Genomic DNA, 72,089 nt, shown 5'->3' on the forward strand with positions numbered 1-72,089 from the left:
GATATCTGACCATGTGAAGGGTTTTCCCAAGCCGCCACACATACGCAAACCTACGGCTATAGTTAGATGCCACTATAAACCCATTCATGTGCACAAAATTTAATCTCTAAAGGGATTACTACGTGAATTACAAAACCATTCAAACGATTTATTTCATGGCCATGCCTCCTGTCTATGCACCTGCCTCTCAGGATCTATGGTGCAGTGTTGCCAGCTTAGCAATGGTGTCGCTAGATCTAGTGACTTTTTTCGAACTCTTTAGTGATTTTATTTTAAAATAAATAGATAGATAAATGAATGAATGAATGAATGAATGAATGCTGTTCCTGAAATGTTCTGGGAACTTTGAAACACAACATTCTCTTATGGTTATACAACAATGAACATTCACCAAAGGCTGCTTTTAGTCATTATATTATGTAACTACAAACTAACATTCAGAGAACGTTCCTGTAGCTTTCTCTTACAGGACGTTTGCAAAGTTTGCCAAAGGTTGCTTTTAGGTTTGAATTTTTTGTATACAAAAAAGTAAAAGATGGATTCTCAGAAACCAAAAAACAAACATTACCAGAATGTTCTCAGTGAGTTCAATGAGCAAACACTTCCGTGTTCTTCTTAGCACTGCTCTTACGTTTTCCGGTTCTTTTACTATACTCACATTGGCAAGTCCCTTCTAGCAAGCTGGAGAAAAGCTTCAAACTGTATGCTTCGTCATGCATATACTAGTATATGCAACACTGGTGTCACTCTGCTCGCCAAGTCACAACGTCTAAGAGAAATACATGCAACACTGACACGCCAATGCACAGGACAAGAACAAGTTTACAATAAACTATAAACTCCTGTTTGACCAACATATATTATTTCAAGGCCTAATTCCACACGTTTTCTCCTTAAGCCAATTTGGTAACCAGTTCAGCAGCACTTCTCGTCTCATTCTACTGGACAAGTTGTGCCAAAATTTGCTATAAACACACGGCATAACATTACTGGCCTACCACTTAACCCTAACCAAAACAAGTTATAACATGGTACGTGTCCGGGAGACATGTAGCTAATACGGCTAATTTCATCCTCATTCTCAGTAAGCAGGTTTCTCCTTCTTAGAAAAGAAAACAGCTCCCAGTCATGGAAAAATAAATAAATAAATAAAAATAATTAACAACGACAGGGTTTCTGTTACCACCCCAAAATTATTTTCCTATAACAGTATGTCCCAAAGTGTTCTATTCCTCTTATACAACAGCATTTTTCCAACAACTGCAATAAAAAATTAATGAATACCACATTGTGTTTTTTATCTGTTTATAGATACATTTAACATCCACAAAACAACTTTCATCATAACACCTATAAACAAACACTTGCCTCTCACCCGCCTCTCATTATTTTCCTAAGTTAAAAAGACAAAAAAAAAAAGCCCATTGTCCTGAAGACTGTCCCATGTCAGAAAATTTAAAGCACTGACACTGGAGACTCCTTCCATAGATGTCAAATAAGCATCTCCTTACAAAAAGGGTCACCATAGCAACAACCACACAGTTTTATTTGTTAAATTTGTGAGCATGTTTTAAATGAGTTCATTATTAAGCTTGGATTATGTACTGTATCTGCCATATTACAGATTATAACATATTACAACGGGCGCATTAATATAAACCTGTTAATTACGCAACACCTTCAGCCCAATCAGGATCAAGAATTCAGTGGTATAAAAGGAAATAAGTAAAAATGTTACTTATTTGGTACATATAATATTTGGTGCATATAATATTTAAAGGATCTATTTAAGTCTAAGTTTATTTCATGCTTGTGTGAGATGAAAATGTTAGCAGTCACACTTGTGAGCACTGGGATAATATTGGCTCACTCTAAACATAACTGCCTCGTCATAATCCTAATTTTTTCATCATTTAACATCATGTAAATGTAACAAAGTAAAGTTCTATAAGAAGAAAATAACAGTTTTGTTTTTTCTTTATTATGTTTGCTTACTGTTTGTTCATGCAAAAAAAATGAAATACAAGTGACTAGGGTCTTAAACATTTTTCACCAGTTGGGTCTAAATAGGGGGCTGTCATAATTAAAACTCATGTACTGGGGAGTAAACAAATGAATTAAATGGTTTAAAGAAAGAAATCAAACAGAATGATAATGTGGCTAATGAGAAGTAACAACTTCGCAGCTTTCCAGCATAACACACTCACTGTTAGTCAGAAAATTAAGCTTTGCTTGTTTTATTTACTGATGCGACCCATTTAACTGCTCAATCATTTATTTTCCACATGATTTATCTTTACAGTGCTTATTTTCAACTACAAGTCTGATTAGACTCCAATCTCCTCACATTTCAGCTGCTCAGGCAGTTTAAACAATCGAACAGTTGTTATTTGTTTAATGCGATTAGATTTTGTGTCCTCAAAACCCTACTGCAAATAAACATATCTGTGGTAAAATTGAGAGATTAATGATCTGTTATGGCATTCTGGTACATTAATTCATTTTTAATGCACACAGGAGAAAAATAAAAGCGCTTAATAGTTAACAAAAGGAATCATCTGTAAGTTATTCATCCACCAACGCTGTTCACGATGAGTGCCGAGTGGATTTTTATTTTTAAAAGTTTATTGAATTGTTAACAGTGTTGACACAGATTGCTACACAATTTGGTGTGAAGTAAGGAGCACTGAGCAAAGCAAGAAAAGACAGGAGGACCCAATCTGGACCCAATGCTGCTTCTACAGTAGTGCAAATACAAACCAATCTGAATGGCTTGGATCACATTTCAAAAGTTCCTCTCTCGCTTAAACACACTCCCACACAACGCAGCATGCTTCAGCCCATCATCACGGTCAAGAGCAGGTTGTGAAAACACTCGTGATCCTGCGCTCTTCACACAGGATCCCGCTCAATCAGAGAGCAGGCTCAATGTTTCTTCATTGCGTGTAAAACAAAAAAATGAGCCAATTTTCATCTGTTTGTCTAAGTGAGTGACAGACTAACAGCCAAGCACATGTTTCTCAAACCGAGTTACCCGCCCCAGCCCTTCCCACCCACTTCCAATGAGATCAATGAGACATCAAATGAGGCCAAAGGAACAGACAATCAGTACAGTTAGTTAACTGTCCAAGTTTAATATTGGTTTTAATTTACAAACATCTCCCCACGTTCCTCTGGGTGCTCTCCAGGACTTGGCAGAGTCTAACGCTATTTGGCATTGTCCGTGAAACCGCCATCCACAATGTCCAAAATGCATCATCCATGGCCGATGCGGCATACCTTTCATGTCCAAAACAAACCAGCCAAGCTTTTTAAAGGTCCTTGTTCAACACCGTGTCCACCCTGAAGTGGGCCATTAATTGGCAACCCAGAGAGTCTGCTTACAAAAATCGAAACAAAAAAGACAAATCCACCTTTTAAAAAAGTAGGTCCTAATCTACGGTTTATCAAGCATCGAGGACATGAGGACAAAGAAAACCCATCACAAGTATACCAGGACAAAGAAATATATATATGTACATATAATCATATATATTTATAAAATGTTTTTATTACTCCATATATACACTTTTCACAAGTCGTCCAGGGAGCGGGAGGCTAAAAATGAAGCACTGCTTCATGTTGCATCACAGATCAGTTGCTTTTTGTTAAAACAAAGCAGAAAATAAAGGACTAATGACTGAAGGAATAGGCACACACACCCGGAGAATCTCATGACCAGACCGAATGTAAAAGGCAAGACAATATGTACTTCTTTAGTGCCGTCCGTGGGCGGTCCTCAGATTTGTTGAGCAGTCTCTCCAAAAGGTCCTGTAGCAGACGAGTCCAGTATCACAAAAAAAAAAAAAAAAAGGATCAAAAAACATCACATATTAATTCCCAGTTGAACTATAACCCCAGTTTCAGATCTTGGAGGTCTTTGGAGGAAGGGTAAGGGATCACTCAGGCTCCACTGTTAATGAGCCCAAAAAGAGCTCTGGTCACAGGTCCTTGGATTTAGTGGATCTCTCCTAAATCTAGTAAATGACTTCATACACTGTGGCCTTCTTGTCACCAGATCCTGTCACGATGTATTTGTCATCAGCGGAGATGTCACAGCTCAGGACAGATGAGGACTCCTTTGACTGTTAAAAGAAAAGAAATTACCATCAGCATGATCAAGAAACTCATCAGTCCACACTGCCTTAGCCAGATCTTATTATGGGGCATAGTTATTGTGTTAAACAAAGAATAAAACACAAAATAATCAACGACCAGGTGTTGTACTATTTTCCATTAACACCATGTCCCAAAGTGTTTGTTTATTCCGCTTATACTACACCAATCTGCCAATGATTACAATTTTTATTCATTAAAGAACATCATGTACTTTTTATCCATTTCTAGTTACATTTAATGTTGTTTAATGGCTGTAAAAGTAGTTAGTCTCTTTTATCATTTGTTACAACTGTTATAAAAGTCATTCCCTCACCTCTCTTTTTTCCTCTCTTGAAGACAGACAAAAAAAAAAAAAAAAAAAAAAAAAAAAAAAGCAGCCTGTGTCTTAAAACTTTACCTCTAACTGTTACAAAGAGCTGACATTGGAGACCATTTCCAAAAGTGCTAAATAAACGTTTCACAGAAAACTTAATTACACATGTTCTGAATCAGTTTATGTAACCATATGCTATACAAGTCCCAGTGAATTCACCGTTACTATAGAAACAATAACGTATTACCGAAAGCATTAATATAAACCTGTGCTTTGTCGGCAATGCTGCCAAAGCTGCTGTTAATCAACACCTTCTGACCAATGAAATTTGAGAATTCAACAGCACTATAAATAACAATAACTAATCTTTTTTTGTTTCTCAAATATAAAAGCTTCTGTTCTTGTCATTACTGAAAACTGAATGGTGTTTCAAATGTGTCAAACTCTCACAAAGGCTAAGAAAGTTCTTCAGTCTCCCGCTTCTCACACATCATCACCACCTACACTCTTCCCAGTCAGCGAGTTAAAAGCTTCAAAATTACCATCCCATCCTGCATGGCTTCTGCTAAAGAACACATCAATCTCAGTCCCATCGGGGCCACACTGCGATGCGAATGAGAGCGAGTCGGTTATTGAGTCACGTACCTGGAAAATGCTGGCGCCGTACGGCGTCCTCCAGGCATTCAGCAGATTGTCCTTCCCTGTGCTCACAAACCATTTACCTTCAGAGCGGAAACATCAAGAGTTAGTGCGGGGAGGGAGAACACACGCATACACTCTCGCTGCACTGAAAGGAACCACTCAGATGGCCAAGGACAGAAGCAAGGTGATGGAGGCATTTCCATGCAAAGCATCAGCTTCTGTTTTGTGTGCGAATAGCCTACCAGAGCAGCTTTGTGCGTGCAAAAAAAGGCAATCAAAGGAAAACCAAAAAAGCTGAAAAAGGGTACAATCAGATGCCTTACCACAGTAGGCGAATTTGAGGGAGAGCACACAGCTCTCATGCAGGTGTAGCTGGTATTTGTCTGGTTTGGTGTGGTGGAGAACCTCCACGTTGCTGCTCTCCATCCCTACAGCCAACCACTCACCAGTCGGACAGTAGCCTAGAGAGAAGATCTGCAAAAGAAATGTCACAAGTGGTTACTCTCACACACGCCACAGCCTGGACAGCAGGGCATATGTTCACTCTCAGGGTACACTTTTCTGGCCACAAGCTTCAGAATCATCTTGAACAATGCAAACTGATTGCAGTGACTAAATGACAATCTTCCGTGAGATATGAAAGAAAGCGGTTCTTTGAAATGCTGCAAGTTACATGACATGGAGAACATACATATAGAACCTACAGAGCATGGTTTGCACCCAATAGTCAATGTCATGCTCATCAAATAACTGATGTTTCTGTCATGTCATGTCATTGTTACATGTGTAACTAGGTGTTTATGCGTCTTACCTGTGAGGTGAAGTCATGCTGCTGGAGCTGTCGTCCCTCTCTCAGGTCCCAGGAGCGGACGGTGTTGTCCAGGCCACCTGTCCACAGCTTGGTGCCGTCGTGAGAGATGTCTATACAGCTCGCGCCATCTGTGTGACCCTGGAACTGCCTGCGGAACCAGCAGCAAAACAAAATTATTTCTTACTTTGTCAGCAATTTTGTAAACTGAGTACTGTTATACACACATACACATATGCATGCACACACACGCATATAGTTTTGAACATACATATATAAAACACTTTACATTGTCAGCACTATGTTGTCCTACGTAGGAGATTTGATCCTGACAATTCACACCCTTCTGTGCTCACCTAACAAGGGTCTGGTTGTGTAGGTCCCACACTGCGATATTTCCGTCGCTGCAGCAGGAGAAGCAGACCTTGGCGTCAGGGCTGATGGCCAGAGCGTAGCAGGCCGGGGCTGATGAGGTCAGTTCAGCCTTGATGCGCGGCGTCTGAGAGGCCAAGTCCCAAATGGTCAGAGTGCTGGCCTCGCCACCCACGATCAGTGTGCGGCCGTCTGGGAGCAGCTTACACGAGCGAATGTAATTATCTCTGTTCTAAAGACGGCAAGAGAGAGACAGAGAGAGAGAAAGAGAGAGCCAGAGAGAGCGAGTGAGTAAGAGAACAATGTGAGTCAAAAAGTGCTAGTTTATAAAGGAGCAATTGTTCAAGTACCCTAAGGAAATTTCTTCTCGAATATTCCGAGAACACCATGTAATCTAATGTAATTTTCCCCGCCCAGTCTTTTGTAATGCGTCTCCTTCTCGACTCTCTGTAATAATCGCTGCTTTGGAGGAAGCGAAAACAAAATGCCACGGTTTCGAGCGAGCAAGCAGCCTTTCTTTCCCCAGCCTTTCCCTTTCAGTGTGGTGATTATGTTGGTTATTGGAGAAGGAGAAAAGGCTGATAAGAGCTTGCAGTTGAGTGCATGCAAGCGGGGGCGGGTGGGGGTAAGGGGGGGGTTATCTTTTAAAAGGTTTCTAGTTGGAGTTCCAGAGAGGAGGCAGCACATTTTCAGATTAACAACAGAAGCCTGGATCACTCGCAGGGCCAGATCGATAACCGGGAGCTTTCAGACAAATTAAATCACTTTATGATAGCCAGTGAACAGCTCATCACATCCATGCTGTCCTTTCATCTCCCCCCCACCCATCTCTTTGCTGTGGAGAAACACTTTTACATGCCAGAAAACTTTATCCACTGAAAAATAATAGTCAATTAAATTCATGAACCATATTGCAATACTCATTTTTGGAAGATTTTCCCCAGGATCAATTTTACAACATTTAACAGTTAAAAGATTAGATTATGTATAGATGTAAAACACATTGTTGTCAATAAAGCTGTCTGTTCCTACATTAAAGTCTCAGCAAAGAGTATAAACTATATAAAATATAAAAAATATTTATATTTTTATAAAAATTGTTTTAGGATCCCAAACTTGAGGGTTACAGTAATGGTGTAATGAATGATGTAATGATAAAATGATAAAATGAATGGAAAGAAGACGAAGAAGATTAAAAACAAACAACTGCTAATCAGACAAATTCTGCCTAATATTCTACTGGGAATGTTTGATTGACAGCCGTCTGCTATGCCAATACACACAATGGCACAGACGGTAAGTACTGGGATTGTTCAGCCCTACAGGTACAAACCCATGGTTAGGGTTTACAAATGAGGAATTATAAAGGCGTCACAGATGACTATACTCACTAGGCCAGCTTACACCCACAGGTTTGCATAATTTTGATAAAGACTATGTAGGTGGGTTAAGCAACATCAGTCTTTTGACTAATGTGTAGCCTTGTGACTAATGCCAAGTACATGATTGCTATACTTTACATCTTCTCATGTAGCGACATGTAGCTTAACCCAAAGTCCCAGGTCTTTACCAGGCAGTCCAGTTGGGACACGGGGCTCTTGCTGCCAGGCTGGCTGATGTCCCAGATCTTGACACATCCCTTGCCACCCGTATAAACGTGGCGTGTAGGGTTGCTGATGGTGACGGCACACACCACCTCGCCATGGCTCAGGGTGTTAATCTGGCGTGCGTGGCGTGGGATGCCTGGGCCGATCAGCGCATCTGGAGGAAAAGGGACGGGCTGCATCTGACCATCTGCACTGACATGGAACGAGTACGCTCTGTTTGGAACAGAAAAACAAGTCAGCATTCAATCTTCCAGGAATAGTGTAGTAACAAAATTCTATTTAAAACAAACAAACAAAATGTAAAATTTAACCCCAAATGTAGTAACCAAGTGTCCAGCCAAGTTTCCAATACTTGCTTCTTTAAATTTGCTTTGCAGCTAGGAGAGTAATGTAGCTAACAATAAGTAAGTTGAAGTGGTGTGGTTTAAGACACAGAACGACTTATTGTAATCTATAAGAATAAGCACTGTAGTGTTTAATGCTGGCAGCCATCTTGGACAATTCATGGTCTTTTTTTCTTTCTTTCTTTTTTTTTTTTTAACTATATCTATTGTTCTGCACAACATAAAGTCGTCACGTTTATACTAGTGATACTGTATAGCGCCTCTGAATGTTTCAATGTGAATTGCAGAGGTTGTGCTAGAAGTTGCTAATTTAGTAACCTGCAAAACACCTATTTACATACACACAACAAAACATTAACAAAACAGACACTCACGGTTTTCCTCCAGAGATGGACGTCAGGCTGGCTGGGAGACCTGGAGCCCGCATGTGAGGATGTGGATCAAATCCAGGCTGTGAAAACAAACATGTACACAACTGAATACCACAGCACAGCATACCACAGCTTGTATCTCCACTATAACCCTCTTCTTTTTACTACAGAAAGACTTGTGAAAACATGCAGCCACCACTTTTCTGCCCTAAGCCTGTCACACCCAGTTCAAAAGCTCAAGTCAAGCAGCACACATGCAAAGGTGATATTTAAAGGAAGATTATGTGACCGGAAAACACAGTTGGTGACAGGAGAGGGATCTCACCATGGGCGGTCGGCCGTAAGCTGCCGCTGTGGCCGCACTCATCTGAGGGGAGATGAGGCTGTAGACACCTGTACCGGAGAGAGAGCCGTTCATCTCTGGGTGATGACCCATCATTGCAAATGGAGCAGCGTAGGACAGAGGAGTCCGCAGTGCAGGAGCTGCACACACATTTTAATACTGTCATTTGGTTTGCCAGAGTATAATGAGGCAAATTTGCATAACAAAGTTTTAGTGAAGCATAGAGCAGCATATCAGAGGTCCTATATTGGCAATTTGTTTCAAAAATTATCATAGCCCACACACACACACACACACACACACACACACACACACACACACACACACACACACACACACACACACACACACACACACACACACACACAGTCTCTCTCTCTCTCTCTCTTTCTGTGCGTGTATATATGTTCTTACCCAAAACCTCCATGCCAAGGGGTTTGGGCCCTGGGATGGGCCTGAGTCCTGGTGTACTGCTGGTTCCTGGGGTGGGTGCGTCGTTGCGTGGGGTGGGAGTGTTGGACTTCAGGCCTGGCGTCGAGGATTTATCATTCTAAACAAATCAGGAACCGAGAATTACAAGGCAGCTAAGCTAAAAACTGCAAAAGCACAAATCCAGAGACGATCAGAGAGCTCGCTCTTGCTAATCCAATCAAATCCTGACAGCTTATTATAATCTGGATTAAATCGAAGCTCCTGCACCATCCAAACAGGAGGAGAAGGAGGAAAAGCGGCTTTATCTTTGCACTCTCTTTTAATCTCTTTACTCAACTGGTTTATATGCAGAGAAACAGCGAGGATGTTATGTCTATGATGTCACTGCAATAGCAGCGAGGTAGAGGAGGGCAGAGGGGGTCAGTGCTCAGCTCTTACATGAGGGTGATCCTTGGCTTTGGAAGACGGCGTGCTCCCGGATGAAGCCACAGAGGCTGGACTGTTAGGGGCATCTTTCTTCAGCACACGGGCCTTGTCCAGGCCGTTCTCAGGGGGAGAGTGAGAGGGACTGCCCCTCGGAGTGGGTGGGTCCTGTAGAGAGAAAGCACATAAATTCAGAGCTTGACTAACATGGCAATTTATCTCTGGATTTTACTAATCACGTTCATTAAAGAAAGCTCAGCAGTGCTTTAGTCATTTATTCTGTCCAGCTCTCTCACTTTACTCAAACAGAACAACTCCCAAAGCTTCAACTTTCACGCTAATACAAACTTAACTCCATTTCTTTACAATCATTAACTGGCAACTCTGGTTGCTGGCCACACCCCATAACTCAGCATAGCTGTGTTAAATAGCTGCATTGCATTCTGGAACTTTGCATCCAACATTTATCTCCACTAATTCTACCCTGAATTTCTCATTAATAAGACACTGACAATGTAGCTGGAAAATGGTGAATGTGAAAAGAAGCTCTTGGTCTTTTATTGCTAAACACATCACAATCAATATAAACATATAGACATATTTAAATGTGTTTCAGTCTTTGGTTGCAGTGAATGACTGAAGACACTGTGATCATTACAGTACAAGACTGATTTAGACTGTGATGTAGGAAAACGTACAACCGAAATGAACATGCTCCAAAGAAAGCAGGATTTTATATAAATGCAAGTAGGTTACATAAGCTACCTCATTGGACACGTCAACCACCAGGTCATCGCTTTTGTCACCATCACTGTCCTATAGCAGAAAACACAATCATTTTTTTTTAAAATTTTATACAAAGAATTAATATAGGAAGTATACAAGCATGCAAAAGCGCACGTGTCTTTGACAAAAATGGCTATATTATAAAACAACCAGCCATTTGATTAAAGGTATAGTGAGTGATTCAGGTTAAAGTCCTAACAGCTGGATGTTGGTGGTCCACATCCTTCTTTTTTTTTTCTTCACTTTTTTGTTTTACAGAGCCCAAGAAACCACAAAGAAAGTCAACTGTAAGTGTGTACACTTACATATCTTAAGTTGTCCTTCTCCTCCATTTTGCGTTTCTTTGTATCCAGGCTGTAGTCAGACGAGGCCCTGTGTTTCTCGCTGGCCCTCAGGCTGTCCGACGGCGAGACAGAGTTATTCTGCAGGGACAAGGACACAGAAATTTGTCAGAATGTTCCGTAGTAACTGATAACTACTCAAATAAGCATGTTATTACAGTGGTCATAGTGCAGTTTCCTTTATTGGTCAAAAGGAGCTACACTTTTTTTTTTTTTTTTTTTTGCAGATGACATTTTGCTTTGAAAAACATATGTACTAAAACTGGGCAATATGGAGCTATTATATAAATATTGCGATAAAATACGTCACGGTATTCATTTATTAAGAAACAACAGGTCATGTTTTTTAAGCATTTAGAGATGTAATGCTGTGGAATATAAAGCAATCAATTGAATTACAGCTGGCACGACTGTCACAGCTGCTGTTATAGAAAATTAATCAACACATTCTGACCAATCAGATTCAGAAGTGCTATGGTATAAAATCTATTCTTGAACCACGTTTCATTATTCCCCCTTTTTCTCGTTACTGTATTGTTTATTATTACGTACCATGATATGCTAATTTTGCCATATTGCCCACACCTATGGTGTATAAATTATAGTTACAACATTTAATGACAGTATAATACTTTGTGCTAGTGCTAGCATAAATAAAATTAAGCAACTCAATGTCAGTCCGTTGCTGTAAAACATCGACTAAACCTTAATAAAGACCCTATATAGAATCTCTGAAGCAGCACTCAGGAGCTGAGTTGGTAAAACCTGGATGGATGGACAGAGCTCGAAATAACCCTAACACAAATATCAGAGGCAACCTGCAGCCACTGGGAAGTGTGTGTGTGTGTGTGTGTGTGTGTGTGTGTGTGTAAATCCAGCCCTTGTTGAAAGTAAACACTGCTGGAGCAGAGGGTTAAGCTCCATGCCGTGTTACATCAGCGCTGGACTGGCAGCCGGAGAGAAGCTCAGGGGCGTCCAGACCCACTGAAGCAAAGCAGGCAGGACAGCTGAACAAACTCGGGGCTGAAGACAGGAGTGGGTCGAGGGGCACTACGCTTCAAACACTCTGCACCAACCGTACAGGCACGCAGCCTCGCCCAGTCACAACACGCCAAGTGGACAGCAGAGCAGGAGGGAAGTGATCCTGACAGCACGGATACAGCGGCATGATGGGATGGAGGGAAGGGAGGAAAGGAGGAAGGGAGGAGGGGCAATGAAGCGAAACGTAAACAAGCTGACCAGAATCAACAGCCTCCCTCCCTGAGAGTTAACCAGCCAGAGGACAGCTTGTTTTCCTCTCCTCCTGTATCCCCAAGCTAAACACAAGCCAACAGTTAACCTCTCTCTACATTTAGCAGGGCTGAACAGAGACGCAGCAGGAGAGAGTGAGTGAGTGAGTGTGTGTGAGTGTGTGTGTTCATCTTACCCAGGCTGCTTGGCCTTCTGCCAAGACCACTCACTCGCTTTATTGCTCTTGGTGGGTTTCCACCGCAAAAAAAAAAAAAAAAAAAAAAAAAAGACAGGAAAGGAGGGAGGAAGACAAAGTGGGTGTACAGGGAGGAGGAAACTGAATGAGGTACTTAGAGACTGGCTGTGTGTGTGTGTGTGTGTGTGTGTGTGTGTGTGTGTGTGTGTGTGTGTGTGCGCGAGAGCCAGTGTGTGTCTGTGAGAGAGCGAGAGAGTGAGAGAGAGAGAGATGGCACAACAGAAAGGCTTAGTAAAGAATCAAAACTATAAGATGGGTGGGAAGAGAAAAGAAGGGGGAAAAAAAACAAGCAAAAGAGGATTGGCAGTCATATTGGCTGGGCATGGAGTGCCACTGGCTGTGGGCATGCCTGAGCAGGATGGCGTCCTCCCCAAACCAGAGAGAGGCGCTGCCAGGGCACACATGCCAAGCCCAGGCTCTCACTAGGCCCTATTCATCCAGAAAGAGCGAGTGACTGAGTGAGAGAGAGATGAAAAGGAGGATGTGGTCAGGCTATGGGAAGTGTCCTCCAGACAGAAAGAATGCTCTTCCCGCCTGGAGATGAAACAAAGAGATGCCAGGCGCTGGTGCCAGGCGAATCCTGTAGCCCGGCCATGCCACACCGCACCTCAATGTAGCCTTTGTCAGTGCAAGCCTACGCTTCTTGTCTCAATCTCATCTTAATCCAAAAATAATAAATAAATCTAGACAGCACTGACATGACACGACAGGGAGGAGGAACTGTGTGTGTGTGTGTGTGTGTGTGTGTGTGTGTGTGCGCGTCTAGTGCCCCACAGCAGGTTTAATTGGCTGCCCTTTTAAGGCCGGCTTAACATCACTCAATAAGCGAAGCTCGGTCGGCCTATCAGATGACCCGTGACAACAGGAAGGCGCGGAGCGGAATGGCCACCGCGGCGCTAAGCGCTAATCAGCAACAGGCTCTGATTTCTGCAGACATGACTGCACCCATTCAAGCTGCTTGCCAATTACACACACACACACACGCGCACACACACACACACACACACACACACAGCCAGCCAGCCAGCTTACTGGACAAAAAGAATACAAGTGGGCATTTGATACAGAACAGAACAGAGGGATCAGACAATAAAGAGAAAGATGAAGCTGCCTCAGGGGCTGCAATCCTTCCCCGTCTGATGAGACAGAAAATAAATGAAGCCTGAATGAAAGCAGGAACGTCCTGAGAGTTTCGAGACACTGAAGCGGAGAAAAGCTATAACAAGGGGGAGTGCAGAGGACAAATCCTTTAAGACACAGAGTCAAAGTCTTTTTTAATTGTGATGAAATTATAGAGCTGCTAATCCCTGGCCTGTGCCGTCGCTCATTTTTCACCTGGATTAAAGGCGGTGCAGGATTAAACCTCGACTCCATTTCCTTTTCATTACTTTATTTAAAAGGGCTTAGCGTGCAGTAATGCGGCTCGACTCTCTAATACCACGCAAAGAGCCGCCATCAGCAAACAGCGCAGCTCAGAGTCAATGTCAAGCAGATGCCCTCGTCACACTCACCGTGCTCGACTCCCGGTCTGCATCCGCACCAACGGAGGAGGAGGAACATCGGGAGAAAGGGGAGGATGAGATTGCAGGAGGCAAAAGAGAAGAAAAGAAAAATGTCCTTCAACTTTTATTTAAACAGAGTATTCAAATTCACCCTTTATATGATTTCAGCTTTTAATCTTCATTAACCTCTGCATGTGTGTGTACCTCTGTGCTCCAGATCGTGATGATTCTTCTCGTCTTTGACAGGTAAGTGGGCCTGACTTCCCAACGCTCCGAGCGCGAGCAGGCCGGATCCGGAGCCCGTGACTGGGGGAAGGCCCGGGGGCTGCAGGCCTGAGGGGTGAGGGGGCAGCTGGACAGGAGGACCGTGTGCCGCGTGAGAGAGGTGCTGAGCCTGGAGCTGCTGCTGCTGTGAGAAAGCGCACACACGCACGCACACACGCACACACACACACACACACACACAGAGAGAGAGAGAGAGAGAGAGAGAGAGAAGTCCAAGTGGGTCGCTGGGAAAAGGTACAGAGACACCAATTGCTAGAGGAGGAGGGATGAGCCGATTCCCTCGTGTGCAGAAGCATACACGTACAAACACACACACAGTGGCATATCCACATCCTGACACTTGTATTAGTTAAGATCAAACCTCCTTTCCACGCACAAGGTGCAGATTCAGGGAACCACAGAACCTTTTAAAAGAACTGGATGAACAGTTTCATAGTCACAATATGTGATTTCAATAATAAAAAAGGAACAGTAGTTACAAGCTTTGATTCTTACACAGGATGCTTGTTCCTTATAGTTAGAATTAACCTTAGTGCTGATTTACGCTTGCAACTTAGGTATTTATTCAATCAATAATCTCTAAAATTCCCTGCACTGTTCATGTCTTTATTATATGGTGGTGATAAAAATAACTCATTGTCATGGTAACAAAATAATACTATCCCCAAGCCCCTAACTCAGTTCTGCATTTAAGCACCTTGTCAGTGGAAAATGGATTCGCAAGTACATGTCCAGAAGCGCTGTATTCCAGCATACACTGTTAGCAATACATCAGCTGAACGGTCGATAAAGTATGTTAAGGTGTAAATCATGTCAATCCATACACACAGCAAAAAAAAAAAAAAAAGAAAGCTTGATTTAAACATCATATCTGAGCACTGAGTGGGAAATGAGAAAAAGACCCCCACATGAAGACAGTAACTCATCCCAGAAACAACCCCAACCCCGTAATTAACTGATGAATTGAATCAGGTGTGTTAGAGCAAGAAAATCAAACTGTGCTGGATACCAGGTGCACGAAAAAGAGGTCTAAACTCCTCGCCACGCCTATTTAACAACGGGCAATTAGCTGCTACATTGTGTTCTTGTTAATTCAGTCATCAATAATGTGGCCGGAACAAAACAGTGCCTGTTTACGAGTGAGAAGGAGAGAGGTAATGATGGGGAGAGAAAAAGAAGGGAGAAGACAAAGGGAAAGTGAGAGAGAGCGAGAGAAAAGGACAACTCTTGTGCGGTGGGAGTTGTTAATGAGTTCTGCACCATAAGAATCATAAAACTGCCTCATTACAGATGCATCACCTCCCTCTGGAGAGACGCATTGCAAAATAAAGAAATAATCATCAAACAATGCTGGGTAACAGTATTAAGGCTAATAAAGATCTCACGTACACACACACACACACACACACACACACACACACACACAAAGCAGTGGGAAGAACACAAGTCATTTCAGTCATTATATTAACATCAGTTGTGAGTTAAGCTAGTACTTCCTCAAATGCGTACCGCACAGATCATAAACACACAAAGCAACTGTTAGAGCAGCAACTCAAATGGATCAAGCCTCCTGCTGAACATGCACACACTCATCTGCACAAAAACGCTCTTAAACACTGACCATCAGAGTGGGATAGACAGCATGGGCCTGTTGCTGTGGAAGATGAAGATGAAAAGGCACTCAGACATTCAGCTACACACTTGTTACCAGTACACAGAATACATTTCTGGATGCATCATGATTCTCTCTTGCAAAATTCTGCAGTGATGCACAAAACATTGCTGCACATTATTGGTATTTTATGTCACACACATTTTTCTATTAAAATGTAAACTTTTCTGATCAAAACAGTCATATATAACATACAATGTTAATGAAAAGGCCTAGTGATGAAGCTAGTATTTTTCTTTAAATAAAATAATTTAAATCAATCAATAAAATTAAACTTTCCTCTATTCCTTTTGCTATTGAAAAAATATAATATAGGCTAAAGACTTTTTTAAAAATGAGCTGTATCAAGATGCGTAAATCTTTTTTTTTTTTTTAGCTTTATAATCACATCTCGTCACTGAATCAAAACTGAATTGAATCATGAGGTGTCTAGAGATTTCCACCATTAAATAATCTCAAGATTCATTTTGATTTTGATTTCGTGCCAAGTTTTGAACGATTCTTTTTTGCATCTTGATGCTTCTCTATAGTCTACATGAAGATTTCTGGCTTTTAAAATGTACCATTTTTAATGAGTCATGAAAACACTGTGTTGGTGTCAGTTGCGTCTCTCATGCACAAGACTGTGTCCAAAGCCATTACGACATTACACTTCAGTAACAATGAGTAAATTACAGTTTAATTTATAATACAAAAATATTACACATTCATTTTTTGAAACGCATCCCTACACATCATAATAATATATAATCGAGTGATCATATACTGTACGTACTACTGCATGTATAGTGTGTGTGTGTAGCAGAAAATATGTTTAATTTTTGCCCCAGTGACACACCTTACCCTGAGATAAAGCTTCCCACCTTATTGCCCATCATATGTAAAACACTGGGCTGTGTTATCAGAGAGAGTCGATTCGGCTTGTAGGCTTCTATGGAAATCTGAATTTGAAACCCAAATGTGCAGCAACAGCATGCAAAGAGAGCGCGGGGTTCCTCATTACAACAAAGACCACGGCAATAACACAACCTGGGCCGTTTTACATATGGGGGACGTTCTGGCTGATAAGTGTAAAGATTACCATTTACATCGGCTATAATAGATAACCACTGTGGCATGACTTTGTCTGTTCAAACAGGTGTGTGTGTGAGAGAGAGAGAGCGCCCATGGGTGTAGACGCTACACCCATGTGTAAATAAGCCTGCAGTGTTTAACAATGTTAATGATAACGTCACTTTTTTTTTTTTTTTTTTTTTAAACAAACAGCCATGAACAGAAAAGTATCTGAGAAAACCAATACTACTTGGGATGTAGGGTGCAAATACTTTACTCTCTAACCACATCATTTCCTGCTGTACCTAAAAGTGTTTAAATTCTCCTCAGAAAGAGCACAACTTTTAACAAAACTGATAAATGATGCTGTATGAAGGCTGGAGGAATGTGTGGACCTTCCTAAAATTCCCAGCTCAATGAGATTTTTTTTTTCTTTTACTCTGTTACAGTGCTGAACATCACAATCATTAATGAGTTCTTACAGTTATCAGCCTGTTTAATGGGTCACTTGGATCAAATGGGTTTAATGCAAACTCAGTCATTCAAGGTGGTCTATAAATAATGTCCACTGACACATAATGCGTATTGTCTTTGGAAATAAAAAGCTCTACAGCAGCAATAAACAGCCAAAATACTACTATACACATTTAATAGTGTTCTATTCAGAGGGGAGACATGAATTCTTATTTAATAGTTAAAGGGTCCATGCATGCAAAACAATTGAGATCTATGTATAGCTCCATTAATCCCCCTCCATCCTTCTCTCATTCCTCCCTTTATGCTTAAAGAAGCCCAAAGCTGATGGAATTTGTAGGGAAAAAAATTACATTTCCTGACATTTTCACCCCTTAAATGGCAAAAGCCATTAAAATAAGTGCTTGGGTACTATTTGGATATTGAAAGTGGCTAAGCGGATAGACAGCTTTCTGTTACATCTCTAACAGCATTCTGAGTGGAACCTTCTGGAATAATCGCAGAAAACAAACTGAACGCTTATTTCCTCTCTTTCATTCCTTCGCTATATCTCCATGCCTGCTGCCTCCTGCTTTCCTCTCCACTTCCCTTTCAATTTTTCTATTGCATGCTTCTTTACACCTCCTCCCTCTCACAGTCTCACTCTCACCTCAGTGTGTGTGTGTGTGTGTGTGTGTGTGTGTGTGTGTGTGTGTGTGTGTGTGTGTGCGCGTGTGTGTTCGTGCCAAACGCTGCTGGCTCCCGATTACCAGTGAATCTTTAATGACCCCATCACCCCTCCCTTTCCTCTCCCACTCACTGCCAGGGCACAGATTGATCTTTTGCCATCTCTTTATCCAACAAATAAAAGCTTGTTTTTCCAACCAGTGTGCGCGTGTGTGTGTGTGTGTGTGTGTGTGTGTGTGTGCGCACGCATTAGTGTGTGTGCGCATTAGTGTGTGTCTGCCTGACTGCCTCCCCCTATTTTCCAGCCATCAGGATAACAAGGAGACACTGAGGACAAGTGTGTGTGAGCAGTTGCTTTAAACTGCTCACACACACACACACACACACACACACACACACACACACACGCCCCTAACTGCCCCTCCCCCCACCAAACTCCCTTTCCCCAAGCTGCTCTGTTGAATGGCCGTCTGCTAAATGGCGCGGTCCTGTGGACAGTTGCATTCAGCTGGACTGGAGGAAGCAATTATCTTGAAAATGGGGGTCAGAGTCTTGGCTCATTTGCTTTAATTGAATTCCGATATCTGGCTCAACTTGGCCCAGGCCTGGCTCAGAGAGGCCTCATAAGCCGCCCTGACCACAAGCAGACTAATCACAGAGGGGTCAGTCGCTCTAACCTCCCTCTACACCCTCAATACTCACCACCATCATCTCAACCCTAAAATAGACTAAAGCTCAAACAAACGAAAGCCACACACGGTGGCCTGTAATTGTGAAGGTCAGTGACTTGGAGAAGCCGGCATTGTTTTTGCATCCGTCACCCACGGCCTTTCAATCATCTCATTATGTCAGAAAGGAAAGCAGGGTGGTATTTATACTTCCACTAAAAATTTCTTCCAGGTTCTTATAACAAATAGTAAACATTTTTTTGTTTATCCAAATGTAATCGATCAGTCAAGACACGGTTTATGTTCAGTGTCTGTTTCTACAAGGCTAAAGTAGATAAAAGTAGTTATCCAACACTAAGCCTTAATAGAAGTCTCTTACATAAATTATTGACCATGAATACATTATTGCTTCAAATGACTTTAAGCTACATAGTGTCATTTTTAAAAATTCACAGTTAAGCTCACAGTGGAATCCTATCTTCATCTCCATAATGTCCAGATTTCTGAAATAATTCCACCTCGAATGCTGGAGTTATGAGGGTTGTTAGCAAGTAATTAGGAAGTTGTTTGAAAGTAACATTTTGGTAATGGCAACATTAATCTCGTATTGGGGTAATGGAAGTCTGACAACTAATAAAAGTCAGACATTACCTGTTAAAACTAACATTCAGAGACACCATGTCTGGGCTGAATGACTACATCTGGAGTAAGAGGAAAACTGGACACTACATTTGTGGCTGTACCTTTAACTGCCTAAGCATGTTATATTATTTATGTAGATTTCATTGGAGACTTCATGTCTGTCATCAGTTCCTGCAAATTCGACTTCCTGTTAAAACCCTGTTATGTGTTCTATCCCTGTACCTACACAAGATTATCTGGAACACCTCCAACCATCCTGTTCCCAACCCCTTCCCAGCACACACACAGGCACAGGCACATGAGCAGTCTCAAATAGAGCCACAATGTAAATTAGATCACATGATAACACATTCTGAGAAAAATGATGATGGCACAAATAAAACATGGCATCACATATTACAAAAAATAATAATAATAAAAAAAAAAAATTAGACCATTAATGACCAGGGCAAATCTGCACACCACTGAAATCCACACTCTGACCATGACAGAGTAAGTACAGACCTTACGATCATGACTGCTGCTGCATTTCAATTTATTAGATTAATCCAAATCAGTCCTGCTGCGAGTTGTGTCATTAACAAAACAGCCAGCGTAACTAATATCAAAATACAGTTTTATCAGAAGTGAGATAAGTCGAGCAATAAAAGACATAGGATGCTAATTAAACCTGTTAGGGCCTTGACAAACATTTTTTTGGTTCAGTGCAAGGTCAGTGTAGAGAGTGCAGGTTTACCCCAAGCCCTGGCCAAATGAAGGAGTAAGAGGGGTATACACACGGTGAGAGGCAGATTGGGAAGTCCACGTACCCCGATGATGGCATTCAGCTCGGTCATTGTCACTTGCTTAGCACGCTCAACAGCCTGCGCTACCTGCTGTTGGTGCTGCGGGAGAGGAAGGCAGAGAGGGAAAAAAAACGGATTAACATTTCAGCAAGGACGAGCTGAGCATTAGAATTTCTCCTTTACCTCATTCAAAAAGAGGGATGTCAGTAATAGTTAAAGGAATAGTTAAAGTCACCCACAACTTTAAAAATGTGTTAATGCTCAGATCGTGAGACGAGCAAGTGTTATTACATCACAAAACAAAAGAGCCTATCAGATTCAGCATGCAAATGTGTTTCATCATTTCACGGCTTTAGCAAGGGAAAGCAGTATTCTCTTCTTCAGATATTCTATATACTCTATATATGGCTGATTTTGTGAGTTTATCCAAGATGTAGACATGCCACATTAAGCCATTTATTGTTCAATACGGAAAAGTTATGATGGCCTACAGTAGAGGTTTGGGGTGACTTTAAGGAAATAAGGAAGTGAGACTACTACAGTTAAGGAAGTGAAGCATGTATTTACCTCTTGTGACAGAAAAGGCATGATTTGAGCAAGAATTGCATTGAGGCGCTTTGCAATCTCGGTCTGAAAGAAAAAAGGAAAAGAGCATTACTAAAGGATACATTGAACAGTTTTTAAAGCATACATGGATGTAACTCTGTTTTACCTCCTAAAGACAAATTGTGAACATCTCAACTGACAAGCAAGAAGTTAATCTCTGTTGCATCATCAGCCATGATAACAGTCTCTACTGCAAGATTACATCGACCCAGTCCAAAACATGCACCAGGGTTAATGTGCCTCTCCAAAAGGAGTCAAACGTGGCTGGCTAGGCCTCGAGCCCTTCTGCCCATCTGGCCAGAGGAAGAGGGGGATCACACACACACACACACACACACACACACACACACACACACACACACACACACACACACACACACACACACACACACACACAGAGAGCAAGACAGAGATCGGGGGAAATGCAGAGGAGCATCTGGCGTCGTCTCCACAGCTCTCCCTCATTACCTAGACAGATTATTTCATTAAGATGCTGAAATATGCTAATGCTGATTTGGGGCTGTGAGATAAATGATGGTAATGCTGAACAATTATCATTTCCCAATTCCCCCATATTCCACATGCACACTCTGGAATGAGCCTTGTGGACACGAGGATGGAGGATAAAGGAGAAGGTGGAAGGCAGAGGAAAGCTGGAGGGAGGGAGAGAAAAGGTGGTGGTTAGAGGGAGGGTGGGGGATGCAAGAGAGAGATGAGTGTGTCAGAGGGCGGATGAAAAGCGACGCGGTGAACAAATTGATTATAGGACAGAGCAGATGGCCCAGCAGGTGAGGCAGGAGAGAAACCCTTTTCTTTCTCTCCCAGTCACATTCCGCTCATTTTTCGGCCTGTTTGCCCTGTGGGATTGTGGGAGGGTGCTGACCCTGTCCTGCTGCTCAAGGAGCCTCTATGGAGTCAGGAAGATGGGAGTGGGGTGTGTGTCAGCCTGAGAGGTGCCCACTCAATCACACACAAAGTCTATCATGCACAGCCTGTCACACACACACTACTCAAACAAACACATAGCACCCCAGCACCTCATGAGCACTGACTGCCTTACACACACACAGACACACACACACACCCCTCCGCAGCCCCCTATTGAGCCTCAGTGCCTCCATTCCTGAGCCGCTCTCCCATGTTGCCCCAGCAACTGAGCTGGCCCCATCCAGTTCTAAGATCATTATGGAAATTGGAGCTCTGTTTGACCAGAGCAGGCAGTGAAATCATATTATGCACACAGTGGCGGGTCATTAAACCGGATTTTCAGCCTGTCCGTCAGATCAACTCAGCCAATTAATGCGGATAAACGGGTCGAGGAGGGGGAGGGGACTGACGGCTCTTCACTAAGGGGGTGTAAGAACCAATAGGACAAGCTGGTAACACTAACAAGAGTTGATTTTTTTTCCCCCCATGATCTATAACACTGGATGACTTTTGCACTCACACACTTCGGGCTGACTTTTGTGCAATAGCTAACGCATGGCTACACATGCAAACCCCAATCAAGAGCACAAGCAGAAATGCTTTCACACTAGGATTTTCAACTATTACAGATTCACCACTGCATTAACAGGATCACTTTTAATGGCACACTTACAGGAACAATCGCTCATTTTTCAAGTGAATTGCTCACAGATCTGTAGCATTTATGTGATCGCCATGGCAACAAATTTCAATTAATTTCCCTGTACTGAGGAAAAAAAAATAGCAAGAGACATTTTTATGCAAAATTCACTTATAATGGAAGCCTAATGGCAGCTAATTCAAAACTTATGTGAAATCTTTTTTTTTTTTTTTTTTTTTTTCAGTAGGACGCTTCCAAAAATTGTTTAAAGATACTTGTAAATTACGCAGTAAAATCTTTCAGACATGGAACTATTTTTTCACAAGGAAGAATTTGCGGTTCTAGCTGTAGTCTGATTCTACACGGACTGCATTTTTTTTTGTAACTTTTTACTTAACTGCAGTGTTTGAACCTTGAAGACTGCGAAAGAACTTTGGCAAGAGGATGAAGATGGTTATTAAGTGTATTGATTGTTTTGTGTTACATAGCCAGACTTCCACTATAAGCAAGTTTTGAGTAAACAGGGTTTTCCCCCCTCACCACAGAGGAGCACTGAAGTCCTTATCTATGCCAAATTGCTCACCCACTAGAGACAGATTGAGATTAAGTTGAAAAATGTTGGACGACTTCTTTAAATGTAACTAATTTCCATAAAATTTGCATCATATCAAGGGCACTGACGCAAATGTGGAATATCAGTCACAAAAGCTGAAGGCATCACGCTATAGTCACAGTAAACGTTGCAGAACAGCTATAATAAGCTTCTGAAAATCGAGATATTTAGGTCGATTTCCTCCACCGTTTACTACTATCGAACACAGCACGATATCAACCATCTTGTGAGGAAGCTGTAATAACCGTTCCCTCCTTGCGCTTTTCATTCTCTGATACATGAACAGGCTGAGGAAGAAAGGGCTTATGGGTAGGTGCCGAGTTCCTCATTCAGTGGCCATTTCCATCGAGGCGTGTTGAAAGCTTTTAGTGCCGCTCCGTCACGCGGTGCGATAAAAAATAGGGCTGTGAAAACAGAGCCCTTGAGCGCTGAGGAGGCTTTTTGCTCGGCTTCACAATTCCAGGTGCTCAGAGCTGTCTAGCACCCCGTGAAGAGCACTCTCACTCACTCACTCGCACACACACACACGCGCGCACACACACACACACACACACACACACACGGCCGTGTCAGGGCACACAGGGAGCCATTTGCTTGTTGCTACTGGCGTTAGCTGAGTGGATGGAGACACTGATGAGGATTAAATATGGGCCACAACAACAAGGGACTGAAGCAGCACCACTCAAATGAATCAATGAACACACACACACACACACACACACACACACACACACACATGCATGCATAAAGAAAACATCATTAACTGATTTGTCATAAGAGTATTTAACACCTGTAAACAACTGCACAACTGTTACCACACACAACCCCACCCCCGCGTCTCTAATCCCCTCCGGCCCGAGGCAGAAAGACCGTATCGAGCGGTGATGATGTGTGTGAGTGGGGAGGAGTTCACTGCCCTTCTTGGGCCATTGTTAATGTGCAGCAAATCCTGCTCTAACAGTTTATTGACGTCTATGTTTCCCTGAGCGCTCATCTCCTGGGAGCAAGGCCAAGGGTCACAACCCCACTGGCCCAATTCAGGGAGGAGAGAAACCAGCCAGATGCTGCTGAAACCACACACACACACACACACACACACACACACACACACACACACACACACACACACACACACACACACTCTCTCTCTCTACAGCATAAAGAAATACATTATATTAAAGCAGAAAGGCCACACTCATTTTAAACTCATTACATTTTCAAGCCAGGGCAACACACACAGTATACCATGAACTAGGTTCTGGTTGGTTAACATGCCGAAGAAGGCTGTTCTTATATTAAAACACATCAGCAAACTGCCGATACTTTCAACTAGGTCTATAAAACCGATTTAAAATGCATTAACCTGTTAATGACCTAAATACTTACTTAACACCTATTAACACTTTATTTCAAAGCTTTCACATATTAATGAGTCTGTAATATTAGATCTGGTATATACCTGACGTGCGACAATGTAGGCATGTGTGGAAACAGTGGCAAAGTGAGCTGCATTGTTTACACACTCGATTGTGTACTGTTAGATAGTCAGTCAGAGCTGAAACATCCCTGTCCAGCAGATTTCCATGTCAACTAGTAAAATGTTCAAGCCGGTGAGAAACCGAGATCAAAATTATATCAATTATATGTTTTTCTCTTTGCTGAAATTTAGCTTGATTTTACATTTCTCAAGTTATCCAGAACAAACCTAAAATCAGCCATCTTTCCCTCAGTGAAATATAAAATTTAAAAATTAAGCTTCTCAAACACAGTCGCAAAATCCTAAATGGGTTCCTAATCACTATACCACAGGGTATACGCAACACCCAACAATAGGTAACCCGAGATTTAGCCACAGAGAAAGAGTGGATCCAATAAGTGTAGAAGGGAAATTGTTGATTAACCAGAAATCTGAAACAAAAATTGAACAAATGAGAAAGCGATACACTGGGCCAAGAGGGTTTAGAAAAAGTATGTTGCGACAAACTTAAAGTGACTGGCAGTAGTACTGTAATAAGTCATTCTGATTCCTAATATCTAATAAAGATTTAAATACACTGCAAATAGCCTAGTAATTATTTAAATACTAATATTTATTTATATATTTACTTATTTACTTACATACTTATGCAGGGCCTAAACCTTGAGTATTTAAGCTAAGGTATTATTAAGTATTTAAGCTATTTAACAGCTGCAATCACTGGCCAGAGAGAAACGTCTTGTTCTTTAACACCAGTTGAGTATAGTGATGAAGCTCCACTAGTCTGACAGCACATTTACACCACATCTCTGCACCACACTGTTTCCAAATCAGCACAGGAAATAAGTGCACTTTCAATTAGGTAATAAACAAAGCAAAACAGCAAATGTGGTCCCCTTGTTCTCCCTCTGGAGTGTTCACTTCAGGGTGTAAACCCATTTCCACTAATGCAACACTCTGTGCCACCCACAATAACCAGCCACTTCCTCCAGTCCGCAAGCCAACAGGCTGAGGAGCGCCTGCTTTAGCATTAATAGCTCATAGTTGGTCTGTACACTGCATAAATAAACCCATGGTGCAATCAATGCATGTGTGCACCCACACACACATATATGTTTGTGTGTGTGTGTGTGTGTGTGTGTAAATAAATAAATATACATACATACACACACACGCACGCACGCGCGCACACGCACACACACACACACACACACAAATATACATACATATACATACATATACACAAACATATACACATACACACAAACAAAGGCCTGAAATAAGACTGCCACGTTCTGAGACAGTTTGCTTTGGCTCTCAGACAAGTCGCCCATCATCACCTTGGCAAACAATTCCTGGAAACTTCAATAAATTATTCATTTGAACAAGCTCTCTCTCTCTCTCTCTCTCTCTCACACACACACACACACACACACACACACACACACTCCCTAAATCCCTTCTCTTCTTCTCTTTACACTGATAGAGATTCGCCTTACGAAGCAGATGTTTTTTTATGAGCTCTTTAATGATAAGCAAAAGCTCCTTCTCAAACTAGAAAACGATTTAAAACAGACACTGTCTCAGCACTTGCGATGTCACAGAACAGACATCGGCTCTGGACCAATCACCTTCATTATACAAATTATTAGAGGGTGACACGGTACCTGGAAACTTTTAGCTCCAGAACCTGTGCGCTAAGCTAGCCAGCTAGCTGCTGATAAAAATATGGATTGTTGTGCTATATTTTGAAAGGCTTGGTTGCTGTTCAATAGGCTGTTGAACTAGCTGTTAGCTAACAAGAGCTAGCCACTTAATATGGCAGGAAAACAAAGGGGGACATGTATATTCATAGATCCTGCAATTTTTAATAAGGGTAAAAGGTGTAGAGGCCATTAATAAGTGCCATTTTAATCGTTTCCTGAACATTAAAAATAAACAGTTCATCATTTCAGACTGCTTTCCATGATTTAAATTACAAGTTAGGGGTATTTTAAGGATAGTTAGTGAGAACGAAAACAAGAAAACAGACGAAGAGAGCGAGGAGGCTTTGTGGCAAGAAACAGCAGGGTGCCTCTGTAACGAGGCAGCCCAATGAGGCACGATAATTAAAGTTTCTTACTGACACTCAGACCAATACAGCCCTCCTTAATAATGCCCCGCTACTCACTTGGCCATTTTAACTAGCCCGAGGCTATAACGAATAACCAGACCAGACTGAAAAGACCATCCGCATGCTCACAGTCAAACTTAACAGAACATGCAGATCAAGTTTCTGCTTGGATTTGAGTTTCATTCACACACTAGAAGAGCAGCAGAGCCACACCTGTGCACATGACGTGATGGTCCACTCGCTATAGACATTATTGATAAAATAGGAGCTCACAAATAGGCCAGTCAATTAACCTGTTTACTTTCAGCCCCCTCGGCTGGACAGAGGAGCTTAACGGACACTGTTCGTGCCATCTACTACACACACAGCGTGACTGATGACTAGTCAGTACTGTTCCAAATCTTTAACGGAGAACATTAACCTTGTGCAGCCTTGGAGTGAGAGTGATAAAGCCCTTACTAACAACTGAGCCTCTACATCTCATTATTCAGCAGTGCGAGCCTGAGAAGGATAACTGTCCCATAGGATTTCCCCATATATTTCATCCAGGTGAACTGTAAGGCATATCCTGATATCCAACGCGTAGGCACTCGGTCTGAATAATCCCATAAGTATACTCAAAACCACAGTCTCTTCTCTGCAGCTCTTCCTCCTTTTCATGCCAGAACACAGTTCATTCATATCATATAAAAGCATGTGCAGCACACAATATGCCTCTCGGCGTGTCAGGCTAAATACAGTAGCCTGTGATATTCAATATATAAAGTGAGAGATACTCATGTTTTGATTAGTTTAGTTCAGTCTTTCTGGTCTGTGTTATTTTCTTCATCATAAAGCTGAGGATTATTCTCTGTTGTTTTTTCTTCTTCCTATAGAGCCCAGTGAACTCAGGGAGGCAGTAAACACAGTCTGAATCATGGTATTGAGATATTAAAATGGATTTCTGATACATTACTTCAAAAAATTTTTATATTTCGAGTAAACAGTTAGTACCATTGTCTTCTTCAAATCACTCACTCAGTTACCATAATAGCCTTTGTTACGTACTAACTCACAAAATAAGCACCACGTCTCTTTTTCTCCCCTCAGGTCCCCGAAAGCCTTTTCCTTTTTACCTCACGTGCCTCAGTTAGCACCATAGCCTGTTTGCCTCGAGTCTCTCAGTTAGCATCATAGCCTTTGTACCTCAAGTCTCTCAGTTAGCATCATAGCCTTTGTACCTCAAGTCCCTCAGTTAGCACCACAGCCTTTTTCTTTTTACCTCAAGTCTTTCAGTTAGCATCATACCCTTTTTATCTCAAGTCCCTCAAATATCACCATAGCCCCAGGTCCCTCAGTTATCACCATGTCCTTTTTTTTTTTTTAACCCCAGGTCCCTCAGTTATCACCATGGCCTTTTTTTTTTTTAACCCCAGGTCCCTCAGTTAGCACCATGGATTTTTTTTTTTTTTAAACCCCAGGTCCCTCAGTTAGCACAATAGACTTTTCTTTTATCTCAGCTTGCTTAGTTAGCACCACAGCCTTCACTAATTAAACATTTATAGAACACACAATCCATATATCTGAATTAAAAAAAAAAAAAAAATTGAAAATTGAAAATTGAAAATAGGGAAAGAGATTTCATGGGCCCCTAGCTTTACAGTGTGCAAAACAGTGAAATAACTACACTAGCGACTATGCATTCATTTGAGATCCGATTCCTTTTTAAACACATGCACGGCACACTTTAAACACTGCTGAAAAGTCACACATAACCCTAAGGTGTGTAAATCTCTCCAAAGTAACACTTCACTTTTATCACCCAACACGCCTTCTTACACAAAGTGTTCATCTATTACTGGTAATTCTTCACATGCGCCACATAATTCAACCCACCTAAACCTCGACTTCAGTCAGCACACAAACACTACAACGCTCAACTGCAGTTACACAACAGGCTTTAAACATGTTTGATGAATGAAATTTAAAAAGCTTGTGGTTGGGATGAGTCACATACCTGTTTGTGCATTTCAATGTTGAGTCCATAGGACATCTCATAGTACTGCAAGAGAAGAAATGGATAAGAATAAGTACACAAACACGTACTACACACACCCCTTATCTAAATCTAATAATTGAGACAGGAATGCAAAGAGGATTTGGAAGACAAAAGACACACATACTTCAGCAGTGCATCATGCAACACCCAAGGTTGCTGCTGTATTGCACTAATGTATTGATGGCCGTAAGGAAGAATGGAAAAAAAGTGTGTTCTTTTATTGCGAACAGATGAATCATTGTGGCATGTACACACACATTAGTTTAGGAATAATTAAGGAGACGATCACAACACGCGAGTTATTGCCCATTCTTGTTTTCAAAATGATAACATAGGTCGGATAAGTGGTAGTAAAAAGGAAGCAGTACCTTCTTTTAGACAAAGATATAATGCACTGCTAATATAGCCATCATCCACAACTAGTCAATCAGGAAGTACAATAATAAGTGACTCCAACTGGTAATTGTTCATGAAAGCCATCTAGAACATCCTAAACACTCCTGACTATTTTTTTGCATTTCAAATGGTGTAATTTGTGTACCTTTAATGTGTGTGCACTGAGGAACACGGTCAGCTGTAGTGTACAATTTAATTTCCAGATGATGTACTAAAACCACTGAAAAATGAGGTGTTGAATTTTTTATTCCATTACTATCCTACAAATGTCAGGTACTACACACTCAAGCACGTTTATATTACAATACAATATAGTGCTCCATTTAAAACACAGCCACAGGTCAGAACACACAGTACTGTTTACAGTTCAGATACAGACGCTCAATTTGGCTATGAGTCAGAGTTCACACACAAACTAATGGTTTCATCAACGAGTCACACTTTGTCCACACCTCCTCTCAAGGTGACCGCACTGCAATCTGATCTCAGCCCACGTGAGCCTTTCGATCTCATCTGTTCTCAAGCGCAGCTACTATGACCAACCGGCGGGTGCATTTCATCAGCATACCGGTATCTGAACCAGAACAGGAATGTTCCGGAGGATTCAGAGATACACATCAGGTAAGATCTACCTCATTCTACACCTTTGTTAACGCACAATGTTAGAATACAGAAACTACTTTTTTGTTTTGTTTTGCTCCCAACACATTTCCATCTACTCATTTGGCAGATGTTCTTAACCAAAGTGACAAACAAATGAGGCCAGAACAGAAGTTGAGAATAAACCTGAGCAGCTGAGAGATATTGGTTTTGCTCAAGGACTAAAGAAGTGCTGGGATTTGATCGCTTGACCATCAGTTACTGGCACACATCCTTAACCTCTGAGCCTGCACATGTAGAAATTATTAGTCATTAACTGCATGTGTGCTTTGAAATAAGGAGTGTAAAATTAATTGCATTTTAATTGTGACGTTTAATCGATATTTGCCGCCCTCTATTAATCACACAGTCGACTGCAACGTTGGTGAGCTTAGCTAAAGTTGGCTAATTAGTGTGTTTTTATTGACTTACATCACAAGCTCCCAATTCAAACGGTTTAACTGTATTTGGTTTCACCCTCTGGTGACATTAATTTATGTACACATTAATTTGGAGTCTAATCATGTTTAAATGTAACATTTAAAAGATAACCTAGTCTTACTTTGAAAGATTTTTTTTTTTTACATTTGAAAGAATGTAGGCTAATAATGTCAAGTATTCAATAAAATGCTCTTTTCTGTTTCTGAACAGCTGTGATAAATAACTGAATTTAGATTTTTTTTTTTTTTTTAATTCATAATATTGTGACATAATTATCACAGCAGCCCTATTCGGTGCTAAGCCTTGGAGAGACTGAGCTTGTATACACTGCATGCTAGATTAGTAGGAGAGTGTATGTAACACCTGTCAAACAGACACTTAGGTCTGTTCAAAAACAAACTCAACACTCATTAACCTCACTCTCACACTGATTCACTCTCAGAGGCTTATGGCTCGCTTTTTTATCGTTCTTTTTCCATTGCTCTTCTGTACAACAACGATTATTACAACCACTGACGTGTCGTAGAACATTCAACCCTCTGAGTTAGCGATATCTAATCTGTATGGGAGAAGGATGACCGTCACCCCCAACCGCTAACATCAGCTGATTCTTTGAACGTCAGGAAAAAGCCCCCCCTACTGTCTGCTTCGCCGTGTTTATCTGGCGCTGCCCTTTATCACGTTCACCCCGCATTCCTACGAAAAATAATATTTAACAAAAGTACTGGTATGTCAAGTCAATCCCTGCATGGCCAAATAAGATAAGAGAGGCTGGTTAACACTGTCCAACACAGTGCCTGCTCTTACATCACCGACTGCAGGAACTGCTTTTCCTCTTGCTGCTCCTGAGTTTCCAGAAACACAAGAACCCAAACAAGGGTGAACGGTGAGCCATTAATGAATCGATCGGGATGAAACAGCACTACAGGGTGGGTTTATGTTTGTTGGCACTTTATTGCCTGTGTTATAATTGAAAAATTGACGGTAATTGTCCATCTGTTTAAGAATCCGTGCACTTTTTTTGATCCAAATTTCCAGCAGGGCAATTACAGAAGCAGTCTCGAGATAAAGCTACATTTCCTTGTTGCTGGGGTGGGATCATCAAGTGTACATGCTTTGTAACTTTTCAACTAGGGAAAGTGCACGTAGTGTACCTTTAATTAGGTTTTACAGTCCAGTTACGTCTCTTAATTTTTTTTTTCGCAGTTAAAATATACATGTTAAAGGTACATAAAATGTCCGCTTGACTGTACCACTTTAACAACAAGAAAAAGTACAGCTTGTTACCTTCCTTTCTGAGAACGAGTCTCTCCTTTTCTTAATACTGTTTTAAATACTGTTTGCGCGTGTTAAACACTCGAGATGCCACCCACATTTCACCTGATCCAGTCAAGCCACGCGTACACAAACTAACTTCTGCTGTAAACGGCTGCAATTTAAACTTTGCTAGACAACACACTGGTCTGTAAGGCGCACCATGTGTAATGGAAAATTACAGACAGGAAGAAACAAACTCACAATCTGACCTGTTGTGTTTGCAATTCAGAAAATGATGAATTACACGAATTACACCCCATCCCAAACACTGACCCTGTTACCTTTTCACAATATACACACACCTCTAATCACAGCTATCACTGCAAACACTATCAGTCTGGTAAACAGGGCTGGTAAAGCATGCCTATCTGAACCGTGGCTCTGATGTTGTGCAGTACACGCTGATAAAAGAAGCACATCTGGCTCTCACCATGACATAGTGACGCTGCATCTCCGTCTTCTCGTTGGCCAGTTTGTCATACTCCACCTTCAGGCTAAAGCAAAGCGGAGAAAAAAAGAAAAAGCACTTGACGCAGGAGCCTTGTAAAGTGTAGTATGTGTCTTCGACCATCATTAAGCCATACACAGTCCATTTATTATCACTATAAACATGCAATGATTTATGATGATCAGCGTTTACCTGTGATACTGGGCTTGCAGGAACTGAAACTCGTCTTTGATCCGGTCACACGATTCTGCCACGGTGAATTTGAACCCGGGTTGCCCGGGCTGATGAGGCGCCTGCAAACACCAAGATCATTTTCACTCACGCAATCTGTCACAAAGTCGAGCGATACTTCCAGGCTGCACCCTGCCACCATTACCAAAACTATCACACCAATCTTTGCCATTAGGCTCCTGTGCAGTGGCTGTGTTTCAGACACACAGAGAGTAATGTGACTCATGGAAATAACCGCCGCTGGTGTCAATAACACATTTCATGCTTCCTGATTCTCGGGGAAATTATATTTCATCTGCGGGCTGAGCCGTGGTCTGTCAAACCGCCCATGCGTTCCCCGGGAGCTCGGCCCACTGGTCGTTTTCATGCTGGTGGGAATAGCTGCCATCACTCAACAGCGTTCTCTGTCACACAGACGGGTCACTGCGTCTAAACGGCCTCGGAGAAAAACTGTAACCTGATTTCCCCCCCTCTCCCTCTTCTCTCTCTCTCCCTCTTCTCTCTCTCTCTCTCCCTCCTTCACACCCTCCCTCCTTCCCTGCCTAGTCTCTTGTCTCAGACCCTCACCAGCTCGGCACAGAGAGACCGTAACCTCTCATTGTCTGATCTCAAACTACACCAGGGTGCTGGAGTTGGGTTTTTTTTTCTTTTTAGCACATAATCAGGCAATTGGGGTGCACTCGGGCGCAAACAAAAAGGGCCCCTTTGTTTATTCTAGCTGTGAAGAACAGATATAAAGAGGCACTTTGTGCTCAGGGGAGCCTTACACAAACCCTGCACAACAAAGTGCACATCACTGAATGGTGGAAAAGGTGATCAGAAGGAAAATGAGTCATTTTAGAGCTATTACTTACCGGATGCCGGCCCTGTGGATACATCTTTGTGTATCCCTGTGAGATCTGGGGGGAGTATGGAGCTTTCTGCAGATCTGAGCAGGTGGACAAGATCCCCCTCGGTGTCAGAGGTGTCCTTCCACCCAGTCCTGCTCTCTGGTCGATCACAAGCAGTCGAGGAGAAAAGAAAGCACAGTGGATTGCAGCAGTGGTAAAGTATGGTGCAATTAGTCTGAACTGGTGAATGGGAAAAAAGCTCCGAGCTTCAGATCTCTCACAAGATCTCTAACAAGATCTCTAACAAGATCTCTAAAGACTTCTGCTGGGTTATTTTGGTTACTCAGTCTGTTTTCACTCTCACAGCCTTCAGACAATGTAGCAACACATTACTAGTCATACTGCACCCCAATGTTACACGAATAAACCACTGATTTACACGCGATCTCTAATGAAAGCTGTTGATCTCCAGATGCACGCTGTAGAATAAGAGCAATCAGATGGAAATGGAGTCTATGGGTGGAACTGACAGCTCTGAACTCGTTACAAAAAACCAGGAATCCTCCTATTACATCCGTTATACCTTTTGTCTCCACTAAATCCCCGCACGATGAAGTCCCAGCCCTGAGGAACACGTCCAGACCGTGCACACTCCGTGACCTGACTCTGTGTTAGAGGAAATGACTCTCAGGCTGCAACGCCTTTCCAGCCGCGCGCGCGCCGTCGCTCCAACCGTCGACTTTCTTCTCGCGCTCTGACAAACAACAACAACAACAAACTAAAATCCGATTCCAACCGTCGCTCACAAGCGGCCAAACTCCAGATCCGACATTCGGATATTTTAACAGGTTTTCGACGAACCAAATTTAAAAAAAAAAAAAGAAGAAGTGTGTGTGTGAGAGAGAGAGAGTTAAGACCGGAACGCGCCGCTGTCCTGCACTAGCTCTCGCCCCGGTTCCACTCCGCACCACTCGCCGTACCACACACAGACTGCCCACTGACACAACGATTCAACTGCCGCGAGAAAGACGCGACACGGCCAATCAGAGCGCAGCAAGGAGTTTATCTACATGCACCAATCAGAGCGCCGAGGCCCCACGTGGGCCACGCCGCCGCCTTGTGCACTGATTGGACTGTAAACATCTGACCTCATGTTCGCCATCTTGGATCTAAACGTGCTCTTTTTTTATTTCCTACCCCCCTCCCCCTCCTCCTCCTCCTCATCGTCCTCCTCCTTCAGACAAACAGCTTACATGTGATCCGATTGTTCGAAATCTTAACCACAGAAGCTGAAATCTCGGAAATGTGTATATTGTGCGTGAAGAAATGCATTCTGATGGAGAAATTAACAGCTAAAACGACTGATCGATGCAACACAAGTGATCAGTCAAATCATAGGCAAAGCAGGGTGTTTAACCAGCAGTCAGGCAAAGGTGAACCAAATGACTCGGGAATATTGCGTGTATATATACAGAGAGAGAGAGAGAGAGAGAGAGATGTCGCCTGAATTATTATACACTACACACACAACGTGTAGTACAAATGTTTTATATTTGATATGAGCTTGGTGTAAACGTAATAAATAGTTCTTCGACGGTTTACGCCAGAGAGCCTAAATTAACAGAAAAAAAGAAAAAAAATCAACCCCGATTACTTGATTCATGCTGTCAGCTCAACAACAACCGAAGCCCAACATGTCTGCGCCCGAGCAAATCAACCTATCACGAGTTGCTCGCGCTACTCCGCCCCACGTGGGCTCATCTCCGACGTCACGGCGCCACCGACCAATAATATCACGATTCATTTCCATACCCGCACCGGATTGGTGCAAAGCGGCAAAGCCTGTCATGCCGACCACTGTGTTGTCAATCAAGCCCACGAGGGGCAGAGCGCTGACAAATGCCTGCGCCTCTCAGCCTCTCAGCCTCCCGCCTGCGAATAGCGCTCGGAATGGCTGCTTAATTAGCTTCGAATGGCTTTTCCTTCCAGCTCAAACAATCTGTCACTACCATGTGGTAAAAAAAAGAGCTTTGCGTAAAACAAAAGAGGGAAAAGCTAGCAGGGGCTAAATATGAGTTTGATTTTTTTTTTTTTTAACCACGTCTGCATTTGTGTTACCCCTAAACAAAGCGTTTATTCCACTCAAACACTGGCCCATTTCAGCCAACTGCCTTAACTGATCTGAGTAAAAGCCAGTGGCAGTCACAATGCACAAAGCACGTGGCATCTTGCACCATAACATAAACCTTTTACAATAAAATCTAATCTTTAATATCATCTTAATTCCCAGGAATTAAAAAAAAAATGAACATCTGGATTTCTGAATACACCTTCATTCATTCATCTTCAGTGAGCTCTTTATCCTGTTCAGGGTCACAGTGGATCCGGAGTTTTTCCCCTCCCGGGAACACTGCGTGATCCGGACACACACCTTAAATGGGACACCAGTCCATCCCTGAGCACCATTCAGACACATATTCACACCCAAGAGCACTTAAAATGACCAAATTTGACCTACATGTTTTTGGGAGGTGGGAGAAAACCAGAAAACCCTGAGGAAAACACGCAGAAACCAGAGCTCAGGATCAAACCAGGGACTCTGGAGCTGTCAGGAGGCCCTTTGTACCACGGTGTCGCCCAAGAACACACATGAATATGAAATTTAGAGACACCTGATGTCCTCCTTCCATTCTAAATAGGCTAATATTAATAGCATTAGCTAACTTAGCTAGCAAGCTAGTTAACTGCTAGTAAGCTAGCCTGTAGTGAAGAGTGAGATTTCAATATTGTGAGTCCTGATTTGCATTTTCATATCATCGATTGATGAAACGGTAGTGAAACATATTATTATTATTCTTCCTGAATCAGTTTTTTTAAAACGAATTAAAATGTGACTTTTGTGCTGTGTTAATAAATTTGGACGACGAATCGCATTATTGGAAGTGAACCTCTAAGAAAAAAATATCTGTACTCAAATATTTTGCGGCATTATTTTCCATAATAGCGGGATAGTAAAAGGTCGGATTATAGCTTTTAAACTTTGATACATTCTGAATTCAGACACATTTTTGAGATACAGTACTCTTGAGTAACACAGACCATGTGCGGATTCTTTGACCTACAACACCATATCAGAGGGATGTCTGTGATATTTAAACACCATAATCTACAGCTGGCCTGTTATTAATTCAACATCCTCTTGACAGGCATGTGAAAACGAGTGTGGGTGAAATCTGGGAAATGAATAGCTTATAACTTAACCGAAAAGCGAGTGATACGTCAGACGGAAACGTGGCCTTGGCTTTTGTTTAATCTTTGAATGCTTTCAGACGTGCCGTTCAATTGGACACCTTTTAAATGTTTATGTAGCCAGAGCCTGTAGGGTCGGTTGTCTGTGCAAGTTGATTAATCATAAACTTAGAGCAAGAGAGAGAGAGAGAGAGAGAGAGAGAGAGAGAGATGGAAAGGCGAGGGTTAAGGGTGGTAGAGGGTGGAGGTTTTAGCCCAGGCTGACTGTAGGCCTTAAGGCCTTTTTTTCCATGCTTCAGTTTGTGTGGATTTTTAATACCTGCTCAGTCTTGTTACCAACAGAACTAGTGCTACTCTGGTGGTACCCTTATATTGTCGTTTTTTATTTTTTTAACCTTTAATGTATCTTTCACCTGTAATGTGAATATAGTGTACCTTTAAGGTACATAATTGGACAAGATACACTACAAGCACCTTTCAAGGTAAAAGATACATACTAAAGGTACAAAGGGTGTGTCCTTAATGGTACCACCCCAGCAACAAGGAATGCTAATTTAGTACCCTTTTTTTCTAAGAGTGTAATACTGCGTATTGCTGATGGTTATTGCCTACTACATCATATCATGTGTGACGTGATACACACAAACACAAAGCAATCATATTTAAAAGAACATTTCATGACTTTTCATGGTTGAAAATGAAGAAAATGGATCATTCAGGCATAGAGTAATCTGGATAAGGTCACCGCATGCTGTAAACGATGAAGCAGATGCTTCTACAACTGTCACTACTAATGATTGCATAATAATTTACAAGTCATCACTTAAAACAACTTCTTTCCTATATAGTGTTGCCTCATGACTGTCAGAAAGAAGATACTGTACAGGTGTTTTTATGTTTCTGAAGCTATGAACAATGTAAATGTATCCTCAAAGGTAATGATATGATAATGCTAAAGGTAATGGTCCAAATATGTATTCTATATGAGTTTTAAAGGTACACTAGGTTCACTTTTACTGGTGAAAAATACATACTAAAGACACAAAAGATGCACCATTGAGGGTAACATACCCATGACAAGCATCTGTTCCTGTCTCAGTTAAAGGAAACTGATGACATTAGATGACATTATACATCTGTCTCTGTTAAGTAGCTTAAACCAGTATTATACAGAAATCAGAGGTCCTGATGTTGGTTATAGTGACATATAATAAAGTGATGTATAGAATGCTGTTTGAAAATCTAAATGTAAATGGCTATGAATGTACATTATATGGCCAAAAGTTTGTGGACACCTGAGTGTTGAACATCCCATTCCAGAAACATTTTCACCCTTTACTGCTATATCAGCCTCCACTCTTCTGGGAAGGCTTCCCACTAGATTTTGGAGCGTGGCTGTGGGGATTTGTGCTCATTCAGCCACAAGCGCATTACTGAGGTCAGACAGTGATGTCCGGCGAGAAGGCCTGGTGCAAAGTTGGCATTCCAGTTCATCCAAAAGGTGTTCAGTGGTGTTGAGGTCAGGACAATCTGTGCAGAACACTTGACTTCTTCCACTCCAACCTTGGCAAACCATGTCTTCATGGTGCTCACTGTGTGCACAGGGGCATTGTCATGCTGGAACAGGTTTGGTTCCCTTAGTTCCAGTGAATGGAAGTCACAGCATACGGAGACATTCTAGACAATTATGTGTTTCCAGCTTTGTGGCAACAGTTTGGGGAAGAACTACATATGGGTATGATGGTCAAGTGTCCACAAACTTTTGGTCATTATTGTAAAAAGTTGGGTCCAGGGACCCTCAAGGGTCTGTGAAGCATAACCAGGGCATATGATTGATCATTTGAATGGAATGGGTTTAATCCAAACCACAATAACTTAAAAACAATTAGGTCTATAAATAATGCCAATTTGGACCAATATGTTCTATCAGTGGAACATTTAGGAATAGAAAGCTCTATAGCTGTAGTAAATAGAAAAAATATTATTGTACACATTGTAAAAAATGTAAAAATAATGAAAAATATGTTCTTGAAATAAATATGTACTTAGGAAGTCCTTAAAGTCCTACAGTTAAAGGGGTCTTTACAGTAATTTACAGTCAACTACAGTTATACACAGAATATACTTTTTGTTAGATACATTCATGGTCATATCACATTTTTTTTTATAATACAGATTGCATATGAGTAACCTCGTGATTTCAAGCTTGAAAATTCCTAACAAATCACATGATTCGACCTGTATGAAATGTCCATAAAGGATAGAGTTTCATATTTAATTGGAATGAAATCCAGTGAGAAACTTATACCATGGCTGTGCACTCAGGAAGCCTTTTACAGAAGGTTTGTTGGAGGTCTTCTTTTCAGAAGAGGCCAGAGAGACATCTGTCCCTACACAGCAATATGCAATGAATGAACATTCATTTGATTACAGCCCACAGTGACTACTGCCCTTTGTGTGTGTATGTGTGTGTGTGTGAGTGAGTGTGTGAGTGAGTAAGAAAGAGAAGCTGGCTTCCTAATCTCTTGTGGACAGCCCTTTATTCTCCTCAATAGAAAGTGCTATTAGTGAAAACAAATGGAAACCAGGACACTCCTCTCTGTATGTATGTGTGTGTTTGTATGTGTGTGTGTGTGTGTGTGTGTGTGTGTGTGCGTGTGCGCATATGTAATGGAGACCCCAGCATTGTTTATTTACACAGTGATCCCAGATGCTGTGAAATTTCCACCATGTGGTCTTAAGCATGCATACACACACACACACACACACACATATAACTATATTTGTAAGGTATTTCCTTTGACTTGTGTATTTTTCCTAGCTAAATACTTCTACCCCCAACCCAAACCATAACCTCAATAAACAAAAGGAAATCTTTTTTTATTTGTTCAAATTAAAGCTCCATTTTTTATCATCATGAGGACACATGATCCCACAAATAGATCTATTTAATTCTTCAGTGAAAAATTGTGTCTCGACAAACCTAAAACCCACCAGGCTTTAAAAACAAACCTGGTTCTCAGCATGGCTGCCATTTGCCCGTCCTGCTTTTCTAATTACCCACCATTTACACAAACCATGGTGTAAAGCCACAAACACGAGATCCATCACTTACAACAGCAGCCTGCATGTCGATAGCTAGTTCTTCTCAAGTACAAAAATGACACTTTCTCAAGGGATGAAGGCGATTTATCTGTGAAGAGTGAGCATCGGAAAAGTGGTGATGCATACTGTGCATATCCAAGCATAATTTGACAGAATCTGTGTGGATGATTCACACCTCTGTAGCCTGTTCTACCAAAAAGCTCTCAGTGTGTTTGCATAGTAATGTGGTTCTAACTGATAGCTGGTAGGATTATCCTCAGCATGGAGGGGAATGCTCCTCTCTCTCTCTCTCTCTCTCTCTCTCTCTCTCTCTCTCTCTCTGTCTGTCTCTCCCTCTCTCTCTCTCTCTCTCTCTCTCTCTCTCTCTGTCTGTCTCTCCCTCTCTCTCTCTCTCTCTCTCTCTCTCTCTCTCTCTTGGTGTCTCTTGCTCGCTCACCTCGCTCATCTTCGCCTGATTTGCCCGGTAGTGGAGCAGAAAAAGGAGGCCTGACTCTGTGTGGCATGTCTGCATTGTGCAGCGCCGGTGTCTCGGGATTATTGACATGCTTTCATTCGTGGGCTCCGGCTCTGAAAAGAGACACATTCCTGTCCACAATAGCTCCAGTATGCCGCTCGGGGGCCCTGAATGGACTGCGGCGTATCAGGGCAACTCGTCAAGCAGCAATCAATGCAAACAGGATGAAAGGCCTTATCAAAAGAGACAAACGCAGACATGAGCACTGTCACCATGTGGGGAAAAAAAAAGAAAGAAAAACAAGGGACAGAGAGAAAGAAAGATTGAGGGCTTTGGCTGTAGGCCCTGTTGTCTACTCTGAATGCTAAGAGAGAAAGGGAGGGAGGGAAGTGAGCCAATGAGCACTCTGAAATTCTAATTCTCCAACATCAATAGCCTCGGCTATAGCTACATCTTGAGAACAGAAGCGGTGACAATGTCAGTGGTAACTCGCTCACTCCCGAACGATTTAGCATACATCAGCATACATCACTCGGATGATATATCCATATAAAAGGGCTCCATGGTGGTGGATATGTGTCTGTTATTTCCACGCTGCAATTGAGGAGCTGCCAGTGATGATGGGAAGAGAAAGGCCCTTCTCTTCAGGGAGTCGCCTCCCAATCCTGTCTGCTCTGATGGATTTGCTCTAATCCCTCAATAAAGACCCAAAACTCTTCGCAGAAACCTGTGGAGCATAAGCCTGTTGAGAACAGCGTGGCCCATCACAGGCATACGTTACTGTATGTGTGTTCTGTGTGTTTGCGTATCGGCGTGTGTAGCTTCTGGAAACAGCTGTCTATCAAAGCCCATCTCCAGAAGTAAAGTACAGGAGAGAGAGGACACTGAAGACATCTCAGGAAGACATGGCAACAATGAACTAACATCATTCCTATAGTTGATTTCAAAATCACTAGTTGGGTCAAACATGTTTACTAAGTCAAAGAATAATTCTTTAATAAATGGGCTAGAAGAGCTAAGCCCTCCCGCTCTTTTAAGAAAAAAAAAAATAATTCGTTGCCATTAAATGAGCACTCTGAATGTTGATTTAGTTGCATGTTGATTTATTTGCATGTTAGCAAATGGCTTGGACTGATTTTTTACTTTGGTGTAACCAAAATTAACAGCACCGCCAGCAGGTGTAAGAAAAAACACATGTAGGACATAGAGGCTGGGGCTGATTTCTTTCCAGCCCAGACTGTAGATTCATTCATTGAGAAGTCTCACATGATTACTATTAATATTGCTTTATTTGTTGGGAAATTGGATAAAGTTTCATAATTATGACTTTGGTAAGACTTTCTCTCATATCTTGCACATTCTTACACCATTGCTGATAGAGTGTGATGGTTTTAGTTTTTTTTTTTTATCCAAATGCCCTTAGGCTTTCATTAGAAGTGAGTTACATGTAAGACTGGTTTTCCATTCTTTCCTAAGTTTAAGAAAGAATGTTGAAATTCTTGTCTGGGGTAATTGCAAGTATTTTACTGATATAGTGGATCAAGATTAGGGTGAAAAAGTGGAGTATTTCTTTGAGTCCTCAAAATATTATTACTGTGTAAAATATTAGCAGCAAGAATCCTCTGACTCAAAAGACTATTTGTTCACACATATACAAGCTTTTTATATTTTATATATATTGAGTATATCTTACTATATTGCGATATAGAAATAGAAAGAGAATATGTTGTACTATATATGCAGTACATTACATTCTGGTATGAAAATATGAGGAAGAGGTGACATTCACGTAGCAGGTTTCCCAGACCATCAGCATAATTTAGCAATACTAAAAAAGGGAAGAGATGTTGTGGGGAAACCTGTAATGCTATGTATGAGATGTGGAGGGTACTGACTGAAATGGATTACAAAAAAAAATCTCATTATCAAATCTGTCTTATTTAAATGACTATCATACATCTGGTGTTTGAGATGCATTTGACCAAGCTCTGTTCATCAAGTGTGAGTGATTGAGAGAGAGACAGAGAGCGCGAGAGTCCAGAGCTCTTTAGAAAGGTAGTGTTATTTTTGGTGATTGAGACACAAGTGGAAAGGCTTTAAAAGCAGGTCAACAAAGTGGTCCAGTGCTTCATGCTGAGTGTGAAAGCGTGGGGCCGGCCGAGTGGAGCACCTCTTCAGCACTCATGATGCCAAGCGGCATTATCACCTGGCAAAGAGGAGGGAGCTCACACACTCTCTCTCAGTCCACACCTACACACACACTCATGCGTGCTTATACTTCTGTATACTTTACAGTGGCCCTTACAATAGCACTCGTCTCCGCTTGTAAAATCGCTCTTTAAAAAGCTTTTCACAACTGCTTTCTCTACAAGTGGCTTCCACTGCCGAAACTCGGAGCATGTGCTTCAGAGGTGCTAATTTTTTTTTTGCCTTCTTTTGTCTTTTTCCTTTTGATTGGTCACACTCTTCCATTGTCTTCTCAGCTCACCTGATTTTGTCCTGTTCCTCCCTATTGTGAAAACTTCAAAGTGCTGGCCAAATTGTCCCTTGAGGACAATTCTGAAATGTTGGGCCAAAACAAAAGGGTGTCCTGGTTAATGTGTGACTGCTGTCCTTTCAGTCATCACACACACACACATACCTAATGAATGTCATTGTGGACACTTCAATCTTTTTACTATGTGTGAATGACAGATGACTCTGTCTCTCTGACTCTCCCAAAGTTGTCACGGTAACCACTTATCCAATAAGAATGCCCTGCTAAGACTGAGGTATCACTTCCTCATGTGTCACTAGAGACACACAGCAAACAGGAGCCCCTTAGGCCTGTCCTAAGAGTCTCATTAACACACACTCACCCTAGGGCTGAGCAGTTACAACACTCGATCTCACATCTCTCACGGCACCACAGGCTTCTCAAAATGGAAATGATGACATACAGTGTAATAAATAAGCAGATATACCAGTTCTGACTGCTATGAAATGGTCGATTGTTCGCCTCAGCCTTAAGTATTTCACAGAAGCCGAAAGAGAAAACAGCTTTACTCCCTCCACTTTGTGTTGTAACATGCCATGCTGAGACAAAACGAGAGCTGGGTTTTGGCTGTGGCTTTTTAGCACAGGGGAAAAAAGGTCAACGTTCTTTTGTTGCTCAGGTCAGAACAGATCTATGGCCTCTCTGGTCCGCAGCACCGTTTCCAAGGGAACAAGTGAATGTTTCCTTGTCCCCAGAAGGCAGCGGGTAAAATCAGTGCATCTCTGTGGGGACTTCAGGCTTTCTGTTAAAAGAAAAATGGAAGTGCTTATTGTCACAGAGTGAAATAACAGAAACGGAAGACATTCGAAGAAGAAGCAACAATGGCAAAGGCCACTGTGATAGTGGTCTGGGATGCAGTCTCTGAGACTGCAGAAAATACTGAAATGGGGAACGAAGCTAGTTTCTGGTTTAGTAACTGAATACTCTTTATGACAACTCATATTTCTTCTTCCCCTTTCTATACTCCTACACCAGCGTACTACACTCGTACACCAGCGTATACGAGAAAACACCATAATCATAAAGTTAATTATAATGATAAAACATAAATGATCTAAATAAATTAGGTAACCTTTATATAACAATATATATATATATATATATATATATATATATATATATATATATATATATATATATATATAAACAGGTACTTTATCTTTCAATTATCCCATTTAATGTTTTTGTAATTGCTTTTAAATTTAATTTTAAATACTTTAGTTTTTTTTTTTTGTTAAATTTTCAGTTCATGTAAAATGCCACATGAAGGCATATTTTCAATTTAATTTTAGTATTTGATTACTATTGTATATGCATGAATCCAGGATGTGTATTTTGTGTGTACTCACACTGTATAATTCACATATATCATATCCACTTCTTCTACTCTGTTGTTACCTAAGGTGTTTACAGGGAAAATTACATGAAGGACAGAATTGTCATTCAGTATATCAACATTGAATTCTAAAATCAAGTTACAATGAAATTACAAAGTAATATGTGCCATACTTTTAAGAGTGTTACATTTTTCATTTTTATCTTTGACACACTCTCTGTGAATCTTAATTATATTGCAGTACAGTGTGGAATAAAACAAATAAGACAAAATCTACCCAATCCTGCTCAATCCTATACTGTCTGGACTGCTGCTAACCCAAAAACAAAACACTTGTTAACTTGACTCATCCAGTACAAGTAAGACAATCAGTAGTCCCGAATGACGGAGGATCAGAGAAAAAGAGGCTCTACCTCTTTCTGGGCTCTACTGATAAGGCTTATTAAAATGAAGAAGTGAGTGGAACGAGAACACCTCAGTGCATGCAGCTGTACCGAGGATTTAACACAACTAAGACCAAGATAGATGACGGCCGCCTGCACAAAATGAATAACTCAATCATTAAAGGGTGATAACGTGGTTTTGCGATTTGAGAGAATCTGAGGCAAATGTGTGTGGCTTATTCACGACCCTGTTCCAACCAACAGCTCTCAGCACATTAGCATGTTAATGTGGCTCTAAATGGGAGCTGGTAGGATTATCCTCGGCTTGGGAGAATCCCCACCCTGCCTCGCTGTTGACTTCATTGAGTGCTGCCGCTACCCAGTTATCAGCCTCGAGTCCTCTTATCAAAAGCCTGGAAAACTGCCCAAGGTCCATCTCCTTCACTCAGAGGCTGCTGACTTCTACTGCCTTTATAACACACACACACACATACACACACACACACACGTTCTAGCCATTTCATGCTACATCCACCTTCATTATATTCAAATATCCCATTACACACCACTCCAAATACCATTATGGGCACTATATAAATTTTATTATAGCCAGACTGTAAAATAAAACTCGGTTTTGCTTAGCTAAAGATCTGAGAACTCCCATTGAGCTCATTCTTTATTTGTCTAACGTACAACTATGGTCTCAAACTTAGTGAGTCTTATGCCCTATGGCGATTAGCTTATCAGTAGAGGTCTTGATAGTGAGACTGCACAGCTCTGAGATGTTTGGATGGCCTCCATTACACACAAGGCAACAATGCAAGTACTGTTTAAGTTTGATGCTCTGGATGTGTGCTGAAGGATCATCAAATCTGATCATCTCCTATCAGCATCAAAATCCCACAACTAGAAAACACACATACACACCTACACTTTCATTTCCATAAATTCCATAAATCAAATATACATTACAGTTCAAATCAAATATTCATCAGTTCTTTGTTTAGTCACCACTTTAACTACAAGTCTTAAAGTGTTACAGACTTAAGATCATATCCCATAAAACACTGTATTAATATATTTGAAGGACCACTAGAGTGGAGTAAAAGGACACTCATTACCCCCCTAACCTCTCAGCTTATACTTTTAATGCATATTTTAATTTTATGTAGTTATGTAAGTGAGGAATGTTACTCTGGACCCACTGATGGATCCTTGGAGAGTTTAAGTGGTTAATTTTATTTATTACGCATATTTTAAAAAGCAAATGTAAACCGAAGTACTGTACATACAGTAATTAAATAGATTAACATATATGACATCAATATACAAACACAAGATATAACACAGACACATTGCCACCCCATTCTTTTCTATATTATTATAAACCTGAATATGTATTTTCTCTCTTTTAAAATAATCTATGTTCAAAAATTTCCCAAGAAACTACTGAAAATGACCCAGGGATGTCCATATACCTTTATCCTCATAAAAATGCAAGGATCTGTGACTACAGCTATGCAATTAGTCTCAATACACTCCGGCAGTCCTAAATAGCCCAATTTTAATAATATTATTTGATTAGTTAACCAACTCGCTAAATGCTAGTGAAGTAGCTCACATGTTCCAGGCTGACGAAAGCGGGACTTCAGTGTCTAAGTGTTGACTTTCACTGTTATATTCTAAGTGATTTAGTCAACACTAAACAAACTTTTCAAAATATACCATAACAAACAATATTTTGGTCATTACAAATTAACATTAGCTAATTTAGCTAGCTAGGATCTGGGGCTAAACATTTCTGGGTACAATATAATCCTACTCTAGGACAAAGAACTTAGTCCAAAGCCATGGAACATAAATAAGTCCATATACATAACTTCACAAATCAATTTTTTTAAGTCTCTGGGTTAAATAGAGGAATGTGACTTTTGTGCTGTGCTAACAATCTTGAGCAATCTATATTAGCATAAGTAGAAAGAATTAACAGCTAAAAATGGACAAAAACCCAGTTAAATGGGTTAAAACAAGTGATTGCTGGTCCTGTCCTAGAGAATAACCCAAATCTAATCCAAAAAAATTGATCTGGCTAAAGCCAGTTTAAGACCGTCTGATTTCACAATGTACATAATGATCCCAATAAAATCTTGGCCGAATTCTATAGACTGTGCTATAATATGTGTTCTCACATCAATCAGGATAAATCCAGGCTCGGTTGCATAATCAGAAACATTTCTCAAAATGAGGTTTGCAATTATGCCGCCCTCCTATTGGTGGCTTTTAGATAAGCATTGTAGCAGTACATAAACTCTAATAAGAAAACTAATGAGAAAATCTTTTGACACCTACCACAACCTTATCATCATCTCTCTTTGATCGCAGTGACACTAAATTAGGCTGTCGGCGAGCATGTTATAACCTGGCTTAATGAAGTAGCCTGATAATTTAAAGTATAGATTAGTGTAGCATTAATGTTGGAACTAAATTCTGCAGAAAAGTAGATCTCCATGAACAGAGTTGATCATTGGACTAAACTAATAATCTGGTAGTGGGGACATAAACCATTCAGCTACTCTTTCTGTGGTAACTGCCTTCCTGTTAATACAAAGTGTTGTGTATTTCTATTGTACTTCTTTTTGCACAGAGGACACTCACACTCTCTCTACCTAAAAAAGCTTTTAAAAGCTCATACTGAAACAGCTCTAAAAAGTGATGACTTGCCCATAACCTGTTGCTGTTAGTGAGCTCCTTCCACTTGCATTATTTATGCCAAAAAATCTATTCAATTGCTTTTTAAAGCTTGCATTATGTTAACAAGGTGAAAAAGTCGTGGCGGCCATGCTCATCTTGCACAATAAAGAATTGATCCGAGCAAGATGGGCCGCTTTTAACCTTCAGTTTTAAAGCCTCCATTAATGGTCGGTGCAGCACTTTCCTAGCATGCATGAAGCTCTAATGGCACAGTGATGGAGGCTCAAGCTGCAATGTGTATCACGGACAACACAAAATCTCTCTCACAGTTTAATCACAAATGGAGTATAAAGTTGAGTTTAAAAGTAGCTGGAGGCCACGAGATAACAGGAATTACTGATCAGTGATGTGTTTACGTACTTGTGCAGGTAAGAGGTGAAAATCAGATTTCAGACCAGGTTCCTTGACACAAGACTAATTCTCAGAAGCCAGCTACAGTTATCAGAAAAGACGAGCCTGCACAGGAGTGTGTCCCTGGCATGAAATCCGATTTGTGCATTACATACCTGAAATTGCTCAAAAATGGTCCACACAGGTTAAGACAAACAAGAAAAGTGAGTCAAATCAATGCCAGTGCATGTAACACCAAGTGAGGAGTGAATGTCAATATACTACAGAGAGACTCAGTGTTTAGAAAAATGGCAGCCTGTGTCTTAAAAAGATACAAAAGCAAACTTTGTACTCTGCACACTCCAACATCCCATACTGAGGTAAATGCTTCTTCAGAAGTGCTTTTGAGAACCACCCAAAATGAGCTCCTGAAAGTCGATGATGATTTTCAGAAAAGTAGGCAATTTTCAGGCCAATAAGCCACTGGGATAGAAAACAGCATGTAGTAATAAGTGAAAGCACATTTCATTCTTATCTGTCTAAACCAAATAGTGGCATGCTTCATCAGGATGAGGATGTTGCAGTTTATGTTGCCGTTTTCCGCTATTACCTCAAGAAGACGATAGAGAATGACACAATCTTAGCAGTGTTTGTACAACCTACTGTAAAACATATGTAGCTAAGTTATAAGTTACTCTGAAGCTGGGGCTTAGCTACATTAAAGCTAGCTTTCAGAGATATGTAGAAAACTACATTACAAGAAATGCTACATGGCAAAAGTCTTCATACATTTCATTCATCTTCAGTAACCTCAGGGTCACGGTGGGTCCTGGAGGCTATCCTGGGAATGCTGGACACAAGGCAGGAATATTCCCTGGATGGGATGCAAGTCCATCACTGGGAACCATAAACACACATAGTCACATTCATACCCAGGAGCTATATAGAGTTGCCAATCAGCATGGTTTTAGGAGGTGAGCGGAAACCAGAGGAAACCTGAGGTCAGGATTGAACTAGGGACCCTTGAGCTGTGAGGCAGCAACACTACCCATGGCACCACCATACAACTTATGGCAAAGTAGCTTTACTAGAAGGAACGTAGGATATACTGTAAACAGAATATAAGTATATTAAACTGCATTTACAAATGATGTCACATCTTGTGCTAATTACAAATAATTACAAATAATATCCAAAGATGCCAAGCAAACAGTTTGCTAGTGTACCCTTTCAAGTCAAGTCACTTTATTGTCATTTCAACTTGGATTTATTGTCATTTCAATTGTCATTTACTACATAAAGTGCATGTGCAAACGTGTGCAAACAACACAAGACAGTACAATAACTACTAAACCAGGACAATAGGCACAGTGAGAGACAGTGCAGCGCAGACCAGTACACAGTTCTAGTATTCACTACCAAACATGCAATTAAAATTTAGCCCATTGGATGCTAAGGACTAACTGCATAAGAAACAGCTTCATTACATTAGGACTACTTAAAAGGAAATGTGAAACCAGAAAAAAAAATCAGTAAAAAAAAAAACAATTACAAGCTACTTGATTTAAAAAAGTAAAGACGCTATCACCTCACTAATGGAAAATTTGGTTAAACTAATAGCTCTGCTAATTGTAATGCTAATGTGTCTCTGCAAACATGTTCATCTTGTCAGCAGCAGAGTTTCTACATCACTCCCACCAGTTTCTACATCACTACTGGCTAACTGCTGCAGAGATGGGTGGCAAGAGTGACGAGTTTTCTGAACAGGCTAACTCCCCAACCATCCACTGAAATGCTTTTCTGATTTTACAAAGTATATATCTGAAGTTCCAAAGTTTACACAATGAGTGTCTACAAATTTGTAACCATTTGCCCACATGAAATGAAAAGATGCTACAGTTAAGCTTAGAATTAAAAACATTTCTTATGTACCTTCTACATAGATTCTCTTTCCTTTTGTACCTTAAACCTCATATAAAATAAAACAAATTCCAACTACATCACCCTTGCTTGTTTGAATTCATTTAAATTTCCTATGAGCTCAGGTTGAATGAGATGAAGTGGTAATGGAGATGGAGAGATCTTCAAGGACTGGTGATTGAGGCAGGGCAGTGAATGAAAATCTAGCCTTATGAAATATGATCTCAGCAGTAAACAATGTATAGAAATCCCTTAAAAGTGATGCAGAAACAATTAATTTCCTCTGTGTGTATCCAGCTTCTGTGTTTTATTCAGCAACCCACGCAGAGAGCCCGGGAGAGGCCCAGCTCTGCAAGCCTGCGTATGTGAGAGAAGCAGTTTCCAGGGGGATGGAGAAGAACAATTAAAGTACGTCTGTCGAAGTCAAGCACCTCCTCTCAGGCTTTTTGCTCATTAATTGGGATTTGGGGAGGCTGAGGGCATCAGGGTTCGAGTGGCTCCCTATGAATGACAGAGACTCTCACAGGCCTCTTCAGAGCCCGGCCAGAGCAGATGAGTTTCAGACAAAACGTGATCAACAGCATGAGGTCACAGCCAAGAGCCTCTCTGTCTGGCTATCTCTCACACATACATATATACACTTCAGCTGTGTGAAGGGTGTTTCGAGTAGGAGGGAGAGCTGGGAAACATCAACGGACACGCACACACGTGCAAGCGTACACTTCCTCAAAGACTTAGTCAAGCTGAAGCAATCTGTAGTGAGCTCTAATTTGCTGCGTATATATCTGCGTGGAGTGGAGAGTCAATCTGCTGCAGATGGGAGTACAATGATGTGGCCATGGTGAAGCGGGGATTTTAGATGACACCCTGGCCTTGTCAGTGGCGGCAGAAACAGAAAAAGCTGGCTAGATTTTTCACACACACACACACACACACATACATATATATATATATATATATATATATATATATATATATATATATATATATATATATATACACATACATATATATACACACACACACACAAAAAGAAACAAAAGAAAGCTCGCTAGATATTTTTCACACACACACACATCACTTTAATATATATATATATATATATATATATATATATATATATATATATATATATATATATATATATATATAAGTGATTAAAGTGAAAGATATTTCTCATCATGTCTACAGTGATCTGAAAAATCTAGCTAGGATTTCTGTTTCTACTGACTGCCGCTGTGAGAGAGATGCTGTCATGCAGGTAGCGATACTTATGTGAGCTATGGAAAGGCAGAGAGTTCGGGAAGAGTGCTTTACTAACATCTTCAGAGGCACTAGCTGCAGGTGATGATTACAGAGAGCCAGCTCCTAAGGATGAGTTTTAACTATGTGTTAAATGATTGAGTTAAATTGCCACTTCCTCTACACAACTCTACATAACTTCTCAAAAAGGGCCAAAAAAAAAAAGGAATCTAAGCCGTTAAGCAAGGAAATGTCTCTACAATCATCTGCACTAAATTCAGCTGTCAAATAATTAGATGAAGAAAATGTTACAATGAACATTTTTCTCTTTTTAAGTCTAACTGTACTGATGGATTGGTTGATCATAATGCAATAGACGAGAGGGGGTGAATTCATTTCACATATAATTAAAGGAATATGCCATCATTTTACAACTTCGTTTTTTTTCCCCTACTGTGTCTGTAGTGTACGTGAGATTTAAATGGATGATAATTATCCTTTACTGAGGAAAAACCTGTTTACTCAAAACTCACTTATAATGGAAGTCCAAGGGCAGTTGTTTATGCAAAAACACACATTTTTAAAGAATGCCTGTAAATGATCTGTTTATAGCACAGTGCTGTTGAATTCATGAATCCGACTGGTAAGAAGGTGTTGATTAATTTTCTATAATAGCACAGAAAGTAGCACTGAAAGAAGTTTTTTTTATTAATGCACTTTTTCTAATATGTTATTGTTTTAACATTTTAACACAATCTGAACATAACGAACTAAAATCATGAAATGTTAATATGATGAAGTTTTCAGTAAGCAGATGCTGATTTAAAACATCTATATGGAAGGAGTCTCCAGTGTAAGTGCTTTGAAATAGTCACAGGTAAAATCCTTCAGGTTTTCGAGACTTTGTGTTTAGCATTTCTTGGTAATTTGTGTTAAAATACTTGTCTGTGGTAATCATAAATGTATGCTGTATGCTAAATGTGGTGGATAGAGATAAGGTTGAAAAATGCTGGAGTACTCCTTTAAGCAGAAATTAGTCCAATAACTTGTTATTATTGTGCATTTCTTCTCTAACTGATTTGAATTTGAACTACCACAGTGAACTGTGACATGAATTTGTTTCGTGTCTCCCGCAGGCCACTTCTCAGGCTGGACGGTGTTTAGGAAGTGTAAATGTGTATGAGCAGAGAGGAGACTGGAGCAGGCTGACATGGCAAGACAATCAAGCCCAGTGTGTTTCACTCTCAGTACCAGGCAGCATGCTGCACATAAAGGCTATCTGTCCCTGCAGGGCTTCTGTCTGTCAGCCTTCCTAGCTGCTAATTTTGTGACCTTACCAGAATAAAGAGAGAAAGAAAAGCCGGAAAAAAGCCATCTTTCACTCTGTTTCTTGCTCACTCTTTCAAGCTCTCCCCCTCTCACTGTGTCTCATGCACACTGCCGTGCTGAGATCGAGAAATCCCCCTCCAGGCGAAATTGACTTCACACGATCACTTCTACGTCTGGTGACTGACATGAGCTCTCTAAAAATATCTCCTTCACTGGCAATGGATTGCTTTCGAGCTGCACCTCCTGTCAGAACACACTCAAATACAGGCTGAAATGTGTATGTGTGCTTGTGTGGTGGGGGAGGAGTGGCAAGAATGAGAGGAGGAACGAAAAAACTGACAGCAGTGGGAAAACAGTGCACCTTCTGAACATGGAGTTATCAAGCAGCACCAAGCAGGGGTTGAGACACAGGATCAGACAAGCCCGAGGCTGCCTCACAGAGTACACACACACACACACAAAACAAAAATCTCTCACTCATACCTCTCAAACACATACCGAAGGAGGTGGGATTGAAGGAAATGACGTACACACAGCAGAAAACTGAGGTTGGAGTTCTCCAAGTTCCCAGACACAACATATTTGACAGTTACACAAAGCGTAACTGTTAGGGAAGTACACACACTCTGCACCTGGGTCAGAGGAAATGACTCTCCATACCAGGTGGTGGCAGTAGTCTGTATTGGTGGCAGTAGTCTGTAATTAAAAAAAAAAAAAGAAAAAGAAAAACAGAAGTCCAGAGATTGTCCACCTACCAGTATTATTTTATAATATTTAATGTTGTAGTTGTGTGGGACATAACCATAATGAAATCATCATAACGAAAGTGAGTCCCCTCTAACATTGTGTATGCTAGTGTGTGTGCTCCTGGTCGTGAATTATTTGGATAATCTTACACTATTGCCAAGAATTTGATTTGAGACATTAAGTATGCTTTAAATAAGTAATAAAACTGAAATTTATTCTTTTCCAATAAGAGCTTGTCCTTAAGTGTTTTATTTCTCTTGTATCACAGCAACTGGCCATTGATTATAATTTTTATGAACTAAAAAAATTGTCATATACTATTTTTTGTGTTTCTAGTCACTTTTTTTTTTGAACAGTCGCCAAACAAGTTAGTTCTTATTATCACTTATCAAAAAACACAATCCTGATGCCCTTCATCCTGAAGACAGTCCTGCGTTAGAAAATGTTTAGTTACAGCTTTACTGACACTGGAGACTCCTTCCACAAATGTTAAATAAACTCACAGAAAGCGTCATCACATCAATGATTACACACTTTTTAAATTTCTGTTTGTGAGTCCACTATCAAGTCACTGTGTATGTGTTTACTATAAACAATAATGTTATAAGAGCACATTAATACAAACATTATAGAGAATTAATCAACACTTTCTGATGAGGAATTGAGCATCGAACATGGTTGTGGTATAATTAATGAATTAATAATTAATTAATATGTTAGCTAGCTGTAGCTAACTATAGATAGACAGCCAAGGGATGGAATAATGCTTGCTAAGAGTTCATATAGCCACAATGCTAGGAAACCTGACTGATGTATCAGTGACGCTAGCAAAATTCATTTACAACTGGGTGTTGCACATGAAAACTAATGACTAACAAATGATTTTCAAATTTGACGTGACAATCCTAGCTAACTTTACGCTAATTGCTTATTTCTCATGATAGGATGAGCTTACTTGTTTTTTGTAATTATGTTTTTTCACAGACTTATTAAAAAGGTATTCTGTTGAAAGACACAAAAAAGGAAGTTAAACATGTCAGTCTGTCTTTGGTTCTCTCCTCATCCATTCCCTGACTATTCAGCTTGGGGTTATGACCTGGCTCGAGTCATTGATCTACAACACTCTCCTCCAGGCCCTGACAGCAAAACTGCAGCTCTGATGATCCGGATATAAACATATTTTCCTGTTAGGCAGCACTATAATCATCATTCTATGGTCTTTATGTGAGAGACAGAAAGCAATTAGCCAAATCAACAGAGATTAATGCTGTGACTGTGTGTGTGAGGCAAAAACCATTAGTCTTCTTTACCAAAGAAGATTAAAAATGTGCTTTCTCTTAGTTCTCTAATTACAAGCCTGTGCATGTTAATGTCTCTCCAACTAGCCTGCGGTTTCTTGGCAATTAGCATAAGTAGCACGGATGGCAAGCTATAAACAAATAGAATACTCAGTTTGCTTTAATGGGATAAAGTCATGTAATATTCAGTTACTGCTCTGAAATATGTGAATTTAATGGCAGCTCTTTCATTCTCTGATGTATAAATGTTTTAGCCTGGCTTTGCCCTGGATATCCATTAAAGCCCCATACACCATGATGGTGCAATAATCTTTTAGTGGCTGCATGCCAATCTTATTTTACACACGCCTTGATAGAGTATGGTTTCACCTCAGTGTTTCAGATTAGCATAGGCAAAGTCTGTGGAATGTACCACCAGAACTATTTTCTACAAAGAGTGTATGATTTTGGAGGCCTATATTTGGATGAGCTTGCGCAGAAGCAGCAACCGCTGATTTACAGGGCAATAAACGTCACTGTTCGTAACATATATCCTCGGCCCACGTGTTGAGCTGTGAGGCTTGGCAAGAAACGAGCGGTTCAGTTAGGTTTGTAGTCTAATTGGTGCTGTTATGATTGCATTCACAGCTAAATGATACGGAGCCAGGCAATGGATGTGACATCATGCTAGAGGTACGATTCTATTAATCATTCCTCTGAGCAGTGATATGTGTTGGGTTACGTCCCAAATGGCAGTTTGGTTTGGGACACAGCCTTCTACTTCTTCTTTTTTGTCTCTACTGGAACAAATCGGTGCAGCCAAAACAACTTACTTGGGGGAAATGAACCACAACCGCAAGTAGGGGTTCATATTAGTCCTGCTTTTGGATTGTACAGTTTTCAAGCAATTGATGGGGGATTTGAACAGAGTTGAGGCAAGGATTATAAATGAATCAAGCATGAATCCCCAGTTCAGCAATACTGTCGATAATTCTTTGGCCTTGAATAAATGCTTAACTGTTACCAAGGCTGTGGGACCCGTACCCGCGGTGCTGGTAATAAGCTGCACGCAGCTGTTGCCCTGGTAACACAACTGTCCGGAATGTGGAAAAAGAGAGCTGAGCTCAGAGTGAGCACATTGTTGTGCGTAGGTGATTACCGTATAATGACCTTTATTAGGATGCTTTACTGTTTGCTAGGTCAAAACATCTTCACACCCATCCACCCACACACACACACACACATACACACTGTGCTTTTGCAAATGAGCTGCCTAGTAGACAATCTTTCTTGTGTACAATTTGGGTGTCATTTTGCCAAAAAGATCTCACATTTTGTGATAAGAAGTTATCGCAAAAATTTGAAGGCTTCACTGAAGGCAAATAACTTTGTTGACCTGACCAGAGTTCCATGAAAGTTAATTACCTGTGTTGTAGCTAACTTTACTCTTTTTTTGTCATTGTTCATATTCACTGATAATGTAGTACATGGTTCCTCTTGTAATGGAGTTAAATCTTTGTGGAGTCTGGTGGTCTGTCTTTATGGGGTTGTGTTAGGTCAAGAGCTCTCCACTACGTGACTGGAAGGACGTGTCCCAATCCCAAGACTTGTAGCTGAATACCACAGGGTCCCTAAGACTCTTAACCCTCAGGGTGCATTCATATCTTTTATCACAAATATGTAATAAAACCAAGGATTTTCCATTTGGCTTTAATAGAAACTAAACATGCTAGTGTTAGCAGCTATTTGATACCTATTCTAGCAAGTCTGGACATGTTTGTGTTTGTAGATTGGAATAAGATTGCAGATTTCCATAACTAAACTAACATTATGTGACAGGAACAGCAGTATGGAAGGTTCCATGGCTAGCATCCTGAACTGAGTGATAAAAAGTTAAATCTTGGAAGCTTTTCATTTTTTTTTCATGAGGCCGCAGCTGCTTCAGGTATGGTGCACAATATCTGACATTATATTCTTTCTGAGAGGATATTAAAAAGAAGCTGGATTTTTTTCCCCTTAAGGTAAAAAAATATCACAAATTAGCAAGAAATTGTAACTTGCTAATCCAATAGGTGATTACAAACCAAGATTGTGGAAGAGGAGGAGTAGGCGAGGATGATTCCTGAGTAGCAAGATGGCTCAAGAAGATCCTGTTCTGGAGAACCAACTCTTTGGAAATCCAAAATTCAGAATTCTTCACCATCACCATCAGTAGTAGAAATGCCTGAAACTCTCTAAACAGGCAATATCTTACTAAATAAGAAATTGTCCAAAGTTTAAATTTGAAGTAAAAGTAAATAAAAATATTTATTTATGTTTTTTTCTACTCCATATCTTCAGCTATACTCTGTTTTTGACAGAGATTTGACATAATCCAAATGTTAACTTATAGCGTGGGTGTTATTTGACACTAATTCTTGGGTTGACTGTCAGAGCAGATTGCCAGCACACTGGAAAAACAATGGCATGATGGGTAAATTTTCCACTTTATTCCCTCTGCATGGCAATCACTGACATGTGGAGTGTCTCTGTCAGGTTGAGCGTTCTCAGTTTGACACTCAGCACAACACGCGCACACACTCACACACACACACACACACGCACACACACAGTGTGACTCGACTGTCTATCATATGTGCAGGCCATCTTACTGAGTCCTGAGCACACGCCCATTAGCTGCATGAATTCACAGACATGCACGCGTGCACACAATCTCACACACACAGGTTCTGCGTCCCTGATGTCCCTGATGTCCCTGATGTCAAATAATCTCTTTCTACCAGTATTCTCCCTGAGAGACCCAAATTCTGACCTCCCCAAAACATTGTGTCACCCCTGAGATCTTTTGTCTGAGAATTCTTCTTTCTCTGTGTCTCTTTCTCTCTCTCTCTCTCTGCCTTGCTCGTCCCTTCTTCCCCCGCGGGACAGCAGGCATGTCAAACCCAGATCTGAAAACACATTTTCAGCTCCAGTGAGCAATCGACTGTAAGGATGTGCCGAGCTGCTTGTCCCTTCTCCTCTCTTCTCTAGCCTTTTTTCACTCTTGGACAGGCCAATAAATCCATACCGCCCAATGACACAGCACTAACACTTACCACAGCTTTTTACACATGCATCGCCTTCTCATTTCTGGCCAAAAGGTTGTGTTGTGTGTGTATGTTTCATCACTGGCAAATGCATCGTGTCTAGAGGATGCTGACTACACAACAGCTCTATCGATAATGAGCTTCAGGGACCAGTGAAGGAGCAGCCGCAAAGAGCTGCATCAAAACCACTCACTGAGGTCTGCTAATTAGTTACTGGATATAAACAACTATATTTCTCTAAGAGATGCTTGAAAGATAAAGTGCCTGAATCCTTAAGGTGAAATCTTATTATTTGAAAGGTTGTGTATCTTATAAGCAGCCACTAGATGTTATTCTAAAATAACACTGCTATTTATATTTCTTATACAATTTTTTTAATATTAGCACACTTTTTATATGTGCTGAAGTTCCCCTCACATTCCACATTCCATTCACAGCTGTCAAGAAAATATCTTTAAAACAACAACACCAACAACAAAAAAACACCAGTATCTATGGCACCCCAGCTTTTATAAACTGGTGGGGTTTTTTTTTATGGTGTTTATACTACAGCCCAGTGAATTTTTAAATCTGATTGGTCAGAAGGTTTGGACCGTAATTTGATGTGTTATTTAAATGTTAGGTTTATATCAATGCACTTATTCTAATCCAGTATTGTTTCTGTAGTAACTCATTCTCCTTAATCTAAGTCTAATCCTAATCAAAATAATAAATGGATTAAAAAATTTGTTATTTAACCAGAAAAAAAAAAAAAGATATGTTGACGTTTCTTATATAACATTTACAGAGTCTCAGGAAAGTCTTCAGGACAGAGAACTTTGCACTTTCTGGTTTCTCAGTAACATGACAAGCTACATGTTTAAAAAAAATTAACTTCAAGAGAGAAAGGGAGAGAATGGGGAGGCCAAAGAAATCAATTTAAGAATGTGCATAACCCAACTCTGAATACAAAGAACTTTCTCCATGCAAATATTGACATAACTTTTGGACTTAAGTTGCTGAACGTGAATGTTGTGCAATATGAGGAACAGTTTATCAACAATAGTCTTTAATTGTAATGTAGCATACTCTTGTATATTAGCTAATAGTATGCTCCAAAAAAGGCAAAAGCACCTTACATGTCAATATAAGCAGCTGTTTTTTTTTAAATCACTGTTTCGTAACTTGTGGTTGTGCACACTTGCGTGTAAGAGCAATGGGGGGGGCGGGGGTGGGGGGAGGGGGGTAGTAAGAGAGAGCTTTGCTTTTAATCAAGGGATTTCGTTGCTGCATTGCTGCCATGAAAGACACAGTGCACTCACTTGCAACGTATGCTGAGCGCACCTATGTCAATCACAGTGAGTGTGCAGACACATCTCTTGTGTGACACAGATCACCAAAAGGCAAGAAAAATGATTTTAAATTAGAACTAACAAATAGGTTGGAATTAGAAACAACAAAACTTCAACAAAAACAGAGTGGCTGTGCTCTATATGTTACTTCAGTCCTAAATTAGCACAGCGGTTGGTAACTGTGCAGAAAGCCCTAATCTAAACATGTACATGACCAGTTCCGAGAATCGGCAGAAAACAAAGAATATACATTGTTTTGCTCACTTTCTGTCTTTTGAGGACACTTTACCGCCTCCGTGTTCCACTCTCCCTGGGAGAATATGCTCATTTCAAACAGGAAGTGGGTGCTGAGGTCAAGAGTTTTGAGAAACAGAAAATGGCACTACACGGGAAGTGCGTCACAGATTAGCAGGGCTGCTGCATGTCTTGGAACACCACAGATTGACCGCAGTCTAAAATTTGTATCGCTTACAGCGCTAGTGCACTTTTGCAGTGGAACACAAACAGACCACTCAACAGCTTTAACTATAACCACAGCCGTGAGGTGCAGACACCGAAACCTAGCCGTTAGCAAATCTATTGTCTGCAAGACATACAGAGCGGAGTATCAGTTTGAGAAAATGCTCTGATGTTGTTCTCACTTGTAACTTATGAAAGTTTTACTGGTGCCTACACGAAGAGGAGCAGAAATGCACAACTGGGCTAAAAATATAGCTGAATTCTCTGTTATGTTTCCTGTTTGATATACATTTATATGCTGACAGGTGGCTGTCTTTGGTCTACTGCATATACTGTACGTATGGCAGTCTGGGAAAACCCATCAGATATAACTATGCCCGAATTCTGGCAAACAGCCAGATATTATGAAAAATCGGGTTTTTTGCCTTCCTACATTTTTTGACACCTCTACTCTAAAGAAAACTTAAATATGCACAGAGTGCTGGGAAAACCCCATCATGAATCAAGATCTTGTCGTGGTGAAAGGGCTTGTGTGCTTGGTGAACCTCAGGACCATGCCACCAGGACCTTAATACTCCCAGTAGGGTCAACTGTGGTGAACAGATCTGAGGGGAGAGATCAAACAAAGAGAGATCCTAATGACCCCCATGAAAAGTGCAAAAATGACTAAGTGCACCCTGATTGGATTAGGGTAACAGGACTCACCACCAGGAGCCAGGCCTAAAGTAGTGTCCACAGGAAAGCATCTGGTGACTTGGCCACCCAACATATGTGAAATGGCATTGTGGAGCCATCTTGTGGGCTCAATACCTGCGATACGGGCGTCAGGTGCAATGCCAGCTGGACTTTCTTAGGTGAACTAAACCCTTGGATTGCAGACTGGTCTGGGAAAACCCTTCCCATGGTGACATTTTTCATTATTTTTGGCTGTTTGCCAAAATTAAGCTGCAACAACTTCTGACAGGTTTTCCCATATTGCCACACATATACTCAGGGAAAAAAAAAAAACTTGTCTACTGTCTACCCTGGCTGTAAACAGGAGAAAAAACAAATGATGTGGATGACTAACATCCAACCATTCAGGACAAGATGTCTCAAATTGCTTGTCAATTCAGAAAGCTAACATTCAGCCATTTTAACATAGGCACGTGTTTTTGGGGGCGTGGTTTTGAAGTTTCAAAACAGCTAGCATAAGTTAACTGCAGCCAAAATTTCAAAATCAGCTGAAGTAAGAGTCAAAAGTCTCCCCACAGATTAAGTCTAATGGGTAAAGTCCATCATAATATGCCTCTCATGCTTCCAACATCAACCCTGTGTTTACGGTGCGGTCGGACGTGGCTTAATTTCTTTCTCCACAACCACAACTACGCACATGCCAGAAAGGCAGGCAGACGACAGACTCCAATAAATCTGGCTGAGTTTACGTCCAGGGCTGTAGTGAAAACAGTTTAGTAATGAGCCACCGTGTGTGTGTATAGTCACACTGCCCACACAGACAGAACAGAGCAGCACCTGTGGCTAAGCTGAATCTACAGGAGCTTAGGTTCTTACCCAGGGCCCACCCAAGTAAGAGTGTACATCATTGGTGCGTGTGTGTTCTTGTCCGTGGCCTACAGCGACGCTATGCACCAGGGCCTATGAAATAGGAGCCTTTAATGAGAGAGCAGTGAGTCAATGGAGCATCACACAGACCACGTCAGGCTCAGTGTGTGTATGTGTGTACGTGTGTGTGTGTGTGTGTGTGTGTGTGCGTGCATGCAGGAAAAACCACAGCTTTGCAGCAGGCTGTAATTCACTCACCACGAAACCGCCGTCGCTGTTGCTACTGCCTGTGCTGGCTGTGTCTGAAGAGACACACATACACACCACACCGCCAGCCCTCCATGTTTGTTTACGCAGTGTCAAGAACCAGCCATTAAAAAGGGGAACCGCTTTAAAAAAGAAAGAAGGGGGGAAAAAAAAGTCAGAGCAGAGCAGACGTTTGTCATGTTGGAGGGCTGTAATTGCACATCTCGAGTGATGTTTTATTTTTCCCACTGACCTCTTAAGATAAACTAGAAAAGCCACTTAACACTGGGTTGCCTTTGCCAAACAGTTCGAGAGAGATTGAGAGGGAGAGGAAGAAGTACTTAGACTGCAGCTCTAGTGTTGTGTGTTTGCTGCGTGTACCAGTGCATAATTGTCACATTCATGTCCCTGTTTTAAACTCGCCCAAGCTGCCTTTTCATTTACAGTATTCGTCACCGCTATTGAGAGGGAACTGTTAATTTGAAGCAATCCAGAGGGCATATGAGTACACGTATGAGGAGGCAGTAAACTGCAGGCCGCCCTCTTAGCTCATCACCCTCGGCGCGTGATCCTTCAGAGGCAGCAATCTTCACTTCCAGCAGTGTGCCTGCCTTCTGCCTGACTCCAATTAGGATTAGACACAGAGGGAGCACTTCCATATGTGCTCTCTCTCTCTCTCTCTCTCTCTCTCTTCCTGTCTTTGAAGATATCTTTATTTCCAGCAGGTCTGCTGCATACTCACTATATATTTAATTCACCTTTGTACCTACTCTCTCTCTCTCTCTCTCTCTCTCTCTCTCTGTCTGTCTGTCTTTCTGTATATTCAGAGATTCAGGGAAACATTGTTCCCTCAGTTAAAACAAAAGGTAACACTTTACTATAAATAACCTAACGTGCAGATTAAACAAATTAAAATTTTAATACTACAAGTCACATTATTCATTTATAAAGTTAATTAGATATTAATACTTAACAATGACCATTATTAATAATAATTTCTATACAACTTCTGTCTTATAGGTCTGTCAATGTGTACGCTTCCTTATTTCCTTATGCACTGAAGATTAGTGCATGTATTAATTCATCATTATGAAAGCATTAGTTATAAGCTTATTCGTGGACTTTATAGTAAAGTATTTTCAAATAAATGACTAAAATACTACCATTGGTCTTTGGATTAATTTTTTTATGTGATATCACTTAATATCCATCCATATGTGCAATCACACAACTAGACGTATAAGCAGTCAGTTATGCTGCAAAGACAACTTTATTGTTGTGTCTAGTTTTCCATCCCTTTCTCATACATACATTTCACATTAGTTTCATTGTAGTTACTGAATAATTCACAGTTATTAATAAATAATAGGCTTCATTCATTCATGAATCTTCAGTAACCACTTTATCCTGGTCAGAGTCGCTGTAGATACAGAGCTTATCCCAGTAGCACTGGGTGTGAGGCAGGAATACACCATGATTAATAATTACAGAGCAATTTAGTGACATTTTGGGAAACTAATAACTTAAATATGAGCAAGAAAAATATTCTTAAAATGTATTTACAGAATCAGGACTGCTAGCTAAGCTAAAATCATGAGATATGGCTGCTAGAAGTGTTGCTAGTTGTGTAGCACACCAACATCATGGCTCTGTATCCACCGCTGTTTAATCATAAGGACTATGTTTCACTGTTTCTGTTAATACGTAATAACACAGACTGCATCATATAATAACAAAAACAATGAAACTTCATAATAGAAACAGCAACATGTAATAAAACAAACACTGGAAGTTTAGTATCACAAACACTGCAACTTGTAATTACACAAATACTGATATGTAGTAATGCAAACACTGCATAGTGTGATAACACAACCTCTAAAACATGTAATAACACTGCAACATGCAGTAAAACAAGTTACAACATCGAAAAACGCAAATACTGCAGCATGTAATAAACACTGCAACATATAAAAACAAGTGCAAGATGTAATAACACAGACAATGTAATGTGTAATAACAAGCACTGCATCATGTAATAATAAAACCCTCAATCATGTAATAACACAAAGAATAAAACACAACACAGACATTGCAAAATGTAATAGCACACTCACTGAAATATGTAATAACGAACATTAGAACATGCAATAACAAACTCTACAACATGGAGTAATACAAACACTGCAACATGTAATAACACAAACACTGAAATGTCTAATAACTGAAACATTACAACAGGTAATAACACAAACATGTGAATGTGTAATAAACATGACAACATACAATAACACAAACACTACATCATGTAATAACACAAACTCTGAGATAGGTAATAACATAAACGCCACAACATGTAATAACACACTGTATTGTGTAATAACTCAAACACTGCAAGATTTAATAACACAGACACTGCAAAGTGTAATAACAAAGACAATACAAATTGTAATAGCACACACAGTGCAATGTGTAATAACAAGCACTGCATCATGTAATAACAAAACAATCATGTAATAACACAAACACTGAAACACTTAACACAGACACTGCAAAGTGTAATAGCGCACTCAATGAAAGATGGATTAACAAACAGAGTAACACAAACACTGCAACATGTAATAACACAAACACTGCAATATTTAATAATGGAAAGATTACAACATGTAATAACAAACATGGTAATGGGTAATAACAACATGCAATAACACAAATAATCCTGTGTATCTTGCAGTAACACAAATACTACAACATGTAATAAAACATGGAATAACACAGAAAATGCAATGTGGAAACACTGCAACATGTGATAAACACTGGAACATACAGACACTGTATCGTGTAATAATACAAACACTGAAACATGTAAAAAGTAATTACATATTAAAATGATGCTAAAAATGTAAGGAGTGACTTCCCCAACCTCACTGACAGATTTTGTTTCAGTCGGTGTGTCTGTCTCTCTTCCTACCTGTCTCACTTTTCATATATCTCGAACCTCCATATCTACCTGTCTGTCACTCTTCTCTCTGTTCCTCAGCGTGTTTGAAGTGACAGTCAAAAGTATCTGGTTTCCTGCGTATCTGACATATAAAGTCAAAAAAGCTGGTACGTTTCCTGCTCGTCCCCACAAAAAAGCAAAACCTGAGCAAGAGCTTGGGTTCCCTTTCACCTTTAACACCCCATAGCAGTGCCGCCGCGTAAGAGGAAACATCTGGATAATCATTTCAGTGCTTTGTTTAGGTCTGTCTCACAGGAATTGTGCTGGAGATCTCAACCACTCATCAGCCTAAAACCCCAAACAATCCCTCAGAATCCACATTCAGACTCTGGCAGGACCTCAAAGGACCTCCACAATGCTATCCTGTTATCCTCTTCTGTGTGTCTCGCTACACTCCCATACACAGCCGACGGAGACTCAGGAAGATGGAGATCGCCCTTGTGGAGACGCTACTTTGGGAGAAATTACAGTCTGAAATTGTCCTGGTTGTCGGATAATGATACACTTGGTGGGAGTGGTGGTAGAGGAAGCCAGCTCAGTGTGATGTGTGCGGGAGTGTGTTGTGTGTTATTGTGGTTTTTTGTGGGGTGCTGAGAAACATGGACATAAACAAAGTTTAAACCAGAAAAGACACAACAGAGAAGCCACACCCTCAATTCAAAATTAAATTAGCCTGTGGCCATCCGAGTGGCGGTATATCATTGTGTGTGTGTGAGAGTGAGAGAGAGACATCACTGCCATCCTGTATGACAGTGAGACAGGCGGAGGAGGACAGACAGGGTGTGTATGGGAGATCACATGCATGCAATCTGGCCAGCATTACATATTGTGACCTTACTATTATAAGATTCAGCATTGCTGAATTATCGAATCTGATTGGTCAGAAGGTTTCTTGGTTTTGTTTTGTTTTTTTTAAAAACAATTTTCTAAAACAGCAACTCTGTAATTAGCTCTGGCTGTAATTCAAATTATAGGTTCATATTAATGTGCTCATTCTAATATATAATTGTTTCTATAGTAACAGCTCTTAACAGGGACTTACACACTGGACAATCTACATAATCTAAGACTTATAATTAATGAATTTTTTTTTTAAAATGTTTCTACTTAACAAAGAAAAACATATAACGTTTAGAATGGTGACATTTTCTGTTAGGAGATGTTTAGGTACCACTTATGGAAGGAGTCTCTGATGTCAACATTTTGCAACAGTCAGTAAGTTTTCCACCAAGGGAGAGTCTTCAGGATTTTGCACTTTGTTTTTCAGTAACATGACAAGCTGCATTTTTTGGCCTATTACCTTCAAGAGAAAGAAGGTAATAGGCCAAAAAGGGAATGACTGTTTAAATTAGCTATATTGTGTGATAAAGTGATAACAGGAATAACTTGGTTTGCAGATGTTCCATAACATTAAATGATATGTATAAGCAGTTAAAAAGCATGATGTGATGTTCATCAAAAAATAAGAAATTGCAATCACTGGCAAACCGCTCTCATATAAGAAGGATAAAATACTTCAGGATGTGTTGTTATAAGAAAATAATACATGTTGGGGTGGCAACAGTAAGTCCGCTACACGTCAAGCTGCATCACATAACCCCATTGTAGATTATTTTCCTATAACAGCATGCTCCATCCTGTTTAATTCCTTACATATCTCCCATTTATTTTAAACCCAAATAGAACCTTATAATACTAAGGTCACTGTATGTTTACGAACACTGCAACCTCAAATTCTAAGTCATTACACAGCGATAAAGGAGAGATTCATAATGACAAGACAACGCTATGCTAATTACCGCTCCCACACAGTGATGTCACCACAAATTCTCTCAATTTCTGTGAAGTGCAGGCTCAAAGTACTTTACACAGCTCATAATGGTTCAGCAAAGTTCACAAGACTTATGATAATAGCATAGTTTTAGCTGCAGTCAGAGCAGTCAGGTGGAACGCTGCACAATAGGCTCAGAACAGAACGAGGAGTGGTTCTGTCTGGCGCACAAGTCTTGTATAACCACCACATTACAGCTTTTATGTTATCATAGTTAAGAAAGTTGGGGTGTAAAACAATGCACTATATCTGAATCTCTACCTGTTTAGTGATCCATATCTGTATTTGGACCTAAACCTGGAGTGGGCGTGGTCTGAACCAGAAGGGTTTGTTTGTTTCTTTCTTTCTTTCTTATTAAATATGAATCACTTGAAAAGAATGAAAAAAGCCAGAGGTAGAAATGGCAGCACTGTCAGCATTGTGTATGAATTCTAGCTCTGACACTTCCTCAACCTCAGCTACATCAATCAAGTTCATAATTGGTCTCAACTAGAGATGTTTGCAGGGCTGTTTTTTTTTTTTTTTTACCCACTCACTCAGTTTTTATTTCTGTATGTACCTGCCTGCAGTATATATTCTGCTGAATTTAGTTGGTTCTATTTCCAAAAATATAAACAACTAGTTGCCTAATTTAAAGAACTGCAATCCTGCCCAGGCAGTTACTAAGGATGCTATGGTCTTTCCTTCACCCCCTTGAGATTCATATCTGATTTCTTGTTAAAACCTACCACTCACATGACATTTCCCATGGGATCCAAGTCCCACTGCACACCTCTAGTCTCAACCAGATGCCTTGTGAACCTTTCAGGTAAGGTTTCTTCAAATAACAACAACAACAAAAAAAGAATCTTGTGTCTCCTATTTATATCTGTTTTTGTATCTTTTTAGAACTATATGTCCATTCCAAATCATGTATTCTTATTCAGTTACATTCCTATAAGAAAGGAATACTAGAGTATACCAAAAGGCCACATTTTTACCACCTATATTTACATTTAGTGTGAGAAAATAAAAGTAGACCATGTGACGCATTTGGTTAACCAGTGATGTCAGGGGATTGCCTTGACAACAACCTACGCAACCCAAGTTATTTTCATGACCACCCTTATTAAAGGTTTTGGAGATTTTTGTTTGATGAATTTGTCAGATTAAATGGCACCATGAAACAGTGATCTAAGAAAGAAACAATAACAGGAGCCACCTTGCTAATACCAACATTATAAAAACGATCTTTGAGGAGTGATACACTCAGTAAACAGCTCAAAGCAACAAAATAATATAGCTGGCAATAACAATTTTTTTTTCTGTTCAGCATGTACCTAGTGTTTAACAGGTAAGTATGCTGTAATTACGTATAATTGTTATTATAGTACTGCCAAACTGCTTCTGTAAATATGTGCACTGAAAGAAGTAGGTAAGTACGGATGAATGATGTGTAACTATACTTTACTTAATGTACCTGAAAGTAAATGTTTATTGATTGACGTCACATCCAAACATCAATCTTATCGCCAAACTGTCTTTAGTAAATATTACATTATTTACATTACTTGCAAAGTATGCACTATGTTTTACTTGTAAAAAACAAACAAACAAAAAAACACCCTACAAGTGGTTGGTTTATGGTTTTGTTTCCGCAGAGAAGAGGTTCATGAGTAAGTGTGAGCAGCAGAGACACACTGATGGACTCGCTTTCAGTCCGTCATGTATGTCTGTGTTGCAGCATGTTACCCAGCATTCATAAAAACATTGATTGGTTGAGGCAGGGGGTGTGTGTCCAGTTGCGTACAGGAAAACATTGTGACGAGACATTATTGTTGACCACCCTGCATTTTTTTTTTCAATTCCAGATTTATAGCAACATTTTTTATGTTAGTAACATTTGTATGTGTGACATAAGTGACTAAAGACTAAAGCAATGTTCCTTGCACTGATGTCTAAGTCTAGTGGCAAATATTATGTTGTTATAGGAAAATAATCCACACCAGGGTAATATGGCCTGATGCGAAGCAGAGGGGCCTGGTTTATACTTGGCACGTGATGTTGCGTGCAGGAGCAGAAACAACGCAATGAATTAGGCAACGCAAGTGACTTTGTTCATCAGTACAGCAGTGTGTAGCTTATATAAGGAATAAAACACAATGGGGCATGCTGTTATAGGAAATAATCAGAGTTGGGGTGGTATGATGTGGCTTGCCATTTTTTTAAAAATCCGTTTATATGAAGTGTCTGCCATACAAGCCCATGTGTAAGTTATTGCTATTGAAATGATAACATTAGAATGAGTGCATTAATATAGACCAGTAACTTGCAACTGTACTACTGTCAGAGCTGCTGTTATAGAAAATTAATCCACACCTTCTGACCAATCAGAATAAAAAATTCAACAGTGCTGTGGTATAAATAAGCATATATAAGAGTTGTAAGAAAACAGATAAGCTCTGTGCTGTTTCTGACGGAATCTTGTCATATTTTCATAGCACTGGATAAACGTGTGCAAGTGCCTTCCTCCACCCGTGACATGGTGATGATGTCACTGTAGCTATTATCAGTGCACAAGATTTATGATCTCATGGGATTTCATTACCCTTCAATACCCTTCCTCACTCTCTCTCTCTCTCTCTCTCTCTCTCTCTCTCCATCTTTCACTTTCTATCTTCCCCAGGGCCCTTAATGGGATGAGAATAGTCTGTGTGGGCAGCAATACAACAGGCCCCTCTGACCCCCACACACATAAATATAAACTCTCTCACCTCGAGCAGCCTGATCCATCCATCTCCATGAGTACAGATCGAGTAGAGAGCCATAATAACTCTAAACAGCTACTTAAAAGTGTGTAGTGGGAAATAAGGGTATAGACACGTTCTCTCTTTCCTTCCTCTCACAGTCTTTCAAGCACATATACAGTACACTAGCTCAGGCAATGATATTATAAAGGGGAAATAAAATTGTAAATTGTATTTGTGTTTTTTTTTAGCCTAATCTCTATATGAGCAATCACTACGGAAAAGAATTTTGTTTGTTTCTTTGAATAGAAATCTTGTTTATTCTATTGTGATTCATGTATAATGGAAGTCTAAGGGTAGTTGTTGAATTATGATGAATTTTACATGTTTAAAATATGCGGCTATATAAAGTATGCAGCTCTATGCAAGCTAAATAACAAATTGTGAATGAGAAATGAAGCCTTGTCAAAACTGATATTATTAACAGCTAATTAAAAAACAAATTTATACTGTCTGTTGCTATGTAACAGGGTTTTAACCTTATGGTAATCTTTGACTATAGCCTATTTATATTAGCATGAGGATATGTTTCTCAATAGAGACTGTCTGGATATGAGCTTCTGCTAAATGCTGTAAATGTAAACAAAAGTTTTATTCAATATTCCAACACTTGACCCATAGTTACTCTTACTTTCCATAAAGTTTTGTTGTGTGCAAAAAGTAGTCTCAATTCTCTTCTAAAACTAAAAATACAAATTCATAAATATACTGAATGCCCCGACAACTGGCCCCTAGACATCAATTAGAAGTGAGTTTCATATAAATTTCTTTTTCTCAGTACAGAGAAAAGGGTCTGTGGTAAGTGCATATACAAATGTTATAAATGCAGGTAGATAGATTGATTAGGTTGAAAAAAAAAAATGCTGGAGTGTTCCTTTAAATACAAATAACCATCAGCACAAACTCAGAAACATTGCTGCCTGAGGCCATGCGCTGCACAGAACGCCATACACTGTTACAGCCTTTCATTTCACACAATCCCTCTCTTACAGCTGGGAGAAAGATCTCAGCAGCGGCCTGTCTGTTATTCTATCGCATTATTCACTGACCACACAGTGCAGAATAAAAGCAGCAGGACTCCGACACAGCCGGCTACAGCTAATGGATGGAAAGATGAATAGATGTCAGAAAGAGAAAGGGAGAGAGAGGCAGAATGGGAGAGAGAGAGAGACAGAAAGACAGAGGGGGATTCACACTGCGCCCTTCTAAATCACCAGATTATTGCCTTTAAGAGCGCGCCCTGCCTGAAAATAATTGCTAATGTTCGAAGTGAAACCAATGGAAGTCGAGGTAATAGAGCAATTTATAAATTCTGATTGCAATACATGGAAAACTTACAGCCCATCCCCTCTGTTATTTTACAGCCCATAATAATAATAAAAAAAAATCTTTAGATGCACCAATGATCACTCAGCTATTAAAATCAATAGTGGAGCTAGTGAGGCTAGAAGTATAGAGGGGGGGAGAGAGAGTGTGTGTTTCATGGTTCTGAATTAAAGCGGATAAATAGAGGATACATCAGCGACTGCACTTCATTGTAGATAGAAGAGAGAGGGTGAAGAAAAGAGAAAGAAGGGCAGAAAGAGTGGGGAGAGACAGAGGGAAGGAGGGACAATGGACGGACGCTTTTGCATCACTCTTAGTATTCTGTAAAGTAATTAGGAAATTATTTGACAAGGCGGAAGGCCAACCTGGGGTTAAACAAATTATCATTTGCAGGAAGCATGTGACTGCGTGTGGATGTGCATGTGTGTGTGTGTGTGTGTGTGTGTGCGTATATGTATGTGTGTACACAGACATGATTGAATGAAATTATTAAAACTACCCAATATGTATATACTGTATACTGACTTATTTTTAAATCTAATTAAACCAGTCCAAATACAAACATAACCTTTACCCAACCTAAACATATTACTACATATTCAAAGGCAGGACCGAGTGTGTGTAATCATATAATTATACATAAATAGTGTGGGTAACCATTGAGATCTGTGATGCTGTGGGTTTTTTTAAAGAGCCTACTGTCATATCAGGCTCCAGGTGGAGAGCCACCACTCTCCAATGTACTCCAGATGTGGCGCAGACTTTACATTTCTCTCTTCACTTGAACACTAACTCACCTTTTCAGTTTTCAGTAATTACTCAGGGTACTTAAGAAGCTCATTTTCACCCACTCTTTGCAAGGTTTTGTTTTTCCCAGCAAATTCATTACTGAGCGTTTTTCATGATTGCTTTTCTGCCCTTTTCTTCTTGTTTTTCAGTTTACGATTCTGTCTTTTCTTTATTGCTCTGAATGCCTAGTTTAGGACCTTTGTCTACCTGATGATTGTACCTGCTGATTTGGAATTGACAATAAAGATCGTATTCACATTTATGTCTACCTGTCTCAGAATTCATGACACCTAGAATAACCTGGCAGTAGTGTTCTTCTTTATCTTCTTCTTCTTCTTCTTTAAATAAATGTGTTACTAAACTAGTACTAAACCACAAAAATGATATCTTAGGAAGTGAAAATATCTTCAATACACTCACTCACACACTCACACACTCACAGTAACTGCTTTATCCTGGTCAGGATCATGGTGGAACTGGAGCTTATCCCGTGAACACTGGGCGTAAGGCATGAATACACCCTGGATGGGACACCATTCCATCTCAGAGCAGCACGCACACACATTCTCGCACACATTCACACACTCATTCACACCTAGGGGCAATCTAGAGTCGCCAGTCCATGTACTGGCATGTGTTTGGGAGGTGGAAAGGAAACCAGAGAACCTGGAGGAAACCCACATACACACACTGGGACAGAAATTCCACACAGAGAACTTGTAAAATTTGCACTCTCTTTGGAAACCATTAAAACCATTAGACAAATAATTGACACTATTTGGCCGATCCCCATTGTAAAGAGAAAGTGAGTGCAATAATGCAAATGTTGTTTTTTTTTTTTTTTCAGCAGGATGGTCTCATCAATGCAACACTATTCAACCACAAACGAAGAAAAAAATTCGAAAGAGGGTCAGAGGGATAAAAACTGCATACACGTACAAAAAAGCAACCCATGCATGGGTGTAATTAGGAACATTCCAGAACTGTAATGAGACAAATTCTGCGTAATGGCTTCAGATATGTTCTTGTGAATGACACAAATGCTGGGGTTTTCCTCTGCGAGGGCCGATGATACGTATCTTATGCATCCATATGCAGATAAGAGGTTGCATACATTCTGCCTACTGTGAACATGACTTTTATAGGTTGATGACACACATGTAGACACCTTCATACTATAGCGCAAACCTCACACAACACTTTCATCCCCAAAACATACTTTCCATTTCCTCTCCATCTCACACTAGACAAGTTGCTCACGTGCTACTGTGTGGCTGTGACCTATCTTTGTTCTCTGTCATCTCATGGGGCTCTTGCATGCCAACTTTCCCCTTCTAAGACAATGCACATACGAGTGTCTTCTCCATTCCTCCATTCACCCACACTATAAGGCTGTACAAAAGAGTGAGATACAGCGTGTGTGTGTGTGTGTATGTGTGGAAGAGAGAGAGAGAGAGAGAGAGAGAGAGAGAGGAAAAAAAAAACAAAGTTAGCATTGTCATATCTGATGGACCCTACATGTGGTTATCAGGCAACAAATCAGAGGCAGCACTATAGTGGAGCAGGTTACGGTGTGAAAGTGTCCTTGTTTCACTCTGAGTGAGTGACACATAAACATTTCATGCATGGGAGGAGAGGTGGTGGGTTGTAAGGTGCGAAATCCAATTTGACACCTAGAAATGCATGGGGAGGCAAAGAGCTGTGCTTGAGATGCCATGATAAGAGAGAGTCATGTTTCTTCTGAACTCACTGTGGTGAGTTGAGAGAGAAAGACCGATTAAATATTTACAGATGGAACTTTAAAGCTAAAGGTGAGACATTTCATGGTTCATCAAATCAAAATTAAATTTGCTTCTACTGTTTTCTGGCATTGTTTAAATAATACTATGATGGTGATGAAGAAGAAGAAGAAGAAGAAGAAGAGGAAATCAGACACCAGAGTGATAATATAATGATTACACAACACAGTGGAAGAAGAGCAAAATGAAGAAGAAAAAGAGGAAGAAGAAGAGGAAGAACAGGAAATCAGACACGAGGGTAATATAAAGATTACACGACACAGTGGGAGAAGAAGAAGAAGAAGAGGAAGAAGAAGAAGAAGAGGAAGAACAGGAAATAAGACACCAGGGTGATAATATAATGAT

At 40.5% G+C, this 72,089-nt stretch overlaps 1 protein-coding gene and 1 long non-coding RNA gene across 10 annotated transcripts; one reads left to right on the plus strand and one right to left on the minus strand.

The window, feature by feature from the left end:
• Positions 1-3,114: 3,114 nt before the first annotated feature.
• On the minus strand, positions 3,115-33,929 carry tle3b (TLE family member 3, transcriptional corepressor b). 9 transcript variants are annotated; one of them, XM_026937772.3, is made up of 22 exons: positions 33,473-33,929; positions 32,914-33,048; positions 32,021-32,121; positions 31,811-31,874; positions 28,546-28,590; positions 20,741-20,803; positions 20,168-20,272; positions 15,835-15,867; positions 14,133-14,337; positions 13,938-13,954; positions 10,905-11,021; positions 10,579-10,629; positions 9,829-9,981; positions 9,373-9,508; positions 8,941-9,098; positions 8,619-8,695; positions 7,864-8,113; positions 6,278-6,525; positions 5,925-6,072; positions 5,437-5,587; positions 5,117-5,193; positions 3,115-4,124 (listed from the first exon to the last, which is right to left on the minus strand). In XM_026937772.3, exons 2-22 carry the CDS (start codon positions 32,935-32,937, stop codon positions 4,017-4,019), a joined length of 2,331 nt encoding a protein of 776 aa, XP_026793573.1. In that variant the 5' UTR covers positions 32,938-33,048; positions 33,473-33,929; the 3' UTR covers positions 3,115-4,016. The 9 variants fall into 9 exon arrangements, with proteins under 9 accessions (XP_026793573.1, XP_026793578.1, XP_026793576.1 ...); XM_026937777.3 differs by having other exon boundaries at positions 14,133-14,334; positions 20,198-20,272; positions 32,914-33,929; XM_026937775.3 differs by having other exon boundaries at positions 20,198-20,272; positions 32,914-33,929.
• On the plus strand, positions 29,201-52,542 carry LOC113541017 (uncharacterized). The gene is made up of 3 exons (XR_003404140.3): positions 29,201-29,604; positions 49,251-49,361; positions 51,332-52,542. It is a non-coding gene; the product is annotated as an uncharacterized LOC113541017 (long non-coding RNA).
• The last annotated feature ends 19,547 nt before the right edge of the window (positions 52,543-72,089 follow it).

Source organism: Pangasianodon hypophthalmus, chromosome 25, assembly GCF_027358585.1.
Source record: "Pangasianodon hypophthalmus isolate fPanHyp1 chromosome 25, fPanHyp1.pri, whole genome shotgun sequence".
In the NCBI taxonomy this organism is placed as follows: domain Eukaryota; kingdom Metazoa; phylum Chordata; class Actinopteri; order Siluriformes; family Pangasiidae; genus Pangasianodon; species Pangasianodon hypophthalmus.

Excerpts from the sequence above, each read along its gene's own strand:
- tle3b (XM_026937772.3), bottom strand. The coding sequence starts at position 32,937 with ATGTATCCACAGGGCCGGCATCCG. Across the intron at positions 10,630-10,904 it reads AGAAGGACAACTTAAGATAT|GACAGTGATGGTGACAAAAG; the intron begins GTAAGTGTACAC and ends TTTCTGCTATAG. Across the intron at positions 6,526-7,863 it reads TGTCCCAACTGGACTGCCTG|AACAGAGATAATTACATTCG; the intron begins GTAAAGACCTGG and ends TGCCGTCTTTAG.